This window comes from Manacus vitellinus, unplaced genomic scaffold, assembly GCF_001715985.3.
Source record: "Manacus vitellinus isolate BGI_N305 unplaced genomic scaffold, ASM171598v3 scaffold_18_pilon, whole genome shotgun sequence".
In the NCBI taxonomy this organism is placed as follows: domain Eukaryota; kingdom Metazoa; phylum Chordata; class Aves; order Passeriformes; family Pipridae; genus Manacus; species Manacus vitellinus.
The window spans coordinates 2164390-2236478 of NW_021939324.1; the positions used below are offsets into that span (position 1 = coordinate 2164390).

Sequence of the window (72089 nt, forward strand, 5' to 3'; positions counted from 1 at the left end):
AAGGGGATTGTCCCACTCTGCTCTGCACTGGGGTAGCCCCACCTTGAGTCCTGTGTGCAGTTTGGGGTACAACAATGTAAGAAAGATATTGAGATATTAGAGAACATCCAAAGGGGTGCAATGAAGATGGCAAAGGGCCTTGAGGGGAAGCCGTATGAGGAGCAGCTGAGGGCACTTGGTCAGTTCAGCCTGGAGGAGAGTGAAGGGAGACCTCATTGTGGTCTACAATTTTGTCACAAGGGCCAGAAGAGGGGCAGGTACTGATCTCTTCTCAGTGGTGACAAGTGACAGGACCCACAGGAACAGCATGAAGCTGTGTCAGGGAAGGTTTAGATATCAGGAAAAGGTTCTTCACCCAGAGGATGGTTGGGTGCTGGAACAGGCTCCCCAGGGAAGCTGTCACAGCACCAAGCCTGACAGAGTTCAAGAAGCATTTGTACAATGTTCTCAGGCATACAGTGTGATTCTTGGGGTGTTCTGTGCAGGACCAGGAGTTGGACTGCAATGATCCTTGTGGGTCCCTTCCAACTCGGGAAATTCTATAATTCTCTGATTCTATTCTATGCTCTTTTTGCCTGATTTTCATTGTTTCAATGACTGCTGGTGAAAAAAAAAGTGACTTCCTGTTTTCTCCTTCTCAGAAAGCAAGTTTATATTCCTTAGTTTTGTAAAATTGCTAGTGTTGAAGGGAAAATTCTAATTGTAACTGCGCATCAGTTATGATCTGTGGTCAAGGAACGATGGGGGAATGGACCTACGGTTGGGCTGAGGTGCTCCATACAGGTGCTCTCAGGACTGGTGCTGGTGCAAGTGTATACAAGGAACCTGCTTGAGATGCATCTTTGTAGACTCCAAATAGAGCCCCTTCAAGTAGAACCTAGTATTGCAGTGCATCTGCCCAATGCATTGTTCATTAAATGTTTCTTTTATATTTAAGTACAAACATGTGCTTAATTCACCTCAAAGGACACCATAAAAATTCCCCAGCAGTGTCTAAAGCTCAAACCCAGTAAACAAGCAAACAAGCAAACACCCCTTCCCTTCAATTAAAAAATCACATAGTTTTGAAGACTTCACTCAGTTATTGCATAGTTGTGTTTTTTTCAGTATTTTGTATTTCTCCTTGAGTTTGCCTGTGCAGGTAGCCTCTTGCTACCCCCTCCCCATTTGGCATCAGAAAGAATGTGCACTGGTGCTGAAGTGCCTGGTCTGCCTGCCTGGATGGTACAGCAGGTACTCAGCCACTGAGACAACCAGAATGCACAGCAGTCACAAGCACAAGGACAAAGAAACAAACGACTGAGGAAAGGAAAAGTTTCACGCAGGACTAGGGGAGACTTAGGCTTTTTCTCCCTTCCCATCTGGTCCCCTCCCTCCCTCCGAACATCTGCAGAATTGCCAGCAGTGACAGCAGTCCCTGTATCCCACACCCTAGATCGTTTTCATACAGGAAAAAGCCCACTGTCACCCTTCTCCCAAAAATCTGATAAAGTGAGTTCTATTTTTTTTCTCTCATCCTTTGTTTTTGATCTCCTCGTTGCTTCATATTCAGCTTTTTCCCTTGGCTCAGCCTGTGCTTGATGTGATCATGGTGTTTGCAGAGAGTCAAAAGGTCATGCCAGGCAGTTCCCATGTTCTAGCACCTTCAGTTTGATGCCTGCACATTTCAGGGCTGCCAGCACGCAATGACTGACTGTCCTCCTCCTTCCTGTCGACTCCATTTGGATGCAATGAGGGCGGCTGTCTTCTTTGGGGCACTGGTAAGGTATCAGGCAGGAGCACTGGGTCTGTGTCTCTGGGAATGAATGTGTGAAAATTTAGCAAAAATTGTGATGACTAAAACCAAATATTATAGTTTGATGACATTTCAAAGTCCAACAGGGGAAAAACATCATTGGATGTTTGTGATATATTAGTCACAAAAAGCCTGTAGTGCATACACTAGATGGTGGGGTATTAAGAATAATCAGCTTTAAATAGCGGTTTTTGCAGTAGTGGCCCGTACAGAAGCAGAATTGATCTAACTATTTTTATCCACTGGCTTTCCCTTACCTTTCTTCCAAACAAAAAGATATTAAGTTGACTTTCTGTTCCCAATTATCCTTGAACACAGTCTTGCTATGAAATGGAGTCTTAAGGTCCATATTGTGTCAGCTCCTATTTCATTAAAGCTCCCTTTATGAATGCTAAGCTACTTGCTGCTGGCCTGTGGTAAAGCTCAGTCCTGGCAGTTATTTCATTACCCATTTCTGATCTAATCAGGTTCTGACTCTTTATATTCTTTCCCAGAAATTCCCTAGGCAGGAAACTAAGTTTCTGCCTTCACTTTCTTAAAACATGAGAAATGTGTCCTTTCCTCCATTTGGCTGTTTTCATGGCACTGCAGTATCTTCTGCCTCTGTGTTGATACTTACTACTCACTCAGAAAAAATGGAACTTTCATTTCCTAAACATTTGTGCACATTCGTGAAAAGTAGGCTTCCGTGGAGATGGTGAGGAGTCCAATTCAAATCTCCTGAGTATTACATTGAACACTAATTTTATTTAATGTATTTTTCTCTCCTCTAATTTTTTTTTTTTGTACAGGGCACCTCTGTAGGCTTTTGAGAGAAAAATACTGAAGTGCTGGCACAGGATCTAGCCTTAAGACACTGGCACAGTAGGAGCGCAGCTAGTCTTCTTACACGGCCTGGAATAAATAAGCCCAATGTTTTCTTAAAATTATAACCACTTTCCCAGGAGCAAAAGGTACCTATAGGCTCCACCAGAGCATGTCTCCCAACAGACACACCTGGTCATGCCCTCTGCTCAAGCACCACACAGAACAACATCTCATGCAGTAATTTTACAGCCTCCTGCTTCAAATCCTATGCTGCAGAAATCTTGCATCTTTAAAACAGGGTTTTAGGATTGCTGCACGCTGCTGTTGCTTTATTTGTCGTTAAGGAGACTGGTGTGATAAGGATCATGGTTGCCTCTGGAAGCAAGTGCAGGAGTGAGCGTGTTTGCCACTCAGCCTTTTCCTAGCAAGCACTTGATGTGCAGAGCCAGGCAGCACCTCAGACATTTACAGGAAAACCTACCGCTCTTATCACCTGGTTACACAGTAAATAGCCAAATTGCACAACAGTGTTTATAAAATAATCCTCTTAGGGATTTGACCTGCTTAGCTAGTTCATTAAAACTCTTAAGCAGTGTTTTCACATATGGGTATTTGCAAATTTTACCATTAAAATCCCATTAAGCCTGGTGGCCCCAGTCTTGCTTTTGAAGTAGTATCATGATCTAATTTCACAATTTAATTATATGCTATAGAGGGTGTGGCCCAAATTAATTCCTGAAGAACAAACTAGTGGTTAGTGTCTCACAGGGAATGTGTGATAATATTACCAACTACATTCTTGTGATTAAAGGTTCAAATGTTAATTCTCCTGGAAAAGTTCCCTTAATATCCAAGTTCCTCTTGTGCCTTTCTCATGCGAAGTAACAACGATAGAGTAGTTGTGGGTAAGGGAAAAGGCACATATTTAAGGGTAACACTTGTTAAGAGGGACTTGGGACTTACTGCATTTCCACACTCCTTGTGCCCAAAGGGACCACAATGTCTATAAATGCCATTCTTGGAGCAGCGAAAGAGTCAGCACATTTCACTTTTAGATCCAAAGGGCTGGATAAATCTCACCATTCAGAAGTCATACCTGGACAATCCTCCCAGTCATAGCAGGTGTCATAGCCACAGGGCACTTTCTTCAAGCTATTTGTAGAGAGCTTTGCCCTTTCAATAGCCCAGTCTAGGCTGGAATCACCATGACAAGGGCCAGCATGCATGAAATGAAATGACTGCTCTCCAAGGCACATTTCAGCTGAATACTGACAGCTGGGCTTGGTTACATTCTGTTCAGAAACAGCATGTAGCACACAGATCTCTTCTGAGTAGTAGCTGCCCAAAGGAAGTAAAGAAAAATTATTTTAGCTTTCTCTGGAACAAGTCCGTGGTTCTAAGTTCTCCACCAGCATCGGATAAAAAACAGCAAAGCGATGGCCAGGCCGGATACTGGTCTAAAGACCTAAGGTTGTCCCAGCTGCTGCAGGACCTGGACCTGATACAAGTGCTGTGAGATGAGGAAGCTGTGGTCCCATCCAACAGACAGGAGGTGAAGTGTAGGGGGCGTGTTTAAGGTACAGGGATGTACCAGGGCAAGAGTGCCCGAGGGACCATGCGCTGACATAGACAACCTTATTGGTCAAAGAAGTCACATGGTTTGGAGGGATAAAACCAGCGCCGAATTTGAAATAAAATCTCTTTGTTCACCATCTCACAAGGAGCGTGTTTTTCCTTATTATATAAGGACATGTGCACCCTACAGTAAAGGACATGTGCCTGTACAAGAAAAAGGAGACGCTGTTACCTCCACAAGGATGTGAAATTTCCACAGGCTCTGGTGTGGCTTTTCTGAGTTAATGTATTCCTGCAAGTCTGCCTCTAATGCACAGTTATCTTGGGGCCAAAAGCAGGCAAAACCAGCTAAGCTGCTTGTAGTTTCTTTCTTTATATATTGCTCTTGGTTACTGAGTGGATTCATTCCTAGAAAGTGCATGCATTTCCAAGCAACATAATTTTGTGGAGCTTAGTCTCTTCCCAAAGAGAGAATCATAAAATCATAGAATGGCTTGGGTTGGAAGGGACCTTAGAGGTCATCTAGTTCCATCCTTGCATGCTCTTTGTGCAAGACGATGACAGTGAAAATATAGAAATTGGAGAAATGAAGGAAAGGGTAAGGGGAAGGGGAAGGGGAGAGAAGAGGAGAGGAGAGGAGAGGAATTGGGAACTCCAGTAGCAGATGGCAATGTAGATTGAAAGGATGGATTATGGTGTATTGTTTCCTTAATGTAATTAGGTACATTAAGTATGCATTAGGAACAGCATTGCCAGTAGGTCATGGGACATGATCCTGCCCCTCTACTGAGACCTGGTGAGGGCACATCAGGAGTGCTGTATCCAGTTCTGGGCCACTCAGTTTAAGAGAGATGTGGAGCTCCTGGAGCAGGTTCAGAGGAGGGCAACAAAGATGATTAAGGGACAGGAGCATCTCTCTTATGAGGAAAAGCTCTCTTATGAGGGAGCTGAACCTATTCAGCCTCAAGAAGAGACAATTTTGACGGGACCTCATCAATGTCTATCAGTATCTAAAGGGAGGCCCCAAGAGGATGCATCCAGGCTCTTCTCAGTGGTGCCCAGCAATAGGACAAGAGGCAATGGGCAGAAACTGATGCACAGGAAATTCCATCTGAATATGAGAAAGAATTTTTTACTGTGGAGGTAATTGTGCACTGGAACAGGTTGCCCTGAGAGGTTGTGGAGTTTCCTTCACTGGAGATATTCAAGAATCATCTGGATGCAATCCTGTGCCATATGCTCTGGGATGGCCCTGCTTCATCAGGGAGGTTGGACTGGATGACCCACTGTGGTCCCTTCCAACCTGACCCGTTCTGTGATTCTGTGATTGTTCATTTATTTCATAGGCTATAAGTGGGGTTGTAATTTGCATACAGAGGAAAAGCTAGCCAGTATCTGAACAGAGAGCTGTCTTGATTTGTAGTTATCTTTTGCTGCTCTTCCTGTTCTATGTCATAATGGCCTCTTGGTCTATCACTACAGAAACTTTGACTTTTCTTCTGAATGTGCTTAACTTACCCACAGTCTTCTTCTGGAGACATACAAACACACTGAGATCCAACCTGCTTTTGTCCTAGATTGCAAACACCTCTAATTTTAGATTGTACATCTGAAACACAAAAGAGTGAGAATTATTGTAACTAGTAAAAATGAACAGAAGCATCTTACACTCCTGCCTTAAAAGCTAAAAATGGGTTTATTTCTATTCATCCCACATTTACCTCTTCAAAAGCTCCCATGGTTGGGATGCTACATCTATTTCCATCAGTTTTTTTGCAAAAATCACTGGAAAATCCTGTTCAAGAAGAGAAGCTGACGTGTCAATAGATTGCATTTTCCTACTTTGCTTTCATAAAACCTTCTTATTACAGCGTGGTTTGGTTTGGTTTTGAAGAAAACAGTTGCAGTGTCTCAATTTCATTATTAAAGTTTACAGCATATTGCACCCAAAAATTATAAATTTGATGCAGAAGTTTGGGGATGAAATTATATGTCACCATAGTAGGCACAAAGTAAAACAGGCACTCTGCATCTTATACCCCTCCTAGTTCCAGCTAGCTAAAATAAACAGTGCAGCAACATAGAAACAGTGAAGTATCTGCAGGCATACTGACCTTTCTTACATGTAATATCCCTCGAAATAGGAGGTATCCAGGACAGGTCTTTCGCACAGGTATACCTTGTGTGACCACTGACTATAAACCCAGCTTGGCAGCTCAGCTTCATGGTGTCACCAACATTGTACTGTTGCTTAAATGGGGAAATTGTGACATTGTCAGATATTGGTGGCCTGAGGCATACTGAGGCTGTAATAAACAATAAAAAAAAACATAGTTCTTGTTGTGTTTATGGTGTTTGGAATATTTACAGCAAGTCATAATGCTTTATCTGAAGAGCCATATAAAGACATTCAGTAACACCGAACATTTGATTGACATTCAAAACCAATAAAAAATTAACACAATTAAGCCAAGAAATTTTTAGTGCACTGCCATAGCCTTTAAAATATTTTTAAAGTAATAACTAAATAATTACAGTAATGTTTCTAATGTATGCCAATGTGAGTAATTTAATTTTGCAGTTTAAAAATAGTAGGAATGGCATTAACAACACATTTTAATTTTTCTTTTGTAAATTAAACAAAATGAATGACAATAGAAAGCTCCTAAGTATATTCAAGTAACTTTTTTTTATGTTAAAATGAACACTAAGTCAATGAAATCACACCAAGTTCTAGAAAACTACTGAAATCTCTCCTGCTAGCAAATACAGGCCAATTCTGATCTCTAAATCTTAACCGCACTATAAATACTTCAAGGCATTGATTTATAGTGGAGATTCTCAAGGCAGCCTGGGAGGTCATGGTTAAAGACACATCATCCATTTAATATAAAAAATAGTAGACAAATTTCTATACAAATAATTTCTTCATCATAACTGTATCAACCTAAAGATATCTGAAGTCTGAAAACAAAAGGTGAGGTCCTTTTGTAAAAGGTATTTAAAACTAGACAAGAGAAGGACCTCATAGCATCCATCTGAGAGTTCTCTAATGCACTGGATATTACAACATCCTTACAAAGAGCATAATAGTAACACTTCTGAATTGAAAGAGGAGCGATGTAATGACTCAGTATATTTTTGCCATCTCTACATGAAATACCCTCTTCAAATGCAATCTTTTCAGATGTCATTACAGATTCTCTTGTTAAAACCTGTATTAAAATCTTTTTCACGTCTTTTTCTTTCACTTCTATTTTGTTACTGGGCTAAATTAGTTTCCTTTCTTACGTTGGCATTCAACATGTTGCTGTGTCCAGGTTTGATCTGGCAGACACCAAAGGTATTGATAGCCAATGAGGCTATAACCACTCACACAGGCAATTTCAACTTCTTCCCCCACAGCATATTGGTTCTTTTCATTCTACAAATTAAAAAAAAAAAAAAGAAAAAATAAACCAAAAAGTCCCTCAAAAATCTATGGTAATGAGACTGGAAATTGTCAAAGGAAACAGTGGCAAAACACTGATAAGATGTAATGAATTCGCTTTTCTTACCCTGGAATAGGACTCTTCCATTCACCAATATAATGATAAGTTTGTCCAGTTGCACTAACTGATGTCATGATTACAAAACAAGAATTCAAGGACCACTTGAAATGGGTTTTACCCTGACTTTCTTCAGTTGCTGATGTACTGTGGTGGATTAGAGTCCCACAGAACACCACGTACATAGCAACACACTCACAAGCGCAGTAGATAGCTTGGATATCAGGCAAAGAAGCTGTAAAATTTCCCAATGTCTGCAACTACTATACTTTGCTTCTATATCGTTTTTCATACTCACCCTGATAAAGCCATATTCTGGTGGGTCTGGCCTGGAACATCCAGACTCAGGTTCACCAGTCAAGACATTCTCTTCTCTTCTGGCTTCATCATCATTTATACAAGGAGCACCTCTGAAAAGGGAAAATTTGCTGTAAGGATGTATCTGAAGCATTGGTGTCACCAAATAACAATGGCAAAGTGTCAGGAATGTTCGTCAGGAGAGCTGCAAGTGTGTCCTGTCCCCCCTCCCTGACAGTGAGAAAACTTTATTCTGTCAAATAAAAGACTGTAGACAAAAAACTGCAGGTGTTGATAGGAGGAAGAATGTGAGAGCAATAAAAAAGTACTAAATACATCTATCAACATAATTAAATACATATTTTTATAGAGTAAGAAAAAGAGTCAAAGAACAGCATAACAGGAAGCCTCTAAGCAGTCCCTGTAATTCTGTTGCCACCAGGCAGTGGTTAAAGGAGGCTGGTCTCTGTCAGCATGGAGCTGTACAGCCCACAGGGTCTAACTGAGATGAATTACAAAGAACCGTGGAACCCAGTGCTTGTAATCCTCTCCTGTTCTCTCTGCAATCTCCTCTGCAGCCACTACAGCAAGGATAGTGAAAATCTTGCTTCAGCTCTTGGTCCCAGCAGAAAGACTGAAGCCTTGCACTTGAAAATGAAAAAACCTAAGCCAGTTCAGGGCTAGAATTTGAAGTTGAAACTATGCAAAACCAGTAAATCAGGCATACTTAAAGTGGGAATATGAAAAGCTTAGTTGCTTCATTGGAATTCTGAGACTGTGTTCGGATATAAATTGCTAAGAGAAGAGGATGTGATAGTAAAAAAATGGAAATTGTGAACTCCCATGAACTAAAGCAGATGACTTTAGACAAAAAGCTGTGCAAAGCAGCATACGAGAACTACAGGCATACTTCAGTATGCAATTCATCAGCAATTTTCTAGGAATAAACAACTAATAAAACCAAATTTGCATCAAGTTCCAGAGATTTTCAGACTTTTCCTTCTCTCTGCTCCACCACAAGAGTTCAGAGAGTAGTGTTGTCTGTTATTTCTCCTTGATAATCACAGAGCTACTCTGGAGGGCTTCTTAGTTGTCCCATGACTATGGAGTTTCTTTTGATCTACTATTTTCTTACCTGTCTGCGAACACAGAGACATAACAGTCCTCCACTTCTTCCCTCTCTCCTTCACATGGCTTCCCACCGTTCATTGGGGAGGGGTTGTTACATTCTCGCGTCCTTCTTGTTTTGAAGGAAGCATCGCATGAAGTCCACTCAGACCAGCAACCCCATCTGCCATCTACAGCAACTGCAAGAAACAAAAGAAACACCATCTTTTGGCAGATCTGTACCATATACAATATTTCTTTTAAGGCCACATATGAGAGGGATGATGGTAAATTCATAATAGCCTTTTTCAAAGGATTTAAAATTGTTACGGTTAATAGAGTAGATTGTATCTAAAGTGCCAAGTTTTCCAAAAGGTGGCCACCCAAATTCCAAACTGCTTCATGAAAACCTAAAATATATCTACCTTTCTAGTTTTGATTGCAAGTAACATCCAAACCCAGCAGCAGCTTATTTTTTATTTTTATTGCACATACAGGTGTGTGAGTTTTCATGATGCTGACAACATTCTGAGATAGGTCAGTATTTAATGAGTTTTTAAATAAATATGAGCTCTAACACCATGTTTAAATCCCAAATCTACATCCCACGCCAGTTAAATTAAAACACTACTACTACAACTTCTCTTAACCCCTGGCATATGTTATCTGTACACACCCTTTCTTTACAGCATACAATATACTTTCTACATCCACTTCTAACTGTGTATCTTCAGCTGTTTATTTCTTTCAAAATATTTCTTTATCGGGATCAGATAATGAGATCTGTAGCTACATAAGTGACTTTCTATTCTGTCCACTTTTGGTCCTGGAATATAAACATATGTTTCCCATGGGTATGGCATTAGTGCCAATTTCATTCAAAAATGATTTTGCATTAAACTGTTCTTTAAATTCTCCAGAACGATGATTATGTTCCCTCTCCTTATGACAACTGTGTTTTCCTTCCATACTATAATCAATAGTTTTTATCTTCATTAGCCATTTGGTCTTAAGCATAAAACACTATAGGGAAAACTAAGGAATTTCTTAATTTTTGTATCAATAATCTTTGATCTCAACTTCACCCTTATCGCTGAACAACTCATTCATTATTATCTTAATCACGTAGCTAAGGAATCTTTTGTCTTATGATATCTTTTGAGATGTGGTTATTCAGTTTGATTCTTTTATCTTTAATCCTACCTTTATTCCTATACTTTGTGGACATTGGCATGTGGTAAGAAGTGCTATGGATTTAGTAAGGGAAGGTTATGTCAGATTAATCACTGACAAATGGACGCCAGAAGGACCATGTTTACAGTATGACACTGTCACCCCAAATACCTGATTTGTAGCCTGGAGCTCGTGTCTCGCAGTTTTTGCCATACGTGCCAGCCTGGCACAGGCAAAGGCACTCTGTCCCAGAGAGCACAGGCCTGGCATTGTTTGGGCATGGAGCACACTGGCAAGGGTCAAACCTGCTCGCATATTCCCTCAGGGCTCTCCTCAGGTTGCGGCGTTTGGTCACAGCACACGGTATGTTCCTCACCAGATCCACAATGGGCGACACCTGGTAGACAAGTTCAGTAAGCAACTACCTTAACATGGGAGGGTCCTTCTGGGTGTAGCGGAAGGATTTTAAAGGCACTAGAGCCTACATATGAAGCTATATCACACAGGAGTTGGATATGTTGAAAGTTATGGATACTTTAAAGGAGCATGACAGTGCTATACATCTATATTATCCCATTCATACTGCTTTTATTTCCCCAATTTAGGGCTCTGTGAACCACGGGAAAATCAACCAAGTGGGATGTGGCTGAGGTCACCTGGTCTGTTCAGCCTGGAGGAGGCTGAGTGGAGACCTCATTGCAGTGACAACTTCCTCATGAGGAGAAGGGAGGGAAGACACTGATCCCTTTTTTTTGTGAGCAGTGACAGAACCCAAGGGAATGGCCTGAAATTGAGTCAGGAGAGGTTTAGGTTAGATAATAGAAAAAGGTGTTTCACCCAGAGGGTGGTTGGGCAATGGAATACGCTCCCCAGGGAAGTGGTCCCAGCACCAAGCCTGACAGAGTTCAAGAAGCATTTGAACGATACTCTCAGGTAGATGGTGTGATTCTTAGGGATGGTCCCATGCATGACTCGATGATCCTTCTGGATCCCTTCCAACTCAGCATATTCTGTGATATTATGTCTTAAAATTGAGGACACTATAGATGATATGGGGTTTGCTTACATCCAGAGTCTGCCATGTCAGACTTCCCTACACTGCTTTCAGGAGCACAGCAGATGCAGTGGGAGAAATCTCACTGCATGCTGCATTCAGGCAGGTTTTGCTTTTTGCCTCAAATGCTTTGCTTCTGCTGCTGAGGGGCTGCTGTGCCAGCCAGGGAGGGAGACAGCTCAGTGCACTCACAGGAGCAGTGGCATGCTGGTTTGAATGAGCAGGACAGAGACACAGGGGATTGCTGGTTTTTTTCAGTTCACTAATTTGACATACTCTGCAACATATACCTTACAAGAGAATGATTACAGGGGAAAAAAGCATTTCCAGCATCATGCACTGTTTTCCTGCACAGTAACTAACCCTGCCCATGCCACCCTGCTGGTGCCAGAGCAATCAATTCATACTCCTCGGTCTTACTCCCACTGTCCCCAGACCATGCAAACCTGGTGTGGCTTATAAACCCAAACAAGAAGTCCTAAAAAATATTTTGTATATTTATGTTAATCCTGTATGTATGTGCATTCATATCACACACAGCATCATCTCTATTTACATGAAAGAGCACCTGCAGAGCTCTCTGAAGAGCTGCTAACTCGTGAGTCATTGCTATCTCAGTGTTTTTCTTATTCTTCTCTTACCTCATAGTCAATCACCACAGGATTGTCCTTTGCTGATTCCAGCCAGTTTGTGAAGACTGTGTGTCCTGGAAAAGCTCCCTTTTTCTCCCAGGCCAGAGCTGCTGCATACTCTGACCTGCCACCTTTTACTAGGGAGACTGACCGTTCTGATGACTCCAAAATGGAACCTGAAATTGTTAAATAGTATTTTTAGACAATGGCCTCCAAAGACAGCGGATGTAACAACAGAGTTCTAAGAAAAAGTGTAAAAGGATATAAAAGAATACATTAAGATTTATTTTTTGAAGCTACCCTTGGAAAAATGAAGTCTAAGCTTGGAAAAACTTAGACTTAAATCCCCAAACTTAGACTTAAATCCCCAAACCCTTGGAAAAATGAAGTCTAAGCTTGGAAAAACTTAGACTTAAATCCCCAAACTTAGACTTAAATCCCCACTATGACACTATGACAGCAGCCTGCCATAAGATTCCACATGTGTTTGAGACATGAGCCATGGAGATATTCAGAACTGCATAAGACAGTCGTGGAAAATGCCTCCTCTAGAACACACTGCAAGGCAGGATATTTAGTCCTAGCTGTAAACACCTAAGTAACAGAAATTGATCGACTAATGAGGACAAAAATATGGTGGACAGGATGAAATCCCTATTCTTAGTGATGAAGAACATGACTCTTGCCATTCTTGTGGAAAATGCACCAGCTTTCTGCAGTTTCTGAGACACAGTTCTGGCACTCCTATACCTGGATGTCTGCTTGGCATAAGGAAGGTGGGAGGGGAAGGTCAGGTAGTGTGTTGTTGCTGCCCAACTCTCTCAATGAGCCCTGATCAACCCTTAAAGAAGATCAGGGGCTCAGCTACGAACACCTATTTCTAGTTGTGCTTATCTTCCAGTTTAGCATGCCTGGCCCTGGACCCAAGGCCATGAGGAATGTTTGTCAGACCCATGACTGACTGGAGAGCCAGTGCCACGGGTTACCCAATAATGCTGTTCTAAAGCAGAGGAAGACTGCTCCTACACCATAATTTCATTTACAAGTAAGGTGATGATTTCAGTGCTTGCATCAGATGCAGACAATGAAATACTGGCTCCTCTGACAGTGGTGGAAGAGCATCCATAGCTCAACAAAGCTGGGAGGTCATCTGGAGCAGCTGAGAGGAATGGTATCTCTCAGGGTAAGTAACAGGACATGGTCCTTGTTCTCATCACCTTCATGTCTCACAGTCATCCTGTTTGTGGTGCATCTGGTACTGACTTTCTTTTTCTTCCGGAAGAACACACGCTTGGTGGTTTCTGTTCGGACACACTCTGTTGATTCATCAATTGACAGGCCTAGAAATAACACAGAGCAGCAGCTTCATCACCATAACCGTGATACATGGCAGGCACCCTGCCCCCAGGTTCCTACATTGAGGTGACCCAGCAGGTTTCCCTGCTCCTCACCCACTACTGGAAACTTCACTTCTGCAGGCAACTGCTTCCCCAGGTACAAAGAGTGTTGGACTGATTTCCGTTTCTGTGGTATTGCTTTTTCATTTTGACAGTCTGGTAGTCATGAGAAAATTTTAGAGTAATTTCTAATCCATACCATAAACTTTATTAACTGTATCTCAAAAAGTACCACTTAGACCTCTGAGTCCCACACAACTCTATGCTGGAATACCTTTTTCTGGTGACCTGTGGTCTTGATCTGAATGTCTTAAATGGCTTCCCTGAACACAGTGACATTTACCAAAAAAAGAATCTCTTGAACTTTTCAAATTAAGACAGCATAGAGCAAAAATTTCTTCTTGCTCTGTATGTAGGCAGGGTGAGTAATTCCTATGTCTGTGAGAATCTAAAGAATTTCTTGCTGTTAAGAATGTGGTGTAAGATCTAAAAGCAGTGATAAGAAAAACTGGTAAACAAATATTTTCTTGTTAAAGATTACGTACCCGAGTTCTGCAGTTCCTCAGAGCTGTACTGGTAAAGAATGTCATAGGAACCACCCATCTTCCCAGAGGTGTAGTAATGAGTGCCAAAGTCATCAAATATTCTGCTGTATAAAGCATAGTTGTACTCCAGGGGCAGGTGGTTAAGTGCTTTTAGAAAGACGTCTGAGAGATACAGATCTGACTCTTTCATTGTGAAGTTTGCAACAGAAATTACTTTATGGACTCTAATAAAGTTGGAATTCTAGAAATAAGAAAAGGGCAGTCTTAGCACCTTCAGAGGGAGTTAAGTGTAGAAAGTAGAGGAACCAAGAGTATATCCTGATATATGTTGCAAGAACTAAATAATCCTGTATATCATGATGCTTTAACCATGAACAAACTAGCTGTGGGTTTTCCAAGAATTCTGTGAGGTTCTTGAAGGCTTCCTTACATTTTCGGAGTATATAGCCAATATTCCAATATTTGTATTCCAATAAAAAAATAGGACTCATCAGGCACCTACCAATCCAAAAGGATTCTTGCCATAAAAAAATGCACCAGCAATTGATCAGACAACCACAAGTTTCAGAGGAAAAGCTTCACCTTATAATGATCTATGGGTTGTTTGCAACTAATCTGGAAGTGAGTATTTTGGATCCTAACTCACTGTTATAAAGTTCCACAATTTATCAGTCTACTAAAACTAAAATGAAACTGTAGGGTTAAAGCCCTTATTGAGTTCAGGTGTCAAGCTGTTAATGAGAGGTAAAAAGAGAATGTTCAAACACTGGGAACATGGAATCATAGGATATCCTGAGTTGGAAGGGACATCTCTTACATGTAGGGAAAAATATATGCTTTTGAAAGAGCTTGTTGTGTTTTTTCAATGCTAGAGGCTGTTTATGTGGGAGTTGAACTAAACAGAAAGGAAAGGAATAGCAAATACTGAAAAAAGGGATTTCTAAAGTGAAAAAGGAAACTGATATCCCAAGGCCAAAGCAAAGAGATCAAGAGAAAAAGCAGGGGCAGGAAACAGGAGCAAATGACCAAACAGCAGATAGGAAAGATTCATTATAAAGCACTTTATACAATTACTTATTTATACATCGCTTCTTCTGTTGGATTATGATGCTCTTCTCCACCACACTTTCTGAATTTTCAGCAGTGCCAGCTAACATTTCAGTTATGACACGAAATTCCAGATCACTTTGGTAAATATTGATTCTAAATCCTTAGTTGGTTTTACCATGCACTTGCATGCAAGCTGGGCAGTCCCAGGCATGAGTACAGACTGGGAGAAGAACCCATCAAGAGCAGCCCTGGCAATAAAGACTTGAGGGTGCTGGTGCATGAAAGGCTGGACATGAGCTGGGAATGTGCAGTCACAACCCAGAAAGCCAAACGTGTTCTGAGCTGCATCCAAAGCAGTGTGGCCAGAAAGTCAAGAGTGGTGATTCTGCCCCTCTACTCTGCCCTTGTGTGACCCCACTTGGAGTTCTGCATCCAGGTCTGGGGTCTTTAGCACAGGAAAGACATGGGCCTGTTGGAGTGGGTCCAGAGAAGAGCCAGAAAAAGGATTAGAAGGCTGGAGCACTTCTCCTATGAGCACAGAATGAAAGAGTTGGGGTTATTCAGTTTGGAGGCCTTCAGGGAGACCTCACTGTGAGCTTTTGGTGCTTAAGGGAGGTTTATAAAAAAGATAGGGACAGACCTTTGAGTAGGGCCTGCAGTCGTAGGACAAGGGGTAATGGTTTCAAGAGGGTAGATTCAGACTAGATGTAAAGATGAAATTTTTTAGGATAAGGATGAAACTTTGGTTCAGATTGCCTTGAGAGATGGTGGATGCCCCATCCCTGGAAACATCCAAGGCCAGGTTGGACGGGGCTCTTATCAGCCTGGTCTTGTTGAAGGGTGGTTGGACTAGATGGTCTTTAAAAGTGTCTTGCAATCCAAACTATTCTATCATTTTATGATTCTATTATTAAAGGACCAGAAATCAGGAAGACATACTGGAGGACCAGACACCTTAGCTAAAGAAAGTTTCTGGTAAACAAACATAAACTTAAAAACCATCAAGTTTTCTTATATCTTCCATGTCAATATGAAAAAAGGCATAAGTGGCTAGGGCCTTCTAAAGACCCCGGAATGTTCAGGTGAAACTTTTATGTACACAGTTTAACAAATAGGTCTGAATGTGACCTCATAAAGCCCAGGTAAGTTCCCCCTCCTTTTAAGTTATCAATATAAATTCCTATTTGCACTATTTAGGAAAGTATTAAAAATTCCTTTTTAGGTCTCTCAAACATACATAAGTACATATCTATCTACAAACACCCATTAATAAAATTTATACAAATATTACTTATTTATTTACATACACACACGTGCATACACACACACACACATACAGATAAAAATGAGGCTTACTGTATGATGCAGCAGAGAACATGAGGAAGACTCAAAACTCCTGCTATGGATCCACTAAGAAGGGATTTTAACTTGTGTTGTCTTTAACCAACACCAGATGAAATTATTGGTGGGTTTATGTTATTTTATAGAATCATGGACTGGTGTGGGTTGGAAGGGACCTTAAAGATCATCTAGTTCCTCCGCCCTTCCCCCCTCCATTCTGGTTGCATTAGAACTTCTGGGTTTCAACAGTCCTTAGATTTGTTCAGTCCTGTGGCCTTTCCCATAGCCCATCCTTTATTGCTGTTAAACTATAAAAGTACATAATTTTATACTCTGTAGTATTCACTTGCATTAAAAGTGCAGAACCTTAAGGAAAAATGTTTTCTGTTGAGAGAAACTTTTCTGTGGATGTGTTATTTCTGAAATTATCTTTATGAGCAAGTGTGTCTTGGCAAACACGAGACTCCAATATGCAAGTTACCAGATAAAGAGCTAATGTAGATTAATACTTAATACATGAATATGTATAACATTAATGAGTGAAGTTCCTTTATTTTTAGAGTTGTCTGCTACTGTTAGGTATTGTGCCCTCTTAATCTATAATTAGGATAGGAAAAGGAGTGGCTTACCCAATCTGATAATGTCAAATCTATGCTTTTTTAAAATGGAATAAGCCTATGATTTCTATACTAAACCCAGAAAACCATGTTGCATTATAGAATGTATGTTGCAACCAAGAACATCTTGTAGTATCAGAAGAGGAATTTTCTAATGTATAATTCTAGTGGGCCAATGCCTTGATAAGGAAAGTAGCCTTTGGTAGCTCAGTTCTGAAATGACCAGACAGAAATCAATCGAAAGAGAGAAACTAAAGACAAGATTTAATTACCTTTTCATATGAGGCTTTAATAGCTTTCTTGAAGGAGGAAGATGATGTAACTTGAACCCGCGTCTTTTTTGAGAATAAAAGTGGTATACCAGAAGATCTTCGAGCACCATGACTGGATGAACTACTTCGAGAAACACTATCAGCCAGGGGAGTTAAATCCTTGTAGAAGTCTGATGTGACATCATCCTCTTCATCTACTACCTGGAGATTCAGTAAAGCAAAATACATTTGCCCAAATAATAATCTGAAGCAGAAACCTATTAAGAAATGAATTCTTGATTTCTTTTTGTTTTTCTATTAATGGCAAAAACATGTCTGATTATATGAGACCCAGAAGTAAGCTATGAAACTGTTCTGAAAATAAAAGATGAGGCTGAGAAAGGCTAATAGACAAGATGAACACAAGAAGCAGACATTCTAATAGGCATTTGTATAACAACAACAACAAAAAAACATGTAACACTTTCTTGTAAAATTCCCCACCCCTATGCCCCAAAGTTTAGGAATAATTTTCGACAAGCGTTTCAACATACTTTTGAAGGAATTTCAGACATTCATGTTATGTCCACACTATGACTACTTTCCAGCCCTGTGGCTTCTAGCTTGATGTTTTCTGACCTTTCCTCTTAATTCCCAGCTAGAAGAATGAACAGGTTTCCAGAGGAGAGTCTTAGAGTATATTTGGAGTGTTTCACCCATACTACATGATGGTCTAAGTGCAGGTGACGAGGAACTGTGAGCAAACCTGCCTAAACAAGTTGATAAACCTTAGTGGGGGTATTGGACAAAGCACCAAGACAACTTTAGCATCAGATTAGAAATGACTTATTTTCCAAAATTCAGGCAAATCCCTATGGAATTTTGAAAGATGTGATTTTTTTTCCCTCCTCTAGACTTGTTTAATTAATAGGGCTCCTAAGGACCTTTGGAGGTGAGGTGGTCCATTCTCCCAATACACTTCTGTTTTACAAGTCATACACTTTTGCATGAAAATACACCAGAGTTCCAAGAAGAAGGTCTGCTCCTTCTATAAGGACACTTCTATACCAAAAGCTGCTCTAAATGTTAGAAGATACAGATGCATTCTCAAAGGTGAGATTCACAAACCCTTAATAGTCCTGCAAATTGACATAAGTAACTTAATGAACCTCACAGCTATAAAGAGACCTGGGCAAACCAAGGATTGGTTTTCCCCTCTGAATATTTCTGCCCACAGTAATTTTTCTCCATTATTGACAAAGTCTACATGTCATGGCCGATTTAACTGCAGTTTCCATTGAGCATAGTAAGGTATCCTTTGTTCAGTTGCTCCTGTTAAAGTAATTCCAACACCACACAATTGTGACAAAACCCAGCAGTTCAGTTTTCATCCATTAGTTGAGCTTTTTTCCTCGACCTGCACTCTCTCCTTCTCAGTGCAAAATACCTATTGTCTTCAGGGCCTGCCCATATGTATACAGCCAGATGTTGTGCCCCAAACATATTATTCAAAGTATTTTCTAAATATCAATGTTTAACAAAAAATGACAAATCAGTAGTTCCCAGATTTTTTATGATATACAAACCAGGTTCATTTTGCCCTTGACCTGTCCTGCAAGCCTCCTCTCCAGACTGTGTATGTTTAGTCCTCCTGCCTCCCAAACTTGGTGTCTGCCTTCTTTCTTTGCTGCTCTGTGAAAGGGCTGAGCAGGGAACAGGTGGGACTGAGGGGTTGAAATGGCTCAGGGAGGAACTCTGTCCCAAGGCTGACAGGAAGGAAGTTGGAGTTAGGAGCTGCAGCCTTTTGTACTTCAAGGATACAGTAGTGATGGTAGAATAAGCTTTGGACTTGAACAAGCCTCTGGCTAGATGATGTCCTTGGCACCAAGTCAGAACAAAGACACATCCAAAGCCACAGAGAAGCAGGAGAAGCTCAAATCAATCATGTTGACTCCGATATATGATTCAGTGAGCCACAAAACATATCCCACTTCCACACATCAGCTGAGGCATGTTCAAGCCTCACCAGGTTGAGAAATCTTGTCCTAAAACACAGTACTACCTAAGACTTGAGCACATAATTTGGATTGGGGTTACAGCAAGGGCTTTTCAGCTAGGAGCTGCTGCTTGAGAGTACCTGAAAGCTGACAGCCTCCAGATTCGCTGGGACACGATACAATTTCCTCGTCTCATTGCGCTTCACTGTTGTGCATTGTCCTCCATTGAATGAGTTGCCAAGGACCTCCCCTCGGCTCTCTCCTGCCAGAATGTGAAACCTAACAAAAAATTATTTCCAGAGATTAAAAAACCCTAGAAGGACATATGGACTTGAAACATTTCATGATATATTGAAGCTTTTGTAGGAGTATAAGCATCTGGGTTGTGTTACTGCCTTGAAAGAAACTCCTCTACAAGAACTTCTCATTCACATTGAATTCACCTGAAAAATGCAGTAGCATCAATGCAGTTTCCTACCTCCAGCACTATCTCATCCTACTGATAATCCCAATGTCAGCATGAGACAGTCAGTCTTAAACAGAGAAAGACCTAAAAACAGTCTGGGAAAAAGAACAAGCAGTTGTTCATTTCTACCATAAATGATATTACTGGAGCACACTGAGATGAAAATTCAATTAAAAATGCAAGACTCCATGGGACAGGCATCCCATGTTTAGAGTTTATACTGCTTAAATTAGTAGCCTGGAAGGGGTTGGTATCATGTGAAATATAACACAGACAAACAACAGCTTTTGAGGAATATCCTCAAAATTTCTGAAGTACTTGACACGGTGCATGGGCAAGTATTTCCAAGAGCTGGAAGTTTCCCATACATGATATTCTGGCTGCTATGAGACAGGACAGGTTGCTCAGAGGCAGTGCTCCCTGACAGGTCTTCATCTGCTACACCAGCAGTACCAGAGTAACACTGGAAGATGCAGCAGGCAAGTCCTAGTCGGATGGTTTTATTGTATTTTTATAATTTCTTGATAATTTTAACTTGAGAGATTACATATTTGAATGAATACTCTCACATGCTAGCTGGGAATTATCTTCTTTATGTAAATTAGTGAGATAACAATCTTAAGTTTATGAAAAAATAAACAAACTTGGCTTACCCACTGCCCATTAACTGCACACCAGGGATGCTCTCATACTTTCGGTTACACACAGTCTTTTTCCTTCCACAGTTTCTTTCATCAGAGTTGTCCCCACAGTCATTTTCTCCATTACATTCCAGGGTTTTCAAAATACAGTGACCTGCACCAGAGAAACAGCAACAGCAAGGATTCATCATGTCTGAATGCAGAAAAGGGCAGTCTTATCTTTTCCCGTAGTAAAAGTGTGAACTTGTCGTAGATGTCAGCAGTGAGGCACTATAATGCCTGGATTATTCCAATTTAGAAACGGTTGTTTCAAATCTGCCAGTTTTGTCTTGTTTTGAAGCCCGCAAAGGCTTAATCTAAAGTTTGGTAAAAGAATGTGTGGATAAAGTTTCTTTGCGGCTAATAAGGTATATTTAAATTGAAGCAAACAAGAAATTGCCACAAGCCTAATAAAGATAGTGAGAATCTGGGTTCAGAGAAACTCTATAGGTATGTTTGTACATGAAAAATTTGTGCAAAGAAATATTATTGTGACAGTGCTACTGTTTAGCTATCATGATCATAGTGACATGCCAGGCTAGATATTGCATTTTTAATTCATGGCCAGTCTTCGCGAACGAAGATTTGGGAAAGGTCTTTTACCCTTCGAGCCTGCGCAGTGGATTTTTTAGGTGAGACACAGTGTGCGCTGAACTGAGCCCACCCTTTAATCCTGAGGTTCATCTGCCGGGGCTGAGAGAGCTTGGACAGTGGCAGCGAGGTCCTCAGGACAGTTTAGAGTGACCTTCTCTTAGATGGATGGCCTTACAGGGCTGACTAGCTCCATCTGCCCGGGGAAGTCCCCTGAGCGGGAATTGAACCCAGGCTGCGGCGGTGAGAGCGCCGCATCCTAACCACTAGACCACCAGGGGGCCCCACATTTTTAATTACTTACAAAAGAAACTGTAAACATAAGCTTCTACCAAGCCATATAAAATCCTTACACAGGCTTTTCTCCCTGGTCCCTCTTCCCTGGAATTTATGCACAGAATGTGCAAGATCTGGATCTTTTGGATCTTTTTTGTCTCAGTGTCCAATCTTTTGACTAGTAATGCAGCAGTTAAACAATTAAGATTATCATTACCACTTTCACACTGAAATTTATTCCTGCAATCAACTTCCACTATGTTGCAAAGCTTAGTTGGGAAGCATGGGCGGGAATCCACCAGCGGCTCGGTACAGGCCTGACCCCCAAACTGGGACGGTCGCAGGAGTGTCCGGGTACGAAACTGCAAGGCAGAAGAAATAACCCAGGGTTGTTTGCGTGAGCAGGTTTTGTAGCTCCAGGCAGAGCCACACGCCTTAGTGCTGCTGAAGATCAGTCAAAACCAGAGCCCTGAAGGAAATAATCAGTTATTCTTGTCCTTATATTCTACCACTCCAGGTAAGGCAGGCAGGGAATTGACATGCAAGAGCATCAATAGCCCTGATGAAGCATACGTGATTAAATAGTAGATAACCTGGTCTTCAGCACTGAAGGAATCAAAAGTTCAGTCTCTGTATCTTCAGTTTTAAATGTACAGAAGGAAAGTGTGTGTGAACAAGCTTACAGAGATTTTTCCTGTTCTTTACCATCTCTATTGAAATAGAAATAGTCTGAACAGTGCCATGTATCCCCTAACCAGCTGACTTGGTTCCCACATGTGGGGTCCCTTGTCCAAAGAGCACTGGATGACTGGGGAGGACAAAAATGATTTTCCTGAAAATTTCTGTTACTAAAAAAGATCTGGGAGCAAAATCTGCAGCTCACTGAGTTTTCTTTCCCCAAGTCAGTACCCTCCATGCAGAACAATAAAGCTGAAGGATTCTAGACAAAGCACTTCAGATATGTTTTCCACTCCACTTCAAGGGACTTCTGGTGAGACCTGTCTGCATGTGACTGAACAGTTCCATCTCTAAGAATTCTTTCCATTGGAAAAGCATGGTCCCTTGCAGACTTCTGTCACTTCCCTCCCTGGAGACAAAAAATGGAGGAAGATTCTAGAACCAGTAACCAAGTGACTATAAAGGGAGAGTGTGGGGAACAACACCAGAAGGCTTTCAGGCCTCAGAGGATGCTTCTTTGTACTCCATGTCAGATCCATAACACTGACTATATTATTTGTGTGAGCTCTCATTTCTTCATCCCTCTCCCTCAGTGGGAACTTGCTTGCACTAGTCTTCACTCTTACCTTGTAAATCACATCCTCCATTCTGTTGGTTGTTAAGGATCACAAGCAATGATTTTTATAGTTTGGAGGGGAAAATGGATTATAGTCCAAAAAAGCACCTTTTGCTTGAAGAAGCATATATGTTGCATCAATACTTAAAATTAGTAAAAATTAATGCTTTTATATATGGATGCAAGGTAAGACCCTCAGATTTTAAAGGGATATTGAAATCAGTTCAATTGAGAAAAATGCTCCCTTCCAGCTCTTGAAACTTCCTGTCTCCCAGTATCTCACTGTTTCTCCTGCTCTGCCCTCACACTGTCCATCTCAGTTGCAAGACAGGAAGTTGTGGGTGGCTGACATCTCACATCTAGAACAGCTTTCTCACTCTGTATGGGCATCAGAAAGTAATATATGTATGTAAGATATACTTATGATGTCTGACAGGTGTTTCAGGGTTGGTTTTCAAGAATTGATTTCTGAAGCTGTGGGGTACATTCAGAGAGCTGTAGGTTGTGTCTGCACAGGACTTCAGAGCTGCTATCATGGTCAGCTTCAAACCTCAGACCCACCAGACATATAACTACCCCAAACAATCTGCACTCCACTCCCCTCTACCCTCTACAACCTTAGATTTGACAGGGCTTGCTTGGTTTCTATAGTTCAAATTCACTTGAACATGACTTTTCACTTCTTCCCTCTCTACTATCTCACCTCTAAGTCTACCATCAGTCAACGGACAAAAGCCGAAGAGGAAAAAACACTGTCTAGGACTTTGTCCCACAGAGAGTAAACATTTGCACCTGGGTTTTTTTTTTTTGTGTGTGTATACTGTGAAAGTTGGGGGAATGGTGCTCTGTATTTCTTAATAGCAGCCTCAAACGGATCCTGACTATAAGATACAGCCTGAGCATTTCTAGCCAGTGGGGCTTAGGATTTGTTGGCTAACTGTTTTCAACAGATGATTAAATTCTATTTTTCTTGCTTTAGAACATACAGAATGATATGGTTAAGCTGAGATGCCATGACTTGCTCTTGCTTAAACAGACACGCAAACTTTACAGCTTAGTTTATTCGTTATGTGAAAAACTCACCTTTAATTATGGCAGTGGAAACTTTGAAGCAAGTTCTCATAAATGGATTTACTCCACTCAATCACCCCTTTCTGATTTGCTCTGCTTATTTTAACTTGTTCCCTCCATCTTCTATTGTATAATTCATAACCAATTTCCCTTCTTAACTTAAACTGCCATTTTACTGATCAATTGTCATAAAGCTGAAACAAGGAGATCTGTTAGGCATAATTTCTTGCATTTAATGCATATAATACATTTTCTACCTACTTGTTTTTTAATGCATGGGTCACATTCTGACCAAGGGCCAAAGTCTCCAAGCTGACAGTTGATAGGACATGTTTGCTGGTTACACGCACGAGATTCCTGCTTTTTGCACAGCTGGTCACAGAAGTTTTGGCTATAATATTCATCCATTCTTATTTGCCTAAAAAAAAAAAATTAACAAGTTATCCTAGGAAAGAATAGACAGATTGTAGGTGTTCTTTAACTGTGGGTGAAGGCTGACAAAGTTATTTGAGCCCAGCTAAAAATGTTGAGACATAATATGCAGTTGCAGAATGTTGATTACAAGAAAAATCCAAATATGTCTGAAGTTTAAAGAGCAATTCTTTTTGATTCATGTCACTTCAGACATCCCAGAGGACAGGTACAGACAGAGCCAGGAGGAAAAGAGGGGATTTATCACAAGTTTAGATTATACCATAGAGCTGCATCCAATCTGATGCTGCTGAATCTTTTTCTGACTTTAACTGTTGTCATAAAACTAATGGTGCAGGGAGGAAGTTTCTGCAGGCTTGCCATGCAGGAGGTCACCCCTCCCATGGCAGTGTTCTGTGCTGGACAGAGCTCCCACCACAGGGCACTGAATGCCAGCCGTGTGTGCTTGCAGGGGCTGAATTCAAGGACCTGGTTGTACTCACTATGTATATTTCCAGATACTGGTTTGTTTGGAAGCACTGTACCACAGAATTATGGAATGGCCTGGGTTGGAAGGGGGTCTTAAAGATAATCTAGTTCCAATCCCCCCACCATGGGCAGTAATGTTCTACATACATAATTTTGTAATTTTAAAGTCTTGCAGTTTAAAGATGATTATTTATCTGGTAAACACTTGAACATGACAATTTTTTTCAGCATACTGTGGAAGGCAGAGCTTCGGACACAGGTCCCCCTTCCCAGAACTGGTATTTCACAGAGAATAAACAGAAACATAGAAGTACTGAGATAGCTTGGCCCTACCTGTGCCTGGTCTGTGTGCCATAATTGCAGGTTTGTGAACAGGCAGACCATGGCCCCCACGGGTAATGTTCACAGTAGCACCCCTGGCTATTCCCAATCAGCAGGCTCAGCAGGACCAGGTGCATTAGCAGAGTCTTGTCCATGGTGAAGGTGTCCATCTACAGCACAATAACAGGCAACAAACACTCAAAAAGCTATCACAGTCATACCAGTATCCTTACAGAGATGTCTTTTCCAATATGCATATAAATCTGCTTCACAACACAAAGGCACTAAAGAGTGCATCTAGAAAGGGGCAATCACACATTTAGCAGTAATTCAGTTCATAACTTTGAGAACCAGAAGTCACAATGGTTTTTTTGGCCACTTATTTATCAGGAGTACTAACCATGACTGTGCATGGTTTCTGTTTTAGAAGTTGCTCATAAATCATTTTGACTGTGACAAATAAAGACGTGCTATTGTTCTTCACTGTTTAGAAGTATTCTCCAAAATATTTTCTAGATATAAAACCATGAAAGAACTCTTCCTATAAAGCATGCAAAACAACAATCAAGATCATAAAAGTAAGTAGCCCCATCTATTAGCCTGTAACTAATTCATTTTCACATGCCTTTAAGCCCTCCTCACATAAGTGTTTTAGTGCAGTGAATCCTCTCTTCTCAAAGTTTTGATTAGCCTGTTGAAACTGCAAACCATCAATATTCAAAGCTCATCTGAATTTTCTACCTGCAGTAGAAACAGAACATCTAGCCTATTTCTTACTCCAGCAGTCAATCAAACTTTATTTGATGAGACAGAAGGTTATAGGCAGTCTTTAGGAAGTAATAACGCTTAGTAAACTTAAAAAAAAAACTTTGCAGACAAAATATTTATCCCCTCTCATCATGAGATTGAATCAACACTAGATTTGATAGGTTGTTACAGTAGAACATTATAATTTTGGTTCACCTCAAAAAAACTCAAAACCCAATAGGAAGTTTCAAAACCAAGGTATTTATTTTAAAACAATACTCAAAAATATTTAATTTTGAAAAGTTTGAAATTAATTTTGAAATTGTTTTCTACTTTAGGTTTTTGGGCACATATGCTATTATGATTTTGACACCTTTCTGAGAAAAAACAACATTTCATCAAGTCAAAACATTGCTTCTTCCCTTAGTAAAGAAAGGCAGTAAGTCTTCACACAGCTGCCATAGTGAGAAGCACTTTTTACACAAAAAACTCACTAATGAACAAGTCTTTCAGAGAGATTTAAGTATAATTAAATCCAAAATATGGTAAAACTGAAGACAGAGAAAGGTGCAGTCCTACCAGAGGACCAAGAAGAGAACAGATATTACCTTTTTTTCCCTTACCTGAGTTCTGGCTTCTTGCACCAACAATGCCAGCTTAGAAAAGAGACGAAGTCCTATAGAACAATTGCTTTCTTCATTCCTTCACTGTGCTGCACATAGAAAAACACTGCTTATCCCCATCAGTGAGCAAAACACCAACCAGCGCATCAGAAGCGTATCGACAGCCATAAAAATACATAAGAGAGGTAATTCAAAATATTAAAGAAAAAGCAAAACAAAACCCACTGAAGACTTCTCCATATGTCTTGTAACCTGTGTGCATTGAAGCCAACAAAAAAACCCCAAACAACCCCTACATTATTGACTTACCATAAGACAGTCAGCTGCAAAGTCAGCCTACTTTGCAGACTGGTGCAACCTTGGTGTGGTTTGCTGCAGTCTTTGAAATGAAAGGCTGGAGAGTTTGTTTGATTTGGTTATTATTTAATGAAAGCAGATCGATCTGGTGGCAGGAATGGTCAGAAAAAAACAGCCTCTCCACCTGCACCCCTGGAGGTATGTTCTAAAGAATTGTGGAGGAACAGCTCTTCATACAAACGCAGCTGCCCAACATGAGCTGAGGAATCAAAACACATTTGCATTAGGTCGTAGTGGCTCAGTGAACTTTAGGTCTCCTTGTGCTGCCTGATAAAGCTGCACAACCCTTCTGCTCTCAGTTTGAAGGCAAGAGAGCGAGAATTTGATAAAAAAGCTCATCCTCACAATTCATTACTGCTTTCATCAGGAAATGTCCTGGCCAAGGCAAAATACCTGCCTGCTCTTGCACCATCTCTGCAAAAGTCAGGCTCCCAGACAAAGCAAAACTCCAAATACAGTTGGGGTTATTTACAGCTCTTTGCCTTTTGCCCTCGGTGGTGAGCTCTGGGCACTGACCCTGGGAAAGTGCTGCCAGCAGACAAGGACTGCTTAGAGCCTCTGTCCTGCAACATGGGCACGACCCCATGACTGAGGTGCCAGGGCAGGAATTAAAATGGAAAATGAGAGGATACACCCATGCAGAAAAGAAACAACAATGAAAAGCACAAAACAAGGAACAGTTCACCCTAAAAAAAATAATATGGAACAGAACTCAAAAGCTCCCAAATACCCAGCATGCATCCCATCCAGAGAGCAATGTTGCATTGAATCCCTCTTTTCTCTGTTATACTGGCAGAAACATGTCAAGACATCAGAGTCCTCAAAACATATTTTCCAATTTATTGGGATCTAAGGTCATATATATCCTTGAAAAAGAAAAACAACTCAAGAGCTTCCTGCATAGCTTCATGTCCAGTTGCTTTTGGAAGTTTTTTCGATTCTGAGTTTGGCCAAGAACTGTTGTTACACAACTTGAGCATACAATTAGCAAACCAATGTTCTGCCAGATCCTTATTACATTGTTTAAACTTGTCATGGGAAATCAAAATAGTCATCACTGGCTCCATCATTGCTGCTGGGAGGGATTTTTAAAGTTATTTGAAAAATACTGCGTTCTACCCTTCAAGAGGCATCTTCTAAGCCTCAGCACTGCCAGCTCACTGAGGGCAGCTTCTTCAGCCCCACTGGGACCCCAAAGAGTAGATGCCTGGTTTCTTCAAGCCTTGTAGAAACAAACCACACCTGTGAGCTGCAAGTCAGTGTTCACAGTAGTGTAAGGCAGACAGCTAGAAGCTTCTAGCTGAGAGACTACTTTTACACTTTTTATTATCAGGAAAACAAGGAGTCACTAAAGAGTTTTTAAATTTTAAAAGGATTACAAAGGAAAGGCACACCACACAGTGTACAAGTAGACTGTGCCATTTGTAATTAGAGAACAAGCTGGCAGGCAAGCGCCACCGTTAGCATTATCAGAAATGTTAAGTGGATACAGGCACTGATAGACTTCTCACCAAAGCCAGGGCTTGAGGACAGCATGAGTACACCCATACATGGGAGTTCATGTGAACTTAACTCAGTTGCCTGAAACTGATGGGCCACCACAGGAAAGAGCACTGCTTGGACTAACTCACATTTTGGCAGACCTGCATGTAGCTGCTATTGTGCCCCAGTAAGCTGTCCGCTCATCTGCAAACAGGCCAGATGATGAGAAGAATGAAGGGCCTGGAGCAGAACAATAAAACGGGCACTCTGGTAACCAGGGGGACTAGAGAAAGCAGTTTTTCCCAAGCATGGCAGCTCGCTACCTGTCACTGCAGGACTGCACTTCATTTACCTGTTTCTGACAAGTTTTGTCTACAAGATATCCTCAAAGCAATCTCACTCTGTCTGCATTGGCTGGAGGTCCACACTTGCATATGTACACCTTTCTGTTATACCACAGGATGTGTTAGAGCATCTTGAACAGCAGGCAATACCCTAGTTTTCGTGTTCACCTTCTGTTCTTACAGTCAGCTACTCACAAGGTTTCCTCTTGACCTTTTAAAAGTATAAGAAATCAAATAAGTCTGCTTAGAGATACAAGCTCTCAGAAATTCAGTCAGCATTATGGCAAATGATGGCTCATGCCAACAAGGTTGTCATCTAGGACTGATTTTTACATGGAAAAGTGTCAGCACCAAAAGATGTTCTTCCCCTGGACTGTGGTCCTTCAGGCTTTCATGCCCATATGATGCTGAACCTTACCAAGTCTCTGGTCTCAACCTCTGGTGCAGTATTCCCCGAAGACCAAAGCACTTGAATCAAATTAGGAGCAGCCCAAAGAGGTCAGTGTACAGATGCATGCCATTTTACAACACTCAAACTTTGGAAATGTCTGTGCACATATTCATGGCCTCAATTTCATTATTTCTACAAGAAATATTTATCCAGCAAAACAAACATAGCATCCCTTGTCTCTGCTGCAATGTGTTTAAAAAGGATCATTTTTCAAAGGATGTGGAAATGTTATCTCCAAGGGAGCAGAGAAATCCAACAAGTATTTTGCCTGACATTGTAGCATTTCTAGCTGGGTTTCACAAGGTCATGTCTCATCTCTTTCATCCTATATCTAATTCCTCATACTGAGAAAAACTGTTATCTTCCCAAGTCAACCTCTAACTCTCCTCTTAGAGTAGCCCACATTTTCACCACAAACCACTGCTCAAGGGAGAAACTCTAGAACTATAAATGTGAAAGAACAGAAGGAAGGGGCCAAATACCACAACATTTTCTGAGAGGTAAGCAAAACAGAAGTCTAACAGCTCTTAAATTTTAAGTGACATCCCCTGGTGTTTTCCAGATCCCCTAGGTGCAGAAATGGGAAAAGCCATTCATCCTGTCTCATAAAATTCACAACTGTGGACTATTATCAACCCACCTCCAGTCCTTTGGATGATGAATAGCAAGAGTTTACTGCACTGCATCCTTCATGTCACACAGATTTTACAGACATGGCTTCAGGTGTTTGCTTTCTGACAAAATCTGGATTTTTAAGAGCATGAAATGATACTATACACCAGACAGTTTTTCACCCCCCCCTAAAATCTTCCTGAAAACAAATCAGAAGAGAAATCTCTCATCCTTATATGGCAGATCAAAATTTCCTATCAGGATGGAGTGGAAAAAAAATACACCCTGCACTTAAATTTAAGAATTCAGTGAGTTGCTTTTCCTCCCTCTATGCTCCTTGTGAGAAGGGATATTAAAACAAACAAAAAAAAAATGAAGATGCCTTTAAGCACAAAAGGCCATCTGAATGACTTTAATACTTAGCTGTTTCGACACATCCTGTGGTAATAAGAAAAATGAACCATGAAATATCTTATATACTCAATCCATCACTGGGCTGTCTGAGAACAGGGGTGGCAGTGCCGCTGGCATGGCACGGTGGTGGCAGGCAACCCTGCTGGCAACCCTGCCAACAAGCCCGTCGCTTGTGCTCTGCTTCACCAGGAAGCCCACGCTGCTGCCTCCTCCCTGCTGCCACTCCAGATCTGAAGAAGATATGGGATTGAAGAGCAGTGCCAAAAGATTTGAGAAGAGGGGTTGTATCAGCATAGAGGATTCTGCGAAACAGCAGCACCTGTGGAGAAAAATTATTTCTGTCCAAGGACTGGATATGCAGATTCAGACTTTATGAGGCAGGATTTGGAATTTGCTTCCTTCTCTGGGTGCTTTGTTGAATGAAGTCAGGAATTCTCTCTCTTATACAGAATTTGCTGCTTCACCGAGTTTAATTGCTAAGCTGGAAGTATTTGGTGCATCAGTAGTAGCCCAGGACTAAGCACTGAAGCACAACCACAGGACTGCCCCAGCACAATCACAGCACAGGTACATTCCCCTAAACCAAAAAAAACCACCCCTTCTGCCAGAGACTGAAATGCTTAAACAGAGGGTTTCACCTACCACACAGTGGAAAAACAAAATTATGGAGAATTTAAATTCCAGGTTCCATGCTTGTAAGGGGCACCTTACCGGCACAGGAGAGGACAGGGAACCAACACTGCATAACAGGCATTCTTCACTCAGTACTCAGCCACCCTCATGGAGGGTGGGTGGAAAGTCAGCCACCCTTTGCACAGCACCCTGCTTTTCAAACGAGCCACCAAGGGAGGAGGAAAGCAGAATCAGAAGGAAGGAAGGAAGCAAAGAAGGAAGGAAGGAAAGGATGGGAAGAAGGAAAGGAAGAAAGGAGGGAAAGGAAGAAAGGAAAGAAAGGAAGGAAATGAAGGAAGGAAGGAAAGGAAGGAAAGGAAGAAAGGAAGAAAGGACGGAAAGAGGAAGGGAAGAGAGAAAAGGAAGGAAGGAAGGAGGTCAGAAGCACCCAGCTTTAGATAGGGATTTGAGTGCACAGCTGGAAGGAGGATGCATGAGTTGGGCTGCTTGACCCACACCTTGTATTAGCCCAGGTGAACATCATCTTACTTTACAACACTTTCAGAATAAATAAAAGCTATCATTAAGTAGCTGCTATTCAAACTGCTTGTGGGTTGAGGAATTTGCATCTAAAGCATGCCTACTATATGGAACAAGTGATTCACTTAACTGTTTTGTTTCTTGATTAACACTTCACAAGTACTAATGAATGACATCATTAATGACCACTAAAACACGTTCTGATCATTATATTTATGAGAGATCAATTTAAATCTATGTCAAAGCTATAGTGAAAATTGCCTTTTTAACATTTTATAGAAAATACTTACTTCCCCCTATTTTTTTAATATGAAAAGTTGCATTTATGATGACTGATATTTTTAAATGGGAAAGGGTTTTTCCTGTCTTTTTTTTTTCTTCTCAAGAAAAACTAGAAATTTTCATTTGAAAAATGCTTGAAATTAATTTCAAAATTATGGACTTTTTTCTTTGCCTTGCATCCCCCTCCCACCAAGTTTTCTCTGCTAAATAGATCTAATCTGTGCTGTACTCAGGAAAACCTGAATCACATATGTACAGAGTTGCCTTCCTACAAACCTATGAGTACTCAAATTAAGGTGATTAAGCTTGACAGGAACAAATCAGAGCAAAATTTCCTCAACACAGTTATCATTGAGTTTTTCATGTATCCAAATAAGGTAAGACAGAACAAACCTGCAATAAGGTTGAGAAAAAAAAATCTCCTAAAAGATGTACCAGGAAAGGTCTCTTCTTGACTTGAAGGGGTTGGAAATCAGTTGAAACTGCCAGAATTGAAAACCATTAGCCTCTTCCGATGTCAGAAACATGCCCCTTCTTCATACTGGTTGTAATAGTTGTAATAGTTGGAACTCCCTGCTACTGGGCCAGACAGTCCCCAATGCTGCTTTCCCCTTCTGCAGTCAGAAACCTATACACATACCCTGAGACCTGTCCATGGAGAAAACAGCATTTTCCTTTCCTGGTATTCCTATTTTATGTGCAGAGCCGGCAGCCCATAGCTTGGGCCCACAGACACAGGCAGCATCTTGGGGCAGTCCCTTTGCATCACTCCTGCATAGGCTGTCTAGACCAATCTGTAATTCATAAAATTTATAATTTAATTTGTAATTATATTAAATTATATTACAGGTATAATATAGAATACATATTTTGTATGATTTCTGAATTCTGTAAACACACAATTTACCATGGTGGATTCCTCTGTGGAGGAAAAATCAAAGAGGAGTTCATGTGTCAGGACATAGCAAAAGTTACAACTGTGTACCCTGATTCAGCATGGAGGAGCTATAAAGGGCAAGTTTCTCCTGTGCAATCCAAACGAGATACGTGACTTCCACCTTCACAAAAATGAATGTTTTTTGTTCCATCAAGGCTTTTAAGGACCACCCAGATTACCATAAGTGTCCCCAGCCACAGAGGAGTGAATGCAGGAGAGGGATGGCAGCTTTTTGGTACATGCTCTTGTTCTGCTTCATCAACCTGGCCCATGGTTCATGCTGGACCATGAGCATCAGTGTACATGAGCTGGCACCACCCCTTCATCCTACACCATTGTCTGTCATATGGCAGTGATTGCACAAGTCATTAAACAAATTCACTTTCTTTTGGTACCCATAGGCACTGGAGCACTGGAGTGAGAGATGGTTGCTGAGGTCTGAGACAGTGAATAGGACTCGAGATCAGGAATCCCTAGGACTTCACCCAGCAGCCATGATGGAAGCTGTGAAATGGTACTTCTGGAGTGCAAAAACAGAAGGGACAACAGAGCTGTGAGGCACTTGTACCCCATAGCTGAGCAGGTATTTTAAATAAAAGAGAGAAGAAAATACCTGTATTTTCATGCAACTAACTCTGCAGCTGTATCACTGCTCGATTCAGATGGTGGCATCATGAATACCTGCGAGCACACCTACAGTCCAGGAGACAGCATCTTGTGTCACAGCTGACTTCCCCACTATTACCAGCAACTACTCCCTGTCTGCAATGAGGCAGCCAGGGTGTGTATTGCCTGCCTGCAGGCTGTGGATGCTGCCTGGGGAACACCTCTCAGAAGCTGCCTCAAATTATGGAAAGTATGTGGGGAGAAGGCTCTGCTCCAGGCCACTGGAAGTACACTTGGTAACTACAAGAGTCATCTGCTGTACTGAGTTTTCTTGCACGCAGAGGGAAGGTCTAGTAATGTGTGTACATAAGGCAACTACTAGAAGGTGAAATTTTCCTTTACAGGTTCCACAGATTTATTTCAATTTGCTTCCAGCCAGTTTGCTGGTAGATCTCACCTTCCTGAAAGAGGTAGCATGGTGCTGGAAACATTGAAGGTAGGAAGATAATATCTTGTCTGGAAGGAAAAAAAAGGATAGAGAAAGCTTCAAAAGAAACAGTATGAAGCAAAAAGGATCCCTGATAAACAGTGATAATTACTATCAAACAAGTTTGATAATCATCTATCAAAGCATCTGGTAAGCGACCTTGTTTGATTAAAACAGCATCTGAAAGCCACCCCACCCATAAAAGGTGAAGGGAACTGGGTGTATTCCTAACCACTGCTTCTGTGTGCCCATTCCCTGCCCAGGCTCACTTCCTCGGGGCAAAAAGCAGTGATGCTCTGGCTCCACTGCTTTCTCCAGGGTCTTTCAAAGTCCTTGGACAATTTTCCTTTCTCTGCAGAACCTAAACAGTCAGCCTTGTCCTGGACCAGGATTAGTGGTAGTTTCCCTGGAGCAGGGAGCTGTGGCAAGTGGCAGCTGTTTTGCAGGCAGGGATTGACCACTGTGGGATTTCCTCCACTCTCAGATGTTTCTCAAGTTCATAATGTTCAGCCCACAAATAAGGTCAGTTAGGCATTTATCAAAGTCCTTTCCACAAATGCTTTGTCCCCACCCTGGCACATTTATGGGGAGGGAGCCATGGAGCCAAACACACTGCATTTAGCCTAACTTTCTGTCAGACACAGAATGAGAAAAAGAACAAGAATGGCATATCTCACCCTATTTAGGACAGTTCATGTCGCACATTAATGCTAAGGACAGTACTGAGAAAAGCTTGGGAAGGAAAAAGGATTTTCTTTGCTTCAGTGTCCATTTTTCACATCATAAAGGCCCTGTGCTACACGAAAGCACAGTCCTGAAAGCCTGCAACGTGTGAATGACTTTATACCCTCAAAAAGGCTTTCTGAGCGACGTAAAGCAATTAAGATACCGAACTGGACAATCACTAGCAAAATTCCTGCAGCTTCACTGAAGGCAAATTTCACCACTAGGGAGCACCAACAGACAAAAGCTTTTTTAGAGCTTCTCTGTTGAAATCAAACTCCAAACACAAAATACAGAATGCATTTAACACTGACACAATAAATATTTTGAATTGCGATTTTTTATAACTACCCACCGAGAAACTAGATGAATCAGAAGTAATGGGGCAAGCGAATTTAATTTATTTGATCACTAGTCAAGGCCTGTAAACTGATACCAATCAAGCTCTGATGATTCATCTCTGCAACTCATTTTTTTCCAAGTTTCTGTATGATTGGTAACTTTATCACGACAAAAAATAAAAATACCAGGCAGTGAAGCATTCTTTCTCCACCAGATATGAACTTTCTAGGTCAAACCCAAAGTACATTACAGAGCCAAGAGAACAAACAACTTGTTTTTTAATGTGCCAAATCAAGATCAGGGGTTCTTGTCAGTGTTCGGCAATGACTCAGAGGCAGACAAAGAAAATTCAGAGCTGTAGCTCAAATCCCAGTCTGCACAGCAGAACTGACTGACCAGAGATGATTGCTAACAGCTCACCCTGTACAACTTCAGTTCTTCTTCTTGCTGGAATCACAATTGTAAGTCCTCCTTATCTTCCCTTTCTCTCTGAGTTTGACACAAAATGTCAGCATTGCTGTGAACACCTGTGCAGAGTGGGGTGACATTAAGCACGGTGTCAGACTGTGCTCTGGCTATTCTAGTTTTAGCTGTACACTCCATCAGTCAGGTCCCACTGGGGTGTTCAGGAGCCTCACAACAATGAAACAAAAGCAAGGCTGAAGTCAACAGAACCTTGACTCCAATAAACTCGTGATTAACATAACATTTCATGTCCTATCTTCTGTTTCTAACACTAGAAGATGGGATTGTTCAGTGAACTTGATTGTTCAGTGGCTCAGGAACCACTCAAGTTGTAGATCTTCCTAGTCTTCATTGTCCCCAACAACCAGGATGTGCACTCGTGACAGTGTCCCCCACTTGGGAAGCAGCCCTAGCACATCTCACACCGATTCCCACAAAACAGAGGTGGTTCAAATGGAGGTTAGTCTATAGACACTGTTCAAGGGGGGTTTCCTCCATATTTGAGGAATGACTGCAAGGACGTTCTCTGAACAAATATATTTGTGCCATAACTGTCAAAAGATGCACTATGTGAAGCTCTACAGACCTGATGCAGTGAATGATTGCACACTGAGCACTCTTCTTAAAGCCATTTTGGTTATTGTATGGAAACTAAACTGCATTCATCTATCCTGCCATGGTAGACCATCTCCAGTTGGATTAAGCTCTCTCCTTCACCAATGGCATGTTATTTCTTACCTTGTTCCTTCCAGTAGTCACTTCACTGTAGTGAGCGTGCTCTAAATTTCAAAAGAAGGTGTAGTTGAATTCAGTAGGAAAACCCCTGCTCACTTGTACATTGCAATGACACTTAAGGTGACATTCCTGACCACACTTAGAGGGATGGCTTCTGCACTGTGGTGCTCCTGGGCTGGCCAGGGATTCCAATGCCCAGCCAGGTACTCCTTAGTCCACCTGGCCACTGTGTGTTTGAGGGCAATAGGAATGGGAGCTGAAGTGGAGCAGCTGAAATGAAATGGAGCTGAGAGCAGTAGGTGCATACCTGTTTTATGCTTGATACACTCTGCCAAGATGGATAAGAGAAACCATAAAGAGGGTGAAAGTCTTGAGAGTTGCTGAGTATTATATGGCTGTACAATGTAGCAATGGAACAAAGCCCTATGTTGGTAGAAGTAGTTTTAGTATTAGAAATACTAAATTCTACATTAAAGACCTGGGTTTTGACCTCCCTTTGTAGCCAGATCACCCATCCAAATGTCTGCTCTCCAAAGTGCTTGTGAACCACACACAGTGGAACAAGCAAAGTTTGGTGTCAGGCAGGAGTGCATGAAAAGGGTCCCAAGCTGTGAGGGGTCCCAAGGTCTCTGCTGCAACTCTACCATCCTTTACCAGTGGTATTTCTGAGCAGAACTAAAAATCAAACCATGGCTCTTTTCAGCTGAGATGCAAATCCTTAAAATTAGGGCTCATGAACACTGTCAGTCTGGAAAGCTTTACCTCTGGCTGGTACATACATGACATAGTTTCTTTGCCTATTCATTGCAGCTGAAGATCAGCCTCAGCTTTGCAGAGAACCCCGTTGTGTCTGATAAGATTACCTGCCCTTCAAGGTCCCAGACCCAGCAAACACAGCTTCAGCAAACAGGGGAATGAACTGCAAGGTGCATGTCCAGGCCAGCTGACCTCTGCTTATTTGCACTTGTGCCCTGAAATACCCAAGTGTGCACTAACACACCTGCTGGCAGTGATTCTGACCATCAGCTACCAGCACCTGCTCAAAGTCAGCCTTCTCTAAAGGAAACATTGTATGGATCCAACTGTGTTTCTCCAAGGACACAGACTCCCCTTTACTGCAACCACACTCGTGGAAAGGAATAAAATGGGCTAAGCCCTCCCTGCCAAAGCTTTTGGCTTGCCTGGACCACCCCATGTCCCTGTCCCAACAGCAGCAGGAGCAGGAGCTGGCCCTGGAGGCAGGCTGTACTTGAAGACATCAGCTGCAACAGGACAGTGCTGTTTGCCCAGGCTCCAGCACTGCTGAGCCTGCATTTTGGGAAAGGCCCAGGAGAACAGGAGGCAGCCCTGACCTGGTGCTAATGAACTCAGTCACAACTGCATTGCTATAAAACTGTTTCAAAACCATTCAGCTCAGCTGAGGTATTTTTGCTTCATGCTGCTGCAAGTGGGAAATGCTGAACTTTAATGTATTTGCAGTGATCGACAGGCTTACAAGGGGATCCAAAGATATCCCACTATCTATCTGAGACAGCTTTTAAAACTGAGCTTAGAGCAGTCAATCCTTCTTTAGAGTCTTAATGAGTTTAATAATCATCCCAGTAGACCAACACTCACTTTACAAAAATAAACTCAGAGGGCAGGGAGTGAATTCAGGTAGGTTTCAGCTGCTTAAGTGAACCCCACTGAAGATGAAAGATGATGTACAGTTTACCTGCAGATAAGCAGGAGACTTGAGGTACTTCTGTAATTATGTGTGTGCCATTCTAGGGAAGCAGTGGCTATTTTCATACCCCAGCCCAATAAAGTAAATGTGAGAGGCATCTGTGCTTTGTTTATAGCTCCATTAGCCTTTCTTGAACTGTAAATTACTTGGCAGTGGCTGAGACAAAAGGGAAATGAAGGCATGAATTGCAAATGAAAAGTTTGAAGTTCACAGCTAATTCAAGTCTTTCAGATTTTACTGCCTAAACTTATAGTCCCTTTGAAAAGCTACTCCATAACTGTAAAATGCATTAGTAGAAATAAACAGATTTAGTACATGTTTAATTGTAAAACAGACTATTGTAAAACATATATTTTTTTTTTATAACCTTTCAAGTGTGACCATTTTCTGTGGCAATCTCCACAGAGAATAAGAATCTTTCTTATTCTTCCTCAGTCAGTGAGTAAACAAATGGGTTTAAGGTCTGCCTAGCACACTTGAGATTTTCAGAGACAGGGGAGTTAGGAGCAATAAATTGTACTCCCATTTTCAGCCCCCTGGTTTAACCACAATGACAACACCAGGAGAACATAAAGGCCAGGCTGTGAGGACCAGCAGCAGGAGGTACAGTGTTGTAATGGCATCTGGAGCATTATCGGTAGCACAGTTGTGAGTAATTGCATTAATTGCCTTTAATTACACTCTGCGACCTGAAGCAGGCTGCTTCCAAGAAACGTAACACAATATCAGTCACGAGGGGTTTGGAAAGTAACTCGAACAAGTATGGGGTTAGATCTTTCTAATCAGAACTGCAGCTGGAATGACAGACGTGTGCATGCCTATTTGTGTGCTTATTTTACAGGTCATCCACAACAGAAGTAGAGAAGAAAGCAGCAGATTTTTCTTCTTAGAATGAACCCCATACAAAGGCCAAATTTGGAAATTACACTTTGCTTCGCTTTTCCTGAGACTAAACATGACCTTTTTCTTCTGCCATCCGTGTCCCTACCCTTATAGAAAAGCTTTAGACATGGTAGGTTTCACCACAGTTCCTGCTGGACAGTAACATCTTTGCCACTGACACCATGTGAATTTACCACAGCTTTCCGCAAATCCTGAAAGGAATTTTTTCTCAAAATCAGATCTGTCCCCTTTTTAGTTGCGGTTCTGAAAACATGAATAAATGTTTACATGTATGCATTTTTGTGGTGAAGCAATTCTGTTCAATACTGGATGGAATTTCCAGAAGAAATCCAGAAGTCAGTGGAGGAGTTTGTTGCATTAGAAAGGCATTTTCTCAGCTCTCCACCCAAGCCTTAGGATGGATCTAAACTCCCAGTCCAACATCCCAGCAGAGCCAGGATAGTTTCAGGTGCACATGTGCCTCAGTGCAGGCAGACAGGCTGCTGAGATAGCTCTGCTGATAGAGCCAACATGACTGTTTCTCTGTCACTGCCTGTGTCCTTGGGATGGAGCTGGTGGTGTTGCCATGCCATGTTTACATCACTCACCTGCAGCTACAGGAGCTGCGCTCTCCTCCATGACTCAGAATGTCTTATTCGTGATCCATTTATGGTAAGACAAAGCGCAGGGAACTCTGATGATACTGGAACTCCTTTGCATGCTAATGGCTAGAGTTTCAGCTGTGGCTCTCTAATTCTCATGCTTTACACTGACATTGTGTGTTGGAGGGAGAGTTGCATTCTGAATTTGCTGCATGTGACCTGCATGCAGAGTGCAGCTGCTGTGTAATGTAAATTTAATGTGAATACCTCGGCATCCATGCATGCATGGCTCCTTAAACAAATGTATGAAGATGGGAGAGAAATTACATGCTATGTAATGTATGTATGGCTCAGGCAGCCCTTCTGCCTGACACTCTTTTTCTCACTCTTCCCACTGAGTTTCTTCAGGTGTGTGATGAGACTCTCAGGCTCACCCAACTCCCAGCTTGACTACATCTGGCAGCCTTAATCTCTGAGCTGCACGATAAATCATTGCATACCCAGGAGAACAAAGGGGGATCTATGTTATCCATGCATGATCTACTCACATTAATTCCTCTGTAACAGATGATGGGTGGAAACCCACACAGAGTGATGAAGAAGGTAAATCAACTCCTTACTTGAGCCCATTTTGTACATCCGTGCAGTCACAAGCTATCCTTTCCTCTGCTCAAGGTGTCAGTAGGTCCTCAGTGAGTAATTTTTGAGTTTATGATCTTCAGCCTTATTGTATTAACACATTTTGAGGTGTTGAAGAAGTGGATCCAGTAGGTCATACTGTGATTTTGTTGTAAACCTACCTGTCTCACAATTCTTAGTTTTGTATTTATTTTTAATTTTCTTAAAAATTTACTGTAGAAAGCATATGCATATACTATTGAAGGAACTCAGAAGTTATGCACAATGGCCAACAAACACAGCAATCAACCGACAGCTCTACCAGGGTCCACATAATTCTTCTGACCTCCTGCTTAGCAAGAAGGAGGTGAATAAAGGAACTTCAAATCCCCTAAGCTACCATTTACAAGTAACTGAAATCTTGGCATTCCAATAGGTTTCAAAACCAACAAAATCACTCTAGAAACCAGCCATAAGTATCTGACTCCCTCAACTGTCCTTGAAAATCCCAGCCTAAGGTCTTGCTCCTACTCCCATTGAAATAATTACATTAATGAAATTCAAGATAGGACAGCAGAGGAAAGCGTTGTCCAGACAACCAAACACAAGGTTAGGAACTCAACATTACAACACCCAGTCTCATAGCTCCTTTTCTATGGATTGTGCCAAGTCACTCACTTTTCTTGCTCGTTTCCTCAGCTATTTTTAGACTCAGGGACTTTTTTCATCTACTTAAAAAAAGATCTATTCACTTCTATATCCCCTATTGTTCATCTCTATATCCCTCTACGCAATCTTCAAGTTATTAATTTTCCTGGATAAAGACATCACTGACAGCCAGGTCTGCTTCTCATCATACATTGCTGAACAGCCTGGACTCCCCTCTTTGCTCCCTGCAGCTGTACAAACTTGCACTGGAGAGAGAGAATTCAGAGCTGTGCAGAAGCAGGTAATATACCAGGAGGGGTTTCATTCTGTGCTTGTGAGCTGCAGAGATGCAGAATGAGAGGAGGCTGCTGCTGAAGGCAGCTGGTGAAGGTGCCAGCCTACAGCACACTCCAGGATTTAACTGCACAGGAAGGAGGTCTCATGACTAACAGCACACTCGGGCCCCTAGTGCATCAACATTGCTAACTGCAGGCACTTTGAGGCTTGCTTTTCCACCCACACTTCCTCCACAAAATCCACGTATTCCCAGTTCTTGGGCATGGACAGCTCTGCTCCCAGCTGCTGTATACATTCCTGGTACATAACCACCACAGCTGTGACACTCATCTTTCCTTGTTGATTTGTAATGCTGCAATGACCGGTTGCCACTGTCCTTCAGGGTCTCCTTCTCTCCATCCATCCATCCATCCATCCATCCATCCATCCATCCATCCATCCATCCATGCCCATATCCACTCACGCATCCTGTTTGCACAGAAGTTTGGCAGCACTCTGGAGTACCCTGGTTAAGGTTTCTCCTCCACGGACTGCTCCAGACTGCCATCATATCCCTTTCCACTGGGGCACCACAAGCTGCAAGTAAGCCTTGTGGTGACTATGAAAGGGATCTTCCGAGATCACGGTTTTGGTTATACAGATTCCCATTCCAATGTTTGAAGCCAGTCTTCATGAAAGAACATAGAATGAGCTGAACACTTACTTCAGCATCAGCATATTGCAATTGCCAGGTGCCAGGTATATTACATTAACACTTGCTCAGCACCACCTTTGCCCCGTAAAGATAGCCATAATGAGAGGTTTTGCAGCACTCCTAACGATGATGAAGAAAGCTTATTGCATCACTGGAATAATTTAACCTGTAGAAAAAAATGAGTCAACATATATCACACATTTGCCTTCTTTTTTCTGCTATTCACCCTGAGCAAGAAGGTCATGCAAAATACCTTTTAATTTCATTAAAAGCAATATAAGTCAATAATGTCTAACTGACACTGTAGTGTTAAACTTTCTCTGCAGAGGTAAGAAAATGGCCAGTGTTCTGAATTTTGCATAGAAACAGTGCAATTGCAATGCTATAGCCATGGTTAGCTCCATCTCTAGGTATAAAAAGACTATTCCTTCAGACAAAGATTAGAAAAGGTCATACATACAAGTGAGGTCATAAAAAGACCCTGGGAAGAACATAAAGGACTCTTAATTTTGAAAAGATTGAGATATTTTGTGATCGTGGCTGGATATTTTTTTAAATTATTAAAAAAATTAAAAACTAATCAGGTGAGAAGCTTCTCTGTCAGATTCAATGAGTGTAACAGAAGGTGAGTATGCAGAGGAGGGATTAGTAGAGCAAGTAGAACTGGAAGTTTGGAGAAGGGTATGATAACAAAGAGGATCATATTCTGTATGACCAAGGCATTCTAATTGTTTTTGAACAAAATACCTAAATAAAGGGTGTTTGTATCATTACATTACCTCAGTTCCATTTTTCTTGTGAATGAACAAGGTGAGATTCAGCTTTACTGACAGGAATATGACTATAAAAGCCTAGTAGGAGAATTAGAACCATTGAGGAAAGGAAGGATCCGTTGCCTCAAGAAAAATAAATTAATTACCCAGAGTGTGCACTATCTAATTAAACATGAACCAGCCGATACCTCACAGCAGACTGCCCATTTCTAGAATCCTCTCAAGCTGCCTAAAACAAAAGATGGTGTAATCCAGAAGCAGTTTTAGGACTACTAAATTAAATAAAGCATAATAGTAGCAAAGCTATGTGTGGTAGATTTGTAGGACACGTTCAGCACAACGCTGTACAAGAGGGAGCTTGTGCTGAATGTTCTCCCAAAAGAAATCACAACTTACTTAATACAAATATTGCCTTGAGCAGGCACCCCTGTTTATTATAGCCAGGCTTACTGTTTTCTACCTGACACAAGACAAGAATGCTGAAGAGGCGCTACTATAATATTGAATTAATTTTTTAAATATCACTTGAAGTCTCACTGCACTATTCATGTGAGAATTTACAAATATGAGCAATAACTGATCTTTTTCAAGTCCTCAGGGATAACCATGAAAGTCAAGTCTGTAATAAGTCACACCACAACCTTGTTATCTGCATTCAGGAGTGTGATTTGCAGCCTCAACATCACTCCTTTTGAGTGGAAGAAACACCACTATTTAGTGCTTTACTACTCAGTGTTAGTCCAGGACTAACATACAATTGGAATGTATGGATTAGTGTAAGAACTACTGTGTTTTGTACATCATGGCAATATAACTCTTAGGTCACAACACTGCTGAATCAAGCAGCAGAGACTTACAAGACAAGTCATGCCATCCTTAACAGTGGTTGGCATTGGAAATAATGCAGTGCAACACGTAAGGACTTCAGGACAAAGCAAGCGTGTCTTGTGTTTGGCTCCTTAATGTAGGATTTATAGGTTGCTACACTGCTGTAAAGCAGCAACTTATCTTGATTTAAGTCTCGATTTGTTCAAAGTACCACACAAACACGTTTCAATGTTTGGCTGGTGGCACTAAGGTAAATTGTGCCCACAGCCTCACAGCTGCCCACATTGCACATTCTTTGTTTTTCAAAAGCCCTTTTTCACCTGATTTGATCCTTGAGCAACACTGTGAAAGGAATTATCACAGACTGATGCAATCCAGATCCTTTAAATCCTATCAAAATTCAGTGTATTAAGGTTTTACAAACACATTTTCTGGCAGGGAGGGGATGGGGAAGGAGAGGACACTGTCCTGAAAGTAGATGTTTCCTTTTCCTTCCCCCTACTAAAAAAAAGTCCATGCTAGGCTTTCAGTTTAAAAGAGAAGAACCAGTACGTTCTTAGTTCACAATTAGCCACTGCAAAATTCCCGTAAAACTCTCTATACCAGTGCAACAGTCTTTCCCTGGGATTTGCAGGTCAGTTTGCCTGGAAGTATTTTGAACCATTGATGATGCCTAGGAGGATGGATTCAGTGTGATTAAACATAAGTGAGACATAAGCACAGATGAGACCCAGGCAATAAGCTAGTACATATTTTGCTTTAGGAACTGCAACAGAACCACATGGATTTATAATAACCAAGAACTGGGTCCTTAAAGGCTTAGACTTACCCAAGCCCCACGTCTGGTCTGGAGAACGAGCTCATTTTGGAGTCAGATGTTTCTCCTGAATTTCCTGAAAATTCTTCTTTCTTTCAGCAACACACAAATATGCTTGGAATTGCGCAGTTCATCACCTTCAAAGCAACAGGATTAGTGTAGCTTGGAGACAGTATTCTATCTGCCATCTGGACACACAGCTGCAACACAAAGGTACCTGGACTTATTATGGATCCATGCTTATATCCTGACGTGCCAGGGAACTATCAGGAAGGTGTTAGCCAGACAGGAGAGCCAGCTGCACCTTTGAAGACAAACTTTGAGATACAGTGAAGAAATTAAAGAGCCATCTCCATCTATCATAAAAGTGTAGTTAATAGGATCTCAAATAACACAGCTTAGATACAAGTCAGGCAAAGAAAATGCTGGTTTTTCAGAACAGCTTGAAGGTATAGAAACTGGCAGTCATATTGTACTTTAAAATGGAATATCCTTTGCAACATAATGTAGCAGATGTTGCCTTCCACAGCACATGGAAAGGCTGTTCCTGCTCTCCCTTGGGCAGCTGGGCACATGCCAGACTCCAAGCTTCCACCACTGCTGTCCTTAGCTGCCTGCAAGATCTACAGAGAAGCTCCCATTCCCAAGGCTTTACACTTCTGCCATGTAAAAATGAAATACTTGCAAATTAGAGCACCCATCTTACCTATCCATGAAATATAAATGTCGGGCAAGCTTCAAGGTAGAGGAGTAAATACAGTGAGAAAAAGACAAAAGAGAGCAAAACCAGGGCACATTCCTACACCAGAAATACTGTAAGAGGCAAGCACAAGACAATTACATGTAAAAAGATGGCACCTGACCCCCAAATGGCTCCACATATGCAGCTACACATAACACAGGCAGAATCTACATCTACTTTTACTCAGAAAGAGGGTATTCTGTTTGGAATGTCAATGTGCTCTGAACCACCTGCCACACAGATTTTGTATAGCAATTCAAGGAAAGATGCATGAGAAAAAACAGGAGATAAACATGTTTTGTCCTCTCCTTTACTCTTCTGAAGCTACCTGTCCCCTTCATAATCACAAAAATAGGATGAGAAAGGTTCCCAAACCATTTTGTTCTCTTCCATCCTATCCAGTTATTAGAGGAGTATGGACTTGAATCAAGATACTTTATTTTCCACATCTACTAGTATTTAAGCGTTCTATGCAGCATAAAAGAGTGACAGGAGGATAGAATGGAAGAGCTTCAGACCAGTTGACACATAGAGCTGTTCCTGGGGAACTGTCTGGGGCTGAAGTCTAGTCATCTTGCACCACGAAAATATTGGTCTAACATGACAGAGAACAGCAACTTCGTGTTGAAAAAACTCGTTTCTGAAAACTAACTTCAAAAAGGAAAAAAGCCCAATCCCAGATCAGTAGATAACTTGTACATTATAACAACACAGGACAGTTCCTCTTTGGAGAGGTCATCTCTCTCTTTTAAGTGTATACTCACATGAAATGTATACTCACTTATGAATGCACTATGTTTACAGGGCAGAATCACTGTTTCTTTTTTTCTTAGAGAATAAAAATACATAAAAAATAAAAATACATAGATGTATGACAGATCTTTGTAAATATAGTTTGGTTCAGCTCCTTTACATGGTTATTCTAAAAAATTGACAAAGTTCTTGCAACTCAGTATGATAAATTCTCCATGCATCAAAATAGCACTCAAAGTTACAGTATTTACCACTTGGCTTTAAGAAAGAGAGACCATGTGCAAATCTGTAAATAAATGCTGTTTGTATTTATTAACAAACTATTTATGAGCATGCACTGGGTCCCACAAGACACAGGAGAACTAAAGTTACCACTGATATTTTGCCACCATGAAATTCCACTGAACCACTTCCTTTCACTCACCTCATCTAACTGATGCTCAAAGGCTGTAACAGGAGCTGCTGGACATTGCCATTAAACACCACTCACTAACAGCATAAGGATTTTGTCCTGTTTTGTCCATCATGCCCAAGAAACAGAAAAAAAGCACCTTATAGCAGTAGCGGCTCAAGCATTTGTTTTGATATGAAAAGTGAGACCAATCCTCTATTATTGTACTCAATGCTATGGGACTAAAAGCTATCACAGAAATTGTCTAAGCATAATTCTCTAAGTTATTTATTTAATTCTACTCAAAGGTCAAGAGATTTTTTTCCAAATGCCTGGAAAAAGGGGCCAATTAAAAAAAAAAGCAGTAGTTTCACTGATTAATTTAGTAATGTAAATACAAGTTCTCAGTATCAGTAACTTGGTCTTTTCAATTAGGCTTCTTTTTTACTGTAAAGTTGCATTTATTTAATCAAATAATAAAATGAAATCTTGATTGCAGAAAGAGAACATCAGAGGAAAAGCTGCTCAGAGCTCTACTGTGTCAAACTTTATGATTACAGACAAATTAACACACTTTACACATATTTGTTAACTGCAGACTTTGCACAGCTGATGTTTTCAATGTACAGAAAGAACAGCCCTGAAAGCTGAAAAGCAGCTTCATCATAAATTGTTGATTTACATTTCTTTTTGTCAAGTCCTCTTAGCAAACTCTAATTTAGGACTAAGGCCTTATTAAAAAAAAAAAAAAGGCAGAAGGAAAATGACAGATATTTGACAGCCACAGCAGTAGCAGCCGTGTGTATTCCCTTCACCAGCAAACAGCCCAGGAAGGGTGGGGTTGCATTTGCTTTCAACTGCTCCTGTTTCTGGTTTTAAATCACCAATTTGTCCTAATCAGGCTAAACTGCAGCCAAATTTCATAAAAACAGAACTGTTTAGTTGAACCTTTAGAAATGTGAGATCCTGCTTGATGTACTTTCCTCTGGACAGAGTGGGAATTAAGGGCATCAGCTCTTAATTAATTATTGCCAATAAGACCCAAAAGCCTAAATTTCTTTTATCTTAAGTACTCTGTAATGGCTGGCTGGGTAGTTCATGCTCCTCTTCTGCAATAAACGCAATAAGCCTTAGTCCTTGCTGAAACAGCAAGTGTACTTCAGTACTTGCTGGCAACATGTGGTACAGTAGCCCCCATGAATTTTCACTAGCCTTGACATACACAAGCTTGGCCTTGATGCTTTTCAAAGAGGGGACAGCTAATGGCCATACACCTTATCTCCCTTTCAACTTTGAGTTTGGAAGCTAAAATCTCAATGTTCAGATTATGTGGTCAGTTTCTTACAGTGGTGCTGTCAGATTTTGCAAGAAGCTTTTCGAAAGCTTCCTCCTCTCTTCCCAGCTACACACAGACTAATTATGCAGATGTACAAAAAGGTTCAGCCAAGTTTAGCTTGCACATTTAACTGTTGTAGTAAGGAGAATACAGATTACCTGATTTTCTTGCAGACTATGTTGTCTGCACAAACAGATGTACATGGTAATAATCCTCATATTACAAAAAAATTCCTGATCTGACCATATTAGAGCTTTAGCAATGCAGTAATTCAAGTAGACAACAAACTTATCTCTGAAAGGTTTCATTAATTGCAGCGCTGCTATTTTGTGCAAGTCCATGAATCGTGGGTATGATTACCTGTTTATATAACTCTGTAGTTAATCATCCCAAAGCATTCAATGTGGAAGCTTGCTTTTCATCTGGAAAAGACTGTTGTGTTCCTTATTTCATTGAACATGGAGAATGAAGACACAATAATAGCTTCTCAGATTCGACTGTGGAGAAAAGGCATGCAGGTCAGTTTGATACCAGGCCCTGTGGCAAGCTGTGACTACAGCTAATAAAGTGCTTGTGGCTCTCCACTCTGCCCTAAATGACATGCTCAAATCTTTAAACCACAAAACTACTGTTGCACAAATGTGGACTACATGAATCTCCAGACAGTCTTATGAAAATCAGTACATCAAATAGATGAATGAAGACACAGCAAGATCTTCTCCAAGAAAATATTTTCAGTACCTAATAGTCCTGTCTAGCCAACGGTATTAAATATGGAAATAAATGAACCTGAATTATTCTGTGACCCTATGATAACAAATCAGCAGAGTGCTCAAGGGGGAGCTATCTAAGCAGAACTTACCTGCACATCCATATAACTTGAACTAGCTTTTTTCTTACGCATCACTAGACAAGTGCTATCAGATTTTGATTTGTGTGAAAGATTATTCTTTATTTACCATCAAAAGTAATAATTTTTTCTTTTTGTTATGAAACAACTGCTTCTCCCAGCACCAAACTATTCACAGTTTAGTAATTCCCTGAGATGAGTCCACTGCCTGTGTAGCTTGTAACCTTTAATAAATTTAGTTTTCATGAACTTGTCTAATCTTCCTCTGGGCTGATGGAACCATTCAACACCCACCCCAGCACCCCAGGGCAAGGAGTGTTGTAACTACACAGGAGGTGAAATCCCCTCTTTATGTTTGCTCTGAACATGCCTCTGTAAAGATTCAGCCTCCTTCCTGTGCTTGTGGACCACCACTTGTAGCCATGATACTCATGTTTTCGTAGCCATCTATCACACCTCCTCATATCAGCCTCTTCTCCAGTCCAAAGAGTCCTGACCTTGTCTTTCCCGAGGTCAAAGTTTGCCACAGTTTTGTTCATCCTTATTGACCTTACTGTGTCTTTTTCACGACTGCCACATGTTCCCTAATACTGCCTAACCAAACTGCACTCAGTATTGAAATGAGGATGCTGCCCAAATTAACTCATAATGATGTGCTCTGGTTTGTTCCCATTTCTTTCCTCATGATCCCGTTTTTCACCACCAAAACAAATGAATTTTATTGCTCCATTATTTACAATTTGTTTCAGTGCTGATGGTAACAGTCAATAGAGATTCAAAAGGTAGACAAATGACAAATACACATTTCTCAATAGCCTGGAAAATAGACTACAGACATTCACTGTCTGTGTTCTCTGTTAATTGCATATTTAATTTGAGTTAAAATATAAAACCAGACACTTATTCTTGAAGCAATCCCAATGGGATTATTAAAATGTATTGGCCACTTTGGGAGCTTCCAGCAAGTCTATATCAGCTACAAGGCTTAATGCATGTAAAAGTACATTCAGTATGTCTTATTTATGAAAACTTTTCACACTTTCTATTTTTCAATGCTGTAATTGGAGGAAAAGAAGAGGTGAATTTTATGGGGTTGCAGGTACATGACACAGCGAAAAAGGAGTTTGCTCAGATTTTGGGCCAAGTGTTTAATGATCATGGGCAAATCTTGCCATTACTGGAGGGAAACAATGTGCTGATTTGTTATCAAGAAACCAACCCTCTAAAACCTTTTGCAAGATCTTCAATGTCTCTGGTCAGAAGACTGCCAGGGTCATGAGTATAGCAAGATGAAAGTGCTAAACCCTGACTGGTGTCTGTGCTCTTGGCTGCAGCAAGTCAGATCTGCATTAGGCAGGCAGGGCTTGGATGCTCAGAAATAAGCAACTCACTCAGGTATTACTCAGTAAGTCTGTCTTCCTGGATTGGAATGCAAGCTGACAGATGGTTTCTATGTTCCTGAGTTACTAGAAAAGCAAAGCCAGAGGACTTAGATCATTAACTAATAATGGGCTTTTGTCATTCATTCATTCATGGCTAGGCTTCGCGAACGAAGATTTGGGAAGGCTCTATCCACATTTGTTACAGGCACGCTGGTGGCTTATGAGGCCAATATGAGACAGACATATCCGATTGCAAAAGGCACAGCAGAAAGACTCCTTAGATGGTATCTTCTGCAAGACACGGTTCTTTCTGCGTTGCCTTTTCTCCTCGAGAGTGATCCTGCGTGTGTTCTCAAAGGAGACAGCTGCGTTATAGATGGTGTGTCTCCAGGCCTCCCAATTGGAGGCCAGAGTAGACCAGTTATGGTGATCAATGTGACCAAGGCTGAGATGTTGTTTCAGGGAGTCCTTGTATCTTCTCTTTGGGGCTCCTCTCATGCGGCAGCCAGTGGCAAGTTCACCATAGAGCAAGATCTTAGGGAGGCGGTGGTCCTTCATCCTTGAGATGTGTCCTACCCAACACAGCTGTGTTCTCAGTAACATGGCCTCGATATTTGTGACTGCTGCTTGCTCTAGAACAGATGTATTGGTCGCAAAATCTGACCAGTGGATGTTTAAGATTGTACGGAGGCAGCGTTGATGGAAGTGTTCTAGGAGAGGCAGGTGGTGGCGGTAGATGACCCATGATTCGGAACCATACAAGAGAGTAGACAGCACAATGGCTCTGTAAACACTGATCTTGGTACTTTTCTTCAAGTGTTTATTACGCCATACTCTTTTGTGGAGTTTTCCAAAAGCACTATATGCCTTTGCTAACCTGTTGTCTATCTCTCCGTCAATCTTACCATCTGAGGAGATGAGGCTACCAAGGTAATTAAACTGCTGGACTGATTTGAGCTCTGATTGGCCAATGGTGATGTGGGGATGATGGGGGACTTCCTGAGGTGCAGGTTGATGGAGGACCTCTGTCTTCTTTAAGCTGACTTCCAGCCCAAAGAGCTCAGCAGCATCTGCAAAGCAGGATGTTAAACGCTGCAGGGCTGCTTCTGTGTGGGCAACAAGGGCGGCATCATCAGCATAAAGCAGCTCCCGGACAAGATGGTTTAAGGTCTTAGTGTGGGCCTTCAGTCGCCTTAGGTTGAATAGGCTTCCATCAGTACGGTATCGAATGTAGATACCATCATCTTCATCGAGGTCTGCCGTGGCCCTTTGGAGCATCATGCTGAAAAAGATTGTGAATAGGGTTGGTGCGAGAACGCAGCCTTGTTTCACACCATTGGTAATTAGAAAGGGCTCAGAAAGTGCATTGCCATATCTGACTTGGCCGTGCTGATCCTCATGGAGTGAGATGATCATTTTAAGGAACTTGGGGGGACAACCTAAACATTCCAGAATCTGCCGTAGACCTTTTCTGCTCACAGTATCGAAAGCCTTGGTGAGGTCGACAAAGGTTACATAGAGACCTTTGTTCTGTTCCCTACACTTCTCTTGCAGTTGTCTGAGGACAAATCCCATGTCTGTGGTGCTCCTGTTGGCTCTGAAACCACACTAACTTTCAGGTAGAATTCCTTCTGCTATAACGGGTATTAGTCTGTTCAGAAGTATTCTTGCCAGGATTTTGCCAGCAATGGAGAGCAGAGTAATACCACGGTAATTTGAACAGTCTGATTTAATTCCTTTCTTCTTATACAAGGTGATGATGACTGCATCACGAAGGTCAGATGGTAGTTCGCCGAGTTCCCAACAGTGCACCACAAACTCCTGAAACTTGGTGTGGAGTGCAAGGCCCCCATGTTTCCAGACTTCAGGTGGAATTCCATCAATCCCAGCTGCCTTGCCGATTTTCACCTGCTGTATGGCCTTGAGGGTTTCTCCTAAAGTGGGAGCAGTATCCAATTCATACTTTACTGGTTGTTGTGTGATGGACTGAATTGCTGAGTCTTGGACTACACGGTTGGTACTGAAGAGAGTCTGAAAGTGTTCAGACCATCGATTCAGAATGGAGGTTTTATCTGTCAGAAGCGTTTGACCATCAGCACTGAGTAGAGGGCTTTGTACCTGGTATGTAGGCCTGTATGCTGTTTTCAGGGCCTCATAGAAACCTTTGTGATCACCTGTATCCGCGTATAATTGAGTTTTTTCAGCAAGATCGATCCACCACTTGTTCTGGATGTCACGAAGTTTCTGTTGGAGCTTGCTGCATGCGAGACGAAAGGTTGTTTTTCTTGCGTGACAGGATGGCAGTGCAAGGTGTGCTTGGTGGGTAGATCTCTTCTTCCTCAACAAGTCCTGGATTTCTTGATTGTTTTCGTCAAACCAGTCCTTGTTCTTCTTGAAGGAGAACCCTAAGGATTCTTCGGAGGATTGCAGGATGCTGGTTTTAATATGGTGCCAAATTGTTTCAGGAGAGGAATCTGCAGAATCTGTGGAGTGGTTTTCAAGCCTAGTTTGAAGGTTTGCCTGGAATCTGTCTCTTACTGTGGCTGATTGGAGATTGTTAACTTGGAGTCTTCTCCTTGGGATATTGCCCCTTTTAGGTTTGAATTTGAGATTGAAGTTGAGTTTACAGCGCACAAGCCGATGGTCTGTTTGGCATTCTGCGCTGGGCATTACACGGGTGTGGTGGACATTGCAAACATCTCTCTGTCGCACCAAGACATAATCAGTGAGGTGCCAATGCTTAGATTTAGGATGCAGCCAGGTTGTCTTCAGACTGTCTTTCTGCTGAAAGATAGTATTAGTGATGGTGAGCTGTTGCTCCGCACAGAATTCTAGCAGAAGTCGACCATTATTAGGTAAGCAGTTTCCAACACCATGCTTGCCTAATATTCCTTTCCAGGCTTCAAAATTCTTACCTACTCTGGCATTGAAATCACCAAGGATAATGATCTTATCATCTGCAGGCAGCTTTTGGGCAAGGCGGTGCAGGTCAGTGTAAAATTTATCTTTTTCAGCAAGGTCAGCTTGGAGAGTTGGGACATATATACTAAAGAGGACAACGTGTTGTTTGTTGTGGAGTGGAAGGCGTAGGGAAATAATGTGATCAGAATGACCTGTCGGCAGATTTTCGAGTTTAGGAGCAATAGAGTTTTTGATCATGAAGTCGACTCCTGAGAGATGTTTTTCTGTTCTGGACTTACCTGACCAAAAGAGTGTGTAACCGGCACCATATTCTCTGAGGCTTCCTTCCTCGTGAAGGCGAACTTCACTGAGAGCAGCTATATCGATGTTAAGACGAGCCAGTTCATGGGCGATTAGGGCAGAACGACGCTCAGGACATCCACTATCTGCAGAATCGAGCATGGTTCTGATGTTCCAACATGCTGGAGTTAATTTAGGTACACCTTTGGAGGCAGGTGTATGCCTTTGTCTTTTGATCTTTGTGTGACTGCATTGGAAGAAGATGCCCGTTGGCCTGCAGTTAACCAACCGGGTGAAGGTGGAGATGAGCTTTGTTTAGGCCACCTTTTCTAGGCCCCTCTCCGAGTGGAGCAAGCAGTGCTGTCTTTGAAAAGGCTGCTTGGTTGTTCCGGGTGCTGCCCCAAGAGACTGTCATCTCCGGTCAGTCCCAAATGACAGATATCCCGAACCGCCTGCATGCAGGGTTGGGTCTGTGGCTTCCAGTGCACCTTTCACCTGCCATTTCGACCCTCACCCGTCGCTACAGGGCTTTACAAATGTGGGTAAAGCCTTCAAGCCTGCGCAATGGATTTTTAGGTGAGATGCAGTATGCACGGAACTGAACCCACCCTTTAATCCTGAGGTTCATCTGCCAGGGCCGAGCGAGCTTGGACGGTGGCAGCGAGATCCTCAGGACGTAGGTTTAATTAGAGTAACCTTCTCTTAGATGGATGGCCTTACAGGGCTAAGTGAGCTCCATCTACCTGGGTTTGGGATTAGAGTTGTCCTTCTCCTAGGATGACTGTCAGAAGGCTAACGAGCTCATCCTGCCCACAGATGTATTGTATCTGCCCCTACGGTTTTGACCTGTCTGGCATGGGTGACCCTACCGAAGGCATGTACCATCGCCAACATAGCTCGCAACCACATAGGATTACACAGGTTACGTTCCTGTTAGAACGGTTTGGGCAAGTTTTACATTTTCTACTTATTATTATCACCTAATTATATACAGTCATAAGGAGATATCCAGGAACAACCCTTTGTCCTGCCCCCCCTGCCGAACCTGGGCAGTAGCTGCAGGTGAGCCAAAACCAAACAGACAAACAAACCGGCCAACCGTTCTGGCCCCCGTACACATCCAAGGCTGGGGTGCCTTTCAAGGTCCCAGCTTGGCAGGAACCCCCATGACTCTAAAGGAACTCCACTATCCACCCTGACTGTATCCTTCCTCCACTGTGTTACCACGTATCTTAAGGCGCACTGCTCACCTGTGACATTTCATACAGGAGTGCCCCGCTCTCCCTCCCGCCAATCAGAGGACCCCCATGGCCCACTCGATACCCCTCCCCTCTCTTCCACCACCCCACTCCCCTGACCCCCCTCCCATCCCCTGTACCCTCCCTCTCCCTTCCCCCCTGAAACCTGGAACGGCAAACCTCTGTGTGCTCCGAAGCTGCTCTCTCCTCCTCCACGGGCATGCAGTAATTGCTGGTGAGGCTCCCCCACTCTCTTTCTCACCTCTCCTGTTGCGTCTGCACCTGGGGCCTGATCTGCGCACACGGAGCGTGTGCAGGGACTCCCAGGGGACTCCCAGCCAGCCCAGGACCCAGTGGGCTTTTGTACTCCAAGGTAAAATATATTCTGGCTGTTTCATCCATGTGGTACCTGACACATCTAACCTACATCCTAGCTCATGCCCTCCAATTCTTCCTTGAAAACTATACAAGTTTCAGAAATGTGATGGCTACCCAGGGAATGGAAGTGGTTTGCTCAGTGGTTTTGCTAATGAGGATGATGCTTCCTCACCCATTGTGGTGGTTTGAAAAACCTTTTCTCTGAGGTAGTAATGAAGAATGGTTTACCCCACTGATAATACTGGACCAATCAATAGTCCACGTGCACCCTACGGAAATTACACGCCCACAGAAACGGAAGAGAAGGTGGTGAAGATAGTGTAGAAGGTGGATAGCCATGATCTGAGCCACGAGGAGGCAGGGGGCCAGTGAGCCCCTCTGGGGACCAAGGGCCAAGGGCCCCCAGACCCCAGCTGAGGTCACGGGCAACCCAGTATAGTGTCGCAGCTGGACCGGGTCCCGTAATCAAGAGCTGGAAGAGTTTCCTTACTGTGAGCAGCAGCAGAAGACACTGAAAGTGGCAGCGGAGAAGTCCTGAACAGAGACAGTGATGGCTAAAAGCCAAAAGATAGCCAGTAGCAACGAGATAACGTGAAGCCAGCTGAAAGACACAGAGATGTTCCTGCAGGAGGGAGAGCTGGTAACACAACAGAGGAAAACTCAACAGAGCTGGTTTGGGGTAAGACTATTATTTTCCCAAAACCAGAGACTCTCTGAAGAGGAGGGGTGGACTTCCAAACCCTTAGGGAGTCCAGAAATGCAGCAGCAGCTAGAGAGAGGGAGAAAAGAGCTGAAAACCCGGAGTTTGTCCTGAGAGCTGAGCCAGGACGGAATGCAGAGGAGGTGGCCGTGCCCTCTGCTGCTGCTGCTGTTTCTATCAAGCTGTTGAGCTGGGACAGAGCAAAAGAGCATTGGTAAGACTGAACTGAAAGCTGCCTTCAATGTTCTAATCCAAGAGGAGTGAAGATCTAGAAGGAAATCCCCCGAAGGCTCGGGCTTGGGGTTGAAATTTCCGCAAAGTAAGAAAAAAAATCCTGACTGCCATATGTAAATCTGCTGCCTCAGGAAAATGAAGGACACTAACCAGTGCCACGAAAAACTGAAATGAAGGAACTGTGGCCTGAGAAGTGATAGACTTTTCTCTTTTCTTCTTGGACTTTTATTGAAGAAGAGGAGAAATTTAATTTAATGTAAATATATATATATGGGTGTAAATAAACCTTTGTAAATATTTTCCCCTTTCCCCAATAATGAATGGTTGTGTTTTGTCTGAAAACTCTCCACATGGGGTGAAAAAGATATCAAGTCCATACCATCACTAAACCCTCTCACAGGGGTAAACTGTGGGAGGGGGGGGCTTGAACTTAAAAATTAGATTCTTGGGCATTTCAAACCACCACACCCATGCAAACTACAGAGGAACCAGAAAGAGAAGGTATCTGCATAGATGGAAAGGCTTAATGAGAAAGGACAGTGTGCATCATGTAAATCAAGCAGGAGTCTTTTAAAGCTCTCTTCCTTTTAGTCAGAATACTGTGAGGGAGCAATGGCTCTCCAGAAGCCCGGCAAACTCCTACCTGCCTGCAGATCATTGTTTTCTAGTCTTCAAGTTTTTCTATTTCTCTGGCTTCACCTGGCTCAGATATTCTTATTTGGAGGTACAGGTGCTCATGTATGTCTTTCAGACCATACTTTCAGGCTGGCCTGAATCTGTGTGACTGTGGTAGAGGCGAAAGATAGTCATATCTTCAAGTGTATCCTCCCCTCCCCCAACATACTCCCTCTCCCTTCCCAATATCTGTCATGTTCAACGTGTTTTGTCTAAGATAGAAACACCAGGGGGGTATTGCAGGAGGAACTGACTGGATGATTGCACAGTTAATTTATTCCAGAGATGGGGAAGTTGTTTGCATTGACGTTGTGCACATTGGCCTGTAAAAGGCTATGAAATGCTGATGGAGGCTGGAACAACTGGGTCTCCCAAGATTGCAGGAAGCTTCTGTGTGCATATCTTCCTGCTGACCTCTCCCTACCCCTTCCTGCCCCTTCCAGCCTGAACACTCAGTTTTGGATGCATGAGTAAAAGCACTAAGAGCCATCCTGTTAAATTCAGCCCTGTGTTTGGGTATCTTGCAGCTGATCAGCTTCTGCTGCAATTTGTGTCACCCCTGACATGCTCCATTCCACCAGCACTAGAGTTAAATTCTCCCCTTCTCCCAAGAGCTGCAGATTTTATTCCAGCTGCCCTCCTTTCTGGGCAGGTTTGCTAGCTATTACTGACTACATGACAATTTGGTATGACTTCCAACATTTTAAAGGAGAGATGGAAGCTTTGTTGATTGATACTGATCCAAACTAAAGATTACATTTACTGCTCAGTAACCACTTAGCAACGATGTAAATTCATGCTGTGTACAGAGCAGGTCACACGCTCATGTTGGTAAGTACCTGTGGGGTAGGAAGAAGTGGGGAGGCATTTCAAGAGATGGCAAATTTAATTCATGGGTTTCTGCAGGGAGTCATTGAGACTCTTGCTCATCTTTCGTGGCATCTTCTTCTGCAACCCTGGCAGCCTGTGCCTGGCTCCTTGGCTTCATCTGGGCCAAGTGAGAGGCCACAGAGTGTAGGAAGGCAGTGCAGTTGGGCCAGATTTGCCATGATGCAGTAGGAGAGGTGAGCAAAAGAGGTCTGTCTTGGAAAACAACATTTACAGCCTCACTAGGAAGATAAAGCAATACAAACCTTAAACTTTGAGTTGTTGCCATTCAGAAAGGCTTTTAGTTTGTAACATACCACAGTTCACTCTTGCAGGACACTGCAAAGCCACGCCTTGCTGGCCACGCTCCTGGGTGCAGAGCACTCTTGGTGGGTAGTTGCCTGTGTCGCCCTCTGAGGGAAGTCCCTGAACCCGCAGGAGACACCAGGGAGATGATGGGAGGGACTCACTCGCTGGCATGTCCTGGGGCCAGACTTGGGGCAGCAGGCAGTCTCCACCTACACCTGCAGGCAAGCAGGTTTTGTTTTGCTTCAGTGGTGGTCAGTGCTCACTGTGCCTACACTGGCTGCAGGCGGCAGTGCTGGGAGGGCCCAGGGGAACAACAGCACAGACTGGCACTTCAGAGGTACAATCCCTGTGTTCTGTCTCCTTCCTTCTCACAAGATACCAGCAATGGCAGGAGTCAGCAGCCTGGGTTTGAGCAGGCTACACAGCTGGGTCCCTTGGTGCTTGAGGCAAATTGAGGCTGGAGAACCCCACTGGGGAAAGAGACAGCCAAGAGCCTGCTGTGTCCTGGGCAGTGTGAACAGCACATTACGATCCTGTGGTATGGAAGGGTCCCACAGAAACCAAGGAGAAACGACACTCTCACTGCAATGCCCTTCTGGGGCAGTCCATGCACGCCCCCAACATAAGAGCACAGCCTAACATACGACTCCACCCCATAACCCAAAATTGTGCTTAAAAAGCCTCCTGCATATAAAGTCTTAAATGAAGCAATGAAAAAAACCAAGAATACAAAAACCCCCAAGAATACAGGTACCAGAGCTTTATTAGATGTTTCACTGTGTACAAAGAAACTGGATTTTATATTACTTTTTTTAAACTCTAAATACACATTCTTGTCATAAAAATTCACATTTGCTATAGAGAACTGTAGGCATTTTTTACACAACATTTATTAAAGTACCATTGAACAGATCCTAAAACGAGAAGGTGCAGCTCTGTGAACCTTTGTGGGCACAACACACAGGGAGCTCCATGTCCTCAGTGTTACTCAATCATCTTTCCCACCAAAACGGAGAAAAGTCATTCAAATGCATTAATGCTCATTGGGAATAATAAGGCTTCTGTACAGAGACCCTGAACAGTGTCAGGAGGCAGTGTGGCAATAACATCCTAATAATCATCACCCAGATGATCCTAAAGCTACTGCTGACTGAGGCAGTCAAAAACTTAACAACTGTCCTGGCAAGCCCAAATAATTTTTCTTTTTCTTCTTAAAACGGTGGTTTTAACCACAGATTTTTATTTTCAGTAATAGTTATTACACATAACCTTAGGATTCTGCTTTAAGGTTCTCAGCTTCACAGCAAAACTAATTGCAGCTACTCAAGGAATCTCTCCCAGTCAAACTGACATTTTTAGGACCCAGGGCTGAAGGAAGAAGCTAGTACTTGCCATCTCACTGCAGAAAAAAACCCCGTAAGTGTACCTCCATGTTAGGAGATATGCATTGGCCAAGCTGAGGTCCATCTAAGACGATGCGTGTGCCCAACTTATAGTGTGGAGATAAATTATCCTGGGACATCAGATGAGGTCCACTGCCATTTTTTAGCCCCACACTTAGCATCTTATAAGAGCATGTGGACTGCTACGGGGTACTGAGGTTGACGAATTTCTAATATTCACAGCTGGCAGGTAGAGGGATGTGTATGCAGAAGTTCAGATAAGGAGCATGAGAAGAGGCAAAGGAGAGAAGTGGAAAGATGCTGCATTTTAACTAGACAAAGATAACAGAAGAGGGTCTGAAATCAGACTTCTACTTTCCCTCAGTAACTGTTCACGTGGGTCTGACTGAAGCTAATTTCACACCAAATGTGCTGCTGTAGGGCAAGCACCCTTTGCCTACTCTGACCAGCCAGGCACAAGGTGGACCCTCTGTGTGTTTAGTTAGTACAACTTTCATAATTACCCTTGGTTTCATGTAGAGGCATCTTAGAAAGAAATCATGAAGCGACAGCTAGACCTGGTTGTGGGAATGGTAGAGGAGTCATACCTGTAGAAATGTAGAGATTCCTAAGTAGGTCCTGCCAGCCTCAGGGAAATTATTATAGCTTGTTTTTTTTTAAAGCTGCCATGACTCCTGAAATCTGAATGCTGTATATGGGCAGGCCAGGCTGATCAGGCTATCACACTTATAATTTTCACATAAGGATTTTTACAGTCCAACCTACACTGGAGCAGTGTTCAAAGCTCTTCCTGCAAATTTAAAGCTATGTTCCAACACAGGACATGAGCAGTATTGCATAGCATCCAGGCACTTCCTTAAAGCCAGGATATCCCCATCCTCCTATCATGACTGTATTCCAGAAGATGAATTTTAGGCCACTCAATTACATGATTACAATTCCCACTGACTTCAGCAGGAGTTGTGTGTGCGCAGAAGTGATTTAATCTGTAACACACTGGAAACCATGTCTTTGCCACCTTGTACAATCAAGGTAGTTGATCAGGCAAACATCCTATTCTTAGTGTACAAATATGTAAGTGAGCTCCAAGTTACTTCAAGTTTAACTCCTTAGTGCCAAAAAGTGAGGGAGTCAGCTCTATGGACAACCCTTGGTAACATCTGAAACAGAACTGATAATTATGAGATTTAACAATATTATACTAATGCATTAAGGCAGGTTACATAACTGCCCTTTTCCTTTAGGATTAATTATTATTTCCTTGTACACTGTAGATAATTCATAATCCCATACACACATATACCTATAAAACAGCAGCACAGTAAAAACTAAATAGACCACTGAACTCCAACATACTTGTAATCAATACATTGCACATACTATACAGCATATTTTAAACCTCATCATTGGGTAAACATATACAATTCAGAACAACATTGACTGTATGTGACACAGAAGCTACCACTGAGATATGGCAAATACATTATACACTGTTAGCTTTTACTTCACTGAAAAAGAGTTTAGAACTTTAAAATGGTGTTACCTGACCTCTTGAAATCACCAAATAGCCTAATCAGTTGCTAATAAGTAGTGCTTCATATACTAAATTCAGGATAGACAGCACTGGAACTGTGTTTTCAGGGCACTCTGCCTTTTTTATTTTGTGGAATGAACCTCCACAATTTTAAATTTCCTTTGCAACACAGCATATACTTACTACACACTGACTATCTGCTCCCTCTCATCTCAGGGTAAAGGCTTAATAGCTACTTTGAAGTTAGCAGAAATGGTCTAGATTTGTATCAGTAATGACAGCCTAGCATACAGGATCATACGTTCCCTCTCATACATGTATGCATATACATTTATATATACATACATGTGTACGTTTAAAAGAATGGTTTGTAGATTTGAAACCTACAAAACCAGTAAAGTATCCAACAGCCAAAAAAAATGCAAATAACCCACTAATTTTAAAGCCAAGCTCCTGTGGTCTCATTCTGATTTACCCCTCACCAAACCAGGCAGGAACTGGACTCCAGGAATCACCTCCTGTTTGGTCCAGATTGCTGCAGGTTAGATCACTACTGAACAAAGATGTCTCAGCACGTGTAAACTGAAAAATGGAGCCAGGTGGGTCTACACCAGCTGAGACACTCTGTGTGTGTAGCACAGTCGCCATTTTTCATGTGTGGCTGAAAAGAAAGGATCAAGTAATCACATAAAAATGTCAGAAAACAACAGTACTTGATGTATATATCATGAACATAGCAGGGGGGAAAATGAGCATAGGAAGCAAAAAAATGTTCTGGCAGTCAACGACATGACAGTTTGAGTAAATAGATGCTTATGCAGATGAATAATATAGACAGGTCTTTCTCCTTGATGGGCTGATTACAGTCATCTCATTGCCCATGCAAGATTCCTCATAATACATATGAAGAAACCTTCCACATTAATAAGGTCAGAATAACACATCTGACCCAGCCCAGCAAGCACGTTTCTGGTTGAAATCAAAGAGAGCTTTAGCTGCATATGGGTGGCAAAACTGGGCTCTTGAATGGTCCAGTTGTGCTGCATAGTACTTTCTGGCTTGTTCTTTTTTGGCAAGATCCCCAAACAATATCAACAGGGAGTGCATCTCTATCAGGACTTAGAGTTTTGGGCCCTCACAGATGAAATCTTCAGAAGAGCATGGATAGCATATCCCCAAATGCACTTTTTTCTTTTAGTAATTAAGGCAAGATTGTTTACCTGTTCCTACCATAAAGTGCTGTGCTTCTCCAATAGAAAGATCGACAGCTAAACAAAAACATACTTTTCTGACCAGAATTTAACATTTTGCTAGTATGTTTCCCCATTAATGGAGAAACTATATGATTTGTCTATTACTGGTTTTTGTCAGAGGATTTTTTTTGCTTTGCTTTTTCTTTTTCATTTATTTCCAAATGACAATTAGCATAAAACTGACACTAAGCAAATATTTCATAACAATGCTAACAAACTCTAGATAGCTCTATACTTATTCATATATACAGGCACACACACATACACACTTTATTAAAATACAGCAGAGCATTTGCCTTGAGTACACCTCTTTGTAAGCGAAAAGCCTAGTGTAGCTGGTGTGTGATGCCCTGATTTGAGCAGGGGGTACCAGCAGGAACCTGGTGTTGATGCTCTCAGATGCAACAGAATTTCAACCAGAATCCAAAAAAAGAAACCTAATTTTTACTCCACCCAAAGATTCAGATCACTTTACTATGTTAGAAGGATAGATTAACTCTTTCGACTATATTTAAGCAGCTGAAGGATCACAGGAAGAGTCGAAGCAACTAAATCCAGCTAAACGGAAAATTGAAAAAAGCATTTCACACCACACTGCCAATAAATAAGCAAAGATTTTCACATTTCTGTATAGGACACCCACACAGGTGTGGGTTCAAAAATATATTTTCATGTTTCATTTTCTGCGTCTGTTACATAAATTTTACTAGGAGAGCTTGTGGAAACCCAAAACAAAGTGTATCAACCACCCCACATCTTGCTTAGTTGTGCGTGAAAGTCCTATCCCTTGTTCCAATGAAAAGATAAACTGGGACTCTTAGGTAAATTTTTGGGGCAGTCTGGATAAAGTTTAAATGCTGTAAAAAACCTAACTGGCTTAGATCACAGATTTCACTGAGGATGACTCTTACAGTCCTAACATACACAGAAGAAAATGCTATTGAAGGAGGCATCATGACTTTATAACAGCTATATGGTTTTTTTCAAACAAATTTATAATACTCCTGTCCGGAACCACCAATATCATTATGCAAGTGTGCACGGATGTCTTTGTGTCACATACATACATTTAAAGTGTCATTATACTACACACTTAACATTTTTCTTTACAGTACACACATACGTGCACACACATTTTTCCAAAGCATCCTCTCTGCATAAAATATCAGTAAGTGTCCTTTTTATTCCACTTCCTAAACTAAAACCAACAAAAATTCTATAATACCCCTGTAGCCCAACTGTTCAATAAGACAATTTTGGATTTTCTAAACTCTGATGGGAGATGGTAGCCATTATCATCTGACAGAAAATATCAAAGGATTGTATGATGCCATTCTCCTCACTCAACCAAAAGTTCTAGTAATATCAACGTAAACTTGACCTTAGTTCTATCCCATAAATCCCTGCAATATCTCAAAGAGTGTTTTCCTTGTAAGATGTAATAGCATCTGTTGTTTTGCACAAATTAAATGTTTTGCTTTCCAAAGTTGTGTACCTATGTATTGATGTGTGCGGGAGACATGACTGATTGCGTTTTATCCAGTTAGGTGTCATACAGTCGCAATGCTCTCAGTTTATAAATCACTAAGGTTTAATATATTTTTTATATGTGTTTCATTAAAAGTAGGATGATCAGTGATTCTGTTGCTAGAACAGTGCCATTCAGTAGAGTTTCAATCTTGCATTATGCAGTACTATATCCGACAACTTAAAGACTATAAAGTACTGCTATTTGCTAGAATTGAACTACTACATTCTTTACCACAGAAGTTTTTCACTGATGAAACTGGCACTGATTTTTTGTAATCAGTGAAATGTTCTGTTCATAGCTGCCTTAAAGAGAGGCTTAGACTGTACCTATCTTTTTTTAAGTGCAGTTTCAGTCCTGTAGAAATGAGGTTTCCACTACGGCACATCTTATAGGGCACACAACTTACCGATCTTATGATCAATCCATACTAAACACAGGACATTTTCCTATTAAATTCAGTGGATACTGGGTCAAGCTGTTACATAATATTAATCCTGGGAAGAAGTGGTGCTCCAAACTGGCTTAACTGTGTTCCTGCTAGAACCAGGGAAAATATGCACCAGCAGGTGTCCCTCTGGGGTCTATATTATGACTAGTGTTATTTAGTATCTTCCTTAATGATATAGATGAAGGGACTGAGTGCACCCTCAGCAAGTCTGCAGATGACACCAAGCTGAGTGGTGTTGTTGACACACCTAAAGGACAGGACGTCATTCAGAGTGACCTGGACAAGCTCAAGAAAGGGGCCCATGGGAACCTCATGAGGTTCAACAAGACCAAGTGTACCTGGGTCGGGGCAACACCCGGTATCAACACGGGCTGGGGCATGAGCAGATCAAGAGCAGTCCTGCTGAGAAGGACTTGGGGGTGCTGATGGATGAGAGGCTGGACATGAACTGGCCATGTGCACTCACAGCCCAGAAAGCCAAATGTGCCCTGGGCTGCATCCAAAGCAGTGTGGGCAGCAGGTTGAGAGAAGTGATTCTGCCCCTCTATTCTGCTCTGCTGAGACCCCACCTGGAGCACTGCATCCAGCTCTGGGGTCCCCAGCACAGGAGGAACATTGACCTGTTGGAGCAAGTCCAGAAGAGGCCACCAAGCTGATCAGAGGGATGGAGAATCTCTCCTATAACAAAAGGCTGAGAGAGCTGGGTTTGTTTAGCCTGGAGAAGAGAAGGATTAAGCGTGACCTAATGGCGGCCTTCCAGTACCTGAAGGGAGCCTACAGGAAAGATGGAGAGGGACTTTTTACAAGAGCATGTAGGGACAGGACAAGGGGGTTTCAAACTGACAGCAGGTTTAGATTAGATATTAGGAAAAAATTCTTTACTGTGAGGGTGATGAGGCACAGGAACGTGTTGCCAAGAGAAGCTGTGGATGCCCCATTTCTGAAGTGTTTAAAGCCATGCTGGAGGGTGCTCTGAGCCCTGGTCTAGTGAAAATTATCCTGCTCATAGCAGGGGTGTTGGAACTAGATGATCTTCAAGGTCCATTCCAACTCAGGCCATTCTATGATTCTGTGATTACAGAGTTAGGCCAGTATCACATTATCTGCTGGCTTGACCTGAGGCAGAGACATTGGAAAACCTATTTTAAGAATGAAAAGCAAGCAGGATTTAGTCTGTGCTCTGTGCAAGCTACACAGTACATCATGTTTACTGTCCACTTATTATGGTACATAACACACCATGTTTATTGTCCACTGATTATGGTATGTAACACATCATGTTTACTGTCCACTGATTATGTGTGTGTTAAAGCATGACCTTGGATTCACATCACAAAGGCATTTAAACCTGTAGCTCATTGATAAATACGATCGGTTAAACCACCTAAGAGATGAAATGTAGCAGCTTAAAATTTTCATGCCAGATATACTGCCCTCAATCTCCCAGTGTAATGCTCACACCGCTGGGAATCCTGCTGTGAGCAGGAAGAGGACAATATACATCCCCTTGCAACAAGTTTCTTGGCACTGTTCATAACCACAGAAGACACATGAATCACATTTGGTACCTCATGGAGAACCTGTAAATGGCCTTCTTTCATCAAACACTGTAAACATGTTTAGTTTTGCTCTTCACATGAAACACAAATGTGATAAATGATCATAAATGATGAAAACATTTTCCTTATGCCCACCCACTAAAGCCCTAAACACCTCAGTGTGTTACAAGAAGATGAGTGTTTTACAATATAAGTCTTTTAGAATACAATCTTTTTTTTTTTAATGCTAAATAATGCAACAACACATATATCACAGTACTATCAAGTAGTGTCATCTTCACCTTCACCCAGGGCGTAGTTGAGCTTTATGACTGTGCTGATAAAGTCACCAAGTTCTACAAAATCTGCAGTGATAATATTCACACCACTTTCTCCTGCCTTCTGAGTTCGGACCCACTCCATCATCGCAGGAAGCGCCCTAAGGAGAAAAGAGGAACAATAATTAGTCATAAATCAACGAGACAAATGCATTGAGGCAGGATTTACCAACAGTGACTCCCATCGATCTTACTTGGTTTCTAAGTTTTCTCTGCTAGCATGTGAGAAAGGACTCAGGCTTTTTGAAAACTTTTTTTTTTTTTTTTGTAATTTTCATTCTCTGTGGAAATAATATGTTGATCGTATTTCAACTTCTCAGTAGAAAAGAATGGAAGGAAGATCATACAGGCTCAGAGTAATTACTGATTTTGCCCAGGGACAAGGGAATGGACCAGATACCTTTTTGTTATCATCTGGCCACATGACTCCATAAGAATTGTTTATGGAAAAAGAAATAACAGAGCACTCAAGTCATTTAAAGCATGTTTGACACATTGAAGGAAATGGTGAAAATAATATTTTGAGAGACACTGGAGCAACCATGACTTCTACAGTGTAAGTACAGCATATACCACAATACCTTTTCGTCCACAGTATTGACATCTCAGCCATGAATTATATTTAATCCCACCAACTCTCTTCTAAGATGTCATATTTTTATTATGTCAGATCCTTAGCACAGGAATATTGGGGTGCAAAAGATGCCTGCCTAACTGGGTTTGTGAATGTACAGAAATTTTTCTGATCTGTGAAAATACAAAATAACAATCACAAAAAATATCTATGGGAAAATAAAAGGCTTCTTAGGCCTGCTGAGGAAGTCAAACAGCAAAATCCAGTTTTCATAAGAAAGAAGTTAAGAGAATTCAAAAAAAACCAAGGTACAGATTTTTTCAGAGAAAGGGCATTTTTCAGAGAAAGGGTAATTGACCACTGAAGCAAAATCCCAATGACTGTGACAAACTCTGCAGCACTTTAAGTCCTTAAATCAAGCCTCGATATTGTTCCAAAATTATACTCTTGGTCAACCTCAAGCTGCTGAGTTAAATAAAAGAACCTAAGGTCTGGGCAGGGCTGCAGTGAGTTTAGATGAACATTGTGTTCTCCCTTTTCTCTAAGGTCTATAAATATGTGATTGCCCCTCAGTCAGCATGTTGTGCAGCCTTTTTCACAGGGGCAAGGTACATGTAAAATTTTGGCCTGACAATAATTTAAATCAAGTTGAACATGCTGAACCTAAATCTGCTTTCAAAAGCTTTAGATCTAAAGAAAAGAGAACTATTGGCAGACACAGATTGTACTTGTCAGTGGCTACTAGAATCAGTTAGTGTTTAAAACAGAAAAAAACCCCAAGCAGTTATAATTATATGCCTCTGATTTTACAGGAGAAAGCACAACACGAACATTTTGCTTCATCAAGATGTACTTGAATCCACCATAAGATTCACATCTAAGGCCAGCAAAATATTTTATTTCAGTCATTGATTCAGTATGACTGAATGCACACCACCTCATAAAACTGAACTGAAGCACTCTGCTGTTTATGAACCCAGTCAGCACCTTTAGATTTAAGTCTATGCAATCCTGGGGAGCTGCACTCTGTGGAACTGTAACAGGCACAGGTTAGGTGTTAAATACCCAGCAATGCTGGGCTGCTTGAAAAGATCTGCAAGCAACAAGAACCAGGACAGATCTCAGCAGAAAAGCATAGACCACCAAGGCGATAAAAGGCAACTCAGAGCATCTGTAAATTCCACTTCATCTTCACATGTGAGATGTACTGCTGAACTCTGGACAAAGATACAAGGTTGAACTTAAAAGATGGCAGTGTGTTGCCTTTGTATTTAATACCATCCTATTTAAGCCCAAAGAGTTTGGGGTTTAAAAGTGAACTGATTGATTGTAGGCAGGCACAGATTTTTCCTTCCTTCCCTCTGTATAAGTTGATGACCTTGATATTTTACACCCCCTCGAGGCATAGTTAACTTCTTTTGGTGTCTTTCATTTGTTCTGGAGCTATTTCTGATGTAATTCTGCCTTCAGACCATAGAGTTTGCCATCCATACACCTACCCATACTGATCAAAATACCGTTTTCCTCTTCCTAATGTATTCTTATTAAGCCAGCCTTCAACAAAGTCATGCCCCCTTTTGATTAGTGCCTTATCTTAAACTCAGTCTGCCCTGACATTTCTTCTGCAGTTTGGCTTGACAGTTCAATGGGTTATTTCTCTTTTATTGATATTTCACACAGGACACAGTTGCATGACCCCTTGCTCATATGCATATTGTTAGATAAAGTAATGGAAATCTTTTGTTCATGAGACTAGAGAGCATTTAAAGATAAGTCAGAAATGAATCACATTATCAAACAAAAAAGCTTATTTGCACAGCAAAGCCAAATAACACAATCTTGTACAAAAACACAACTGAAGAATAGTTTTCACTGACCCGAAAGATTTGATCTAGGCTATGTGACTCTGTTTATGATAGAAATTAATACAAAAACCCATACAGGTCATCTTTCTCCTATAGTGCCATCTTGAAAGTGGATTACACCAATCACTGTAAGAAACCACATGTTGTTCAGTTTCAGTACAAATATCTCACATGCTCACAATAATTATTAGAATAAGCCTGACTTAACATTCCTCAGGGTGGTAGCAGTAAAAAACTTGTTCACCCCTTACTTTTCATTTCCAAATTGTGCCTCAAACTAGTGATTGCTCTCACCGAGGGTTTTAGTCAGGTGAACAAACCACCTACATGACTGTGCTCATAGAAACCCAGCATGTGCCATGGTCTTCATAGATGTTCTTGCGCTGCGCTCTGTCAGACACAGGGGAAGCTTCTAGAAACTTCTCACAGAAGCCACCCCTGCAGCACCCCCCGCTACCAAAACCTTGCCATGCAAACCCAATCCATCATGCAATGTTGATAAGAAATTATTTTACACATGAGCATATATGCCCAAGCCCCTCAGTCTGCCAACCCTGACAGCATTACTGCCTCTGTGTTAGGCAGATCCCGGCTCTCCTGCAGAGGATGTCCATGCTTTAGGATCTCACTGCAGCTCTGGCAACAATGTGGCACCAGTCTGGGTTCAGATCCAAGCTTACAAGGACTGAGGAGAACCCAGCCATCTGAGCACAGACTACACTTTTAGATGCTCAAGGTTTGTAATCTCTGCTGTTACTCCAATAACTACAGAGGCATAGTCATACATTCAAAGTCCATTGTGTTAGTGTAATTTTTCCTAAAAAAACAGAGTCATGCTTGTAATAGTGACAGCAATGCCACCATTGAAGTTGCATGCAGGACAGGCTCTGGCTCCCCTGAGGACAACCTCAAGCCTTTCAGTCCTCCAGTGACTCAGCTGCTCTGCTGTAAATTATACAGAGGAAGCTGGATGAGTTGATCAGGAGTCCTGTTGTGGGGTGTCAGCATCTTGAGTAAACACTCTGAAGGCCACAGAAGATGAAAAGTCTTACCTTAACATGCTACAAACTAAGAGCCATGCAGCAGGAAAAACTGACAGATGCAGAATACCTGCAGCCCTTTAAACTTACTGAGTCTGCTGCCTTCCACAGCTGGTCCAGTCCAGCCCTTATGCCCACAATTCTAGTTCTCAAAAGGAATAATTTCTAATTCCTAAGGGTTTCAAAGCCATGTGTAACCCCGAGGCACATGCACAGAAGAGTGCTGCTTGTCTTAGCCAAGAGCCAGGGTGGAGGTAGTAGGGGTGCTCCTTAGCAAGACCTGTGCCAGGAGAAAGAGAGGAGTCTTTTCCTCTCACCCTACTATCTGGGGCACTGTTTTCATCCTGCTGCAGCTCCACTGTCCTGGGTTCGAGTTGGTCAGATCTGACCTTGCCAGGTAGTGCAGCACTGCCCCACAAACCAGCATCTGAAATCAACTCCCTTTTCCACATCCCTGGCAGAAGTGGAGGAGCTAGTGGCACTAGTAGTGCAGGAAGGAGAAAGATACAGGACTGGTGGGCTTTAGCTGTGGCAGGGGAGGATGGGAATGGCATGTTACCTGGGTTTGACAATAGATTGAGATCAGGAATCCTGGTGATAAATTTTCTGTCCTGAAGGAATATGTAGATTATCTCATTTTCTTGCATTGACTGGAAACCAGGAGGTACCAGACTGCTGCCCCTCCCTCCCTCCCAGGGTGATGGGAGGAAAGTGATGTGACTGATCTGATGTGGAAGGACCTCATAGAAAGGGTCTGGTTCAGCCTCAGCCACCACCACCACACCTCAGCATCAGCAGCCAGATCCATCCCACCACTCACACTGCCGAGCAGATTTCTGGAGTGACCTTTGCACCTGCCAAAAAGACTGCATGAGAAGGGAAAGACTGGAGGAGATCTGCATAGTAGGGACCTACTGATGCTGAACAACGCAATGTCATGCAGAGATACTTAATGTAGCTGTATTCCTTCTGAGACCAAAGCATTTATCTCTAGGTAGCACCTCAATAGGTCAGTCAGAGGTACTCATAATTTGGACATGACCTGGGTATCATGATGGCTTACATCATGACTGCAAACATACCCTACATCATTTTCAGCCTTTTTTTTAAGGAGCCGTATACTTTCCCATATAGCACTGCTATAGCAATTTTCATTTACAACCTGGTAAAATCTAGGCTCAGCTTTGACACTTATTTTATTACCTCTATTCTCCCTGTTCTGCTTGCTTGCTCGCATAACCAGAAATATGCACAGGTTTATTTTTAAATTTTTCTCTTCTTTCAGCAACAATTTTCTGATGCATTAAAGGAACTCAGCTGAGAAATGCTGACCTAAATCTAAACAAAATAGGCATAGACCTTTTCAAAACTACTGAATATTCAAGTCCTCTCTTTTCTTTAAATCTATCAAAGCTCTCAAGTGGACTTCAATGACATTGAATTTTGTTTAAAAAATAGTAATTAAACATTCAAGTAACTTCAAGCAGCAAAACTGTAAGCTCCATTAAAAGCTTTCAGAAAAAAAAATGACCTAATTACTTGTATTAAAATCTGCTTTAAAAAAGCTGTTCATAGGTATTTTAGTTCAGAAAGAGGGTTGATCATTTGGGGTTTTTTTAAGTCTGAGTCATCAAAGGCTGACAATGTGACAGAAGACTAATGACAGCAGCACTCTAAGACAGGACCTCCCGTGGTGAAACAGCCATTCCTCTCTGCAGAGCTTCCAGGGAAAAGGAGGAGAAAAAGCAACTTTGCAAACACAAATCAAAAGAGCTGTTCGCTGTTTAGAGTTTGATCACTGAAGGCAGAGAACAGGTTTTCTTTGGGAGTGCAAGGAGTCACTAAGAGAAATTAGTCTCATTCACAGGGTGTGATGCTGACTAGCATTAAGTCCCCATTACCAATAACACCAGTGAGAACTGCAGCAGGTCCCTTTGCTCAGGGCAAAGTGACATGTGGCATTTCTTCCCCCTCCAGCGAAGCACACACCCTCCCTCCCTGTAGCCTTTCTAGCAAGTTGGTGTTACTGTTCAACAAAAAACAGAACCCCTCTGCATGAGGACGTACTCACACAAGCCTGAATAGGAATCCCTGTAGTCCTTAACTTTCCCCTGCTCCATCCGATTTTACCAACCTTTGCAAGAACACTGAATTCTGGAGCCGTAACTCAGCACATACTGACTTTGGCTTTTCAAGGATGCTGAGATTCATCACTCCAGTGGGAGCAGTGAATGTCTTGTGTGTCACTGAATCATAAAAATCACGACTGGAAAGAACTTTGAAAAGTCATTCAAGTTCATCCAGCCCACCTTGAGCAGGATCAGCTACATGAAGATGAGTGATACAAATCACTCCTGGAAAATGTTCAATTTAATCAGTACTTACAAACTTTCTCTGTATTCAGAATATCCCTATATAAAAAACCTTATACATCCTCATTGCCTCCAACTGGACTAACCACAAATGGATGCCACCAAAATGATGGCATTAAGGCATGCTGCTCAAGTGTGTTCACCATGTCCTCACTCTGCTCCTGCTAAAGATTTACTCTTCATCAGTAAATAAGCTTCCCTGTAGAGGATGAACCTTAGGTACCATTCCACACTATATAATTCTACCATAATTTTATCTGTGGTAAAACTAGTTTAAAAGGTCCTCTTTTATATGCCAGCTGTTTATTTCTGCTCCCTGATCAAAATTTACAATTCTCTCAGTTGTGCTAATAGATCTGTAGAGGAAAAATGAAAACAGCACATGGAAATGGTCTGGATTAAGAGAAACACAACAAATATTTTTGCTCCCTCTCTGTCCCTAATTCACTGACAGGATTTGATTTATAACAGGTCAGGTCCTCCCAAACTGCTGAATTGAGACAAACAAGGAACAAACAAACTGAAGCACAGTGATTTACATGAGCTCCACACAAACAGGCTGGGAAGGAATTCCACAAATGCACTTCCATACCCCTCAGATGCTCTCTAGGTAGCAGTAGCATTGTCATAAATTTGGCACTACCAAGGTCAGGATGAATAGAACCAGAAAATTTGGACAACACTGGGTAGGAATTTCTTTCCCTAGATCCTGAATGAACGTTCAGCTGACATGTTACAAGAACTACCTACATTAACCTCCAGCAACACTGAATTTATTCTTCTGAAAAATTTGTCTGTAATTCAGTCATCTCCAATTGCTGTATACAGTTTGGAAACACATCTAATCAGATGACACAAACAACTGTGCTGGGGTCAGATGAATCTTTTAATGTAACTATCTTAGCAGCATACTCTTCAGAGTCACCAGGAGCCAGATGTCTTCTCTCCCTGATTGAGCTATTGTTGACTTTCTGGGTTTCATTTTTAAAGAGAGGCAGAAATGAGCTCAAAATGCTTAGTCCTACTCTCCCTTCAAAGAACATTTCAGCTAAATGTATTGAATCTACATGTCTATCCTTGTACAAAAATGAAATGGGATATTTAGTAGCAGCAAATTGTAGTTTCTGGAGGTGATTAATGTTCAATATCCTATTTCTCCCTGATTCCATGTTTTAAACTGTTTCACCTAGAACATTAACTAACAGCGTTCGGAATGCAGACAGCAGGAAAAGGATTCAGTGGATGCTGTAGTACAAAAGATCTCACTAAGGAGACAACTGTAGTATTTTGGTTATTTTGGTTAATGTAGTAGGGAACTACACTGGCAATGCTAAAGCTAAAAGCTTGAGCTGCTACCACACGTAAGTGTGGCATTTAGCTTTTACATCAAGACTGAAAAAGGCCTTGTAAAACAAGACTTATGGTAGTATGGAAAATGCATAATAGTCCATGGATTAACAGGAAAAATACTACCTACTGTGAGGATGCCTCTGTTCAAAGGCTGTTTTTATTCAGTAATCCAGCAGATCAAGTTAGACAAGCTCATCAACTGCTCCTCTGATCTGGAGTTGTGCAAAGTCTTTGACACAGTCATGACATCCTTGTCTCTGAACTGAGGCAACATTAAATTGGTGGATGGACCACTCAGTGGATAAGGAATTGGCTGAATGGTCACACTCTGAGAGCTGGGGTCAATGGCTCAATGTCC

At 41.8% G+C, this 72089-nt stretch overlaps 2 protein-coding genes across 2 annotated transcripts in view; both read right to left on the bottom strand.

Moving 5' to 3' along the window:
- Positions 1–466: 466 nt before the first annotated feature.
- C6 (complement C6) lies at positions 467–26446 on the bottom strand. The gene is made up of 18 exons (XM_025894903.1): positions 26156–26446; positions 24798–24955; positions 23826–23982; positions 21417–21561; positions 20306–20447; positions 19327–19465; positions 17211–17411; positions 13931–14171; positions 13206–13328; positions 11998–12164; positions 10474–10699; positions 9158–9329; positions 8024–8135; positions 7469–7601; positions 6292–6483; positions 5696–5786; positions 3699–3940; positions 467–1795 (listed from the first exon to the last, which is right to left on the bottom strand). Exons 2-18 carry the CDS (start codon positions 24953–24955, stop codon positions 1614–1616), a joined length of 2823 nt encoding a protein of 940 aa, XP_025750688.1. The 5' UTR covers positions 26156–26446; the 3' UTR covers positions 467–1613.
- Positions 26447–64435: 37989 nt separating this feature from the next.
- Positions 64436–72089, bottom strand: part of PLCXD3 (phosphatidylinositol specific phospholipase C X domain containing 3) — a 46454-nt gene continuing 38800 nt past the window's right edge. Inside the window, exon 4 of the mRNA XM_025894900.2 lies at positions 64436–64631. Coding sequence (XP_025750685.2) covers positions 64475–64631 — 157 coding nt within the window. The 3' untranslated portion in view covers positions 64436–64474. The remainder of the gene's footprint in view (positions 64632–72089) is intronic.

Bases quoted from the DNA above. Each gene is read 5' to 3' on its own strand.
- C6 (XM_025894903.1), bottom strand. From the start codon at position 24,955: ATGGACACCTTCACCATGGACAAGACTCTGCTAATGCACCTGGTCCTG. The intron at 7,602-8,023 runs GTGAGTATGAAA...TTTAATTTGTAG, and splicing joins CAGAATATGGCTTTATCAGG to AATGAAAAGAACCAATATGC. The intron at 5,787-6,291 runs GTCAGTATGCCT...TTTGTGTTTCAG, and splicing joins GGATATTACATGTAAGAAAG to ATGTACAATCTAAAATTAGA.